We start from the raw sequence: 69,935 nt of genomic DNA on the forward strand, positions 1-69,935 counted from the left end.
TGTGTAAGAATGGGAACGTTTTAACGTGTTTGGGGTTTTTTTTTTTTTTAGATTTTTTCCCAAAGATTTTATTTATTTATTAAAGAGATGGAGAGAGAACACAAGTAGGCAGAGCAGCAGGCAGAGAGAGAGGGAGAAGCAGGCTCTCTGTGGAGCAGGGAGCCCGATGCGGGGCTCGGTCCCAGGACCCTGGGATCGTGACCTGAGCGATAGGCAGCCGCTTAACCAACTGAGCCACCCAGGCGCCCTTCAGAGACTATTTTACCCAAGTCCCCCGCTTTTGAGATAGGAATACTGAGACCCTAACGCACACAAGGAAGGCAGCCTAGGGACTCGAACCCAAGCCTTTGTCCTTCCCCCCCCCCCCGCCCCCAAGCGGCGCTCCTCCTGGCTCGGTGGCCCTGATCTCCGAGCCCTTCTTCCTTGTCGCCCACAGGGAAACGGCACGGCCGCGATGGCGGCGGACGTCGAGGGGGACGTGTACGTGCTGGTGGAGCATCCCTTCGAGTACACGGGCAAGGATGGGCGCCGCGTGGCCATCCAGCCCAACGAGCGCTACCGGCTGCTGCGCCGCAGCACGGAGCACTGGTGGCACGTCCGGCGCGAGCCCGGCGGCCGCCCCTTCTACCTGCCCGCACAGTACGTGCGCGAGCTGCCGGCGCTCGGGGATCCCGCCACCGCCTCGCCTCCGCCCGCGCTCCGCCCGGGCCCCGCAGCCCCCGAACCGCTGGCCTACGACTACCGCTTCGTGAGCGCGCCGGCGCCCGCGGGCCCAGACGGCACGACCACCAAGCCCCGAGGCCGCGTGAGCTCCCTGTGCGGCCCCGCGCGGCGCGGCGCGGCGACCCCCCGCAGCAGCCCGGCTCCGGGCCTGCCCACCTGCCTGTACACGCGGCCCGCGGCGCCCGTGCGGCCCGCGCAGTCCCTGGACGACCTGGCGCGCGCCGCCGTCGCGCCCCCTGCCGGTCTCCTCGGGAGCGCGGGCAGCTTCAAGGCCTGTAGCGTGGCGGGCTCCTGGGTGTGCCCGCGGCCCCTGGCGCGCAGCGACTCGGAGAATGTCTACGAGGCCATCCAGGACGTGCGCGGCCCGCCGCGGGAGGAGCGCCCGCCGCAGGTACGCGGAGCCGGGGAGCGGGGAGGCGGGCGGAGGGCTGAAGACCCTCTCTGCTTAGCGTCCTGCTCAACGCTGAGCAGCAGTGTCCGCTGGCCCTGGACGTGCTCCTTTACCCCGAGCCTCACTTTCCTCAGCCGACAGGGGTGCAGTCTCCCCATCACTTATCTGCAATTCCAGAATGGCAAAGCCCCCCAGAGCCCAGATGTTTTCCCTAACTCGGTGGCAGAATTTGACTTGAGCCATGTGAAGCCACCCGTGGCACTTATTGATTACCGGTGGTTTTCCTGCAGAAATGCAGATGAAATTGATTACGGTGTGCTGGCCCAAGCTTCCTGGCAGGTGCGTGCGCCACATGACCTAACGGCAGCACCATTCCGAAACTCTTCGGGGGTGTGGAGCGGTGGACCTGCAGGCAGCCCTAGGAGCCTTTCTCATAGAAGCTCGGGGGTCACATGAGATAATGGATGTGAAAGTCAGGGGTCTGCTTCCCTTTTTGGCTTCTCCCAACATTTCAGTTCCCCTTTAAAAAAAAATATTTTTTTTGATTTGTTTGTTTCCGGAAGAGGTTCAGTTATACTGAGGATTTTGTTTTGTCAGAATCCAGTTGTGTTAATTTGGGAAATTGAAAATAGAGCACTTTTTTAAAAAAATATTTTGTTTATTTATTTGACAGACAGAGATCACAAGTAGACAGAGAGGCCGGCTGAGGCGGGAGGGGGGGGGGACGCAGGCTCCCCTTTGAACAGAGAGCCTGATGTGAGGCTCCATCCCAGGACCCTGAGATTATGACCTGAGTAGAAGGCAGTGGCTTAACCCACTGAGCCACCCAGGCACCCCAGTAAAGCACGTTTTAAAAAACACTTGTACATCCTCAGGATTCTTCTCGTGGCCCTGACACCTGACATCTTGAACTTTAGGAACTTGGTGGGGAGGAGCCGTGGAGGGAGGATATACAGACTCCCTTATGACAACTGCCACCAGCTGGGTGATTATGGGCAATTCACTTCCTCTCTCCGGGTCCCAATTTGTCCTTTGGCCCAAAGAGGGGTGGAAAAGGTGGATGGATGACCCCTAAACCTTGCGAGTCTCTGATTTCTTTCTTTGTACTTGATGTAATGTACTTGATGTAAACATTGATGCCCGGCACATGCCAGGACTGAGTCTGGGATGCCCAGCGGAAGGAGGCACCGTCCCACTGTGTGACATCCTGGGTCTTCCCACCGCGTGTACTGGTTGCAGTGCAAAGAGCTCAGGATTCAAAGCTAGAGAGACTCGAATTTGACGCTGCTGGGTCACCTGCCAGCTGCTGAGGGGTCACTTAATTCATCCAGCCAGGTGTCCTCCTGTGTAAAGGGTTAATGTTCTGAGCCTTCAACGAGGTGAGGCATGGAAGTACTTGGCACGTAGTAGGCGCTCTACCAAGGCTGGCTGGGTCCCATTGAGTACCCCTGTCTGCACCACCTTCGCTCTGGTTTCTGTATGGAGGAGCCCGCCCTCTTCTGGCTATGACGGGGAACAGCACTCGGCCGGTGAGGACCGCGACCCGGACTCCGCCCAGAGGGAACGCGGGCGGGGCAGTGGGGGCTCTCGTGCCCGGCGTCCCTGCAGGCCAGTTGGCCGGCTTCTCTGGGACAAATGGCTGGATGCCAGCGCTCCTCACCCCGGCGTCCCTCCGTTTCCTGGGCAGGCTCTCGGGCCGCATTCCGGGGCCTCCCCACATTCTCCGTCCTGCTGGCCCTTCCGTCTTTCGGCGCAGTTACAGCGGTGTGATGGGGGTGGGGGACACAAGTGATGGCGGGGGTAGTACTCGCGCGGGGAGGAACTGGGGTGTCTGAAGGAGACCTGGGTATCGTTAGAGAAGCTCAGCCTGGTCCGGCTTTTGGCCCTAATTCACTGTGGGACGCTAATGAAAGGCTTAAGAAAACTTAATGTTTCCTCCCTGTGTGATGGGTGTAATCTCATACTCCCTGTGATCCCGCCTTATTCCAGTGTCAGCTGTGGGTCTCCCTGACACCCCTTCCCCTACACACGCCAGGGGTGGGAAATCGGTTCTCTCCTGGGAAGGCAACCTTGTTCTGCTCTTAGCTGTTCAAGGCAGCATTTAGAGAAGGAATTTCCTGAAAGGTGAGCCTTCCTGGTTTCTTCTTGGAGGAGGCAGGAGAGGCCGCTCCCTCCCCTTCATTCACTCATTAACTAAGCAGGAACTGGCCTCCCACCGGCTAAGCTCCTGGTGAGGCACAGCCCCCGAGGCCCAGAGAGCTACCATCTGGGTGAGGGGCCTGGCAAGAGAGGACAGATACCTCAGGCCGGCCTGGCACAGGCCATCTGGGGCAGAACGACACACACAGTGTAGTCATGGGTGTGGGCGTGGGACGTGCACCCCTGGAGCCCTGCACCCCGTCCCTACCCTACCCTGCTGGAGGGGTGCAGAGGGAGTGGGTGGTGCCTGACCCAGCAAAGCCTCATGGATTCTCACCAGGGATGTGGATTTCATTCTGCAGCTGCTGGAAGATTCCTAGCACAGAAGGGAATGGGGCACAGAAAAGACCCCCGTGGCTGGGACTTTGAGAAGAACAGAGGACCTTCATGGTGTCCCAGGCACGCAGAGATGATGGGACATTTGGGAAGCCGATGCCAAGGGATCCGGAGGCCAATGGGCTGAGGAAGGAGGGAGAGAAGGTGGGATATGTCCCTGTCTCCCAGTTGCATGCCTCGCAGACAGTGGTCTGTTTATCCGGTGGTGACACGGCCAGGGAGCAGCAGGATAGCTAGGCCTGCTGCCCAGGAGATGGCCCTCAGCCTGTGGTGCTGGAGATGGGGTTTTGGAGAGCGTGTGGAGAGGAAGAAATAGGAAGCTAGGCGGAAAGCAAGAGAGTGCTGGCCCAGACACCAAGAAGTGTCCAGAAGGAAGGAGAAGTCAGATAAAAGCCATTAAACATTTATCAGAAATGGTGACCGCAAGGTCAACCAGCCACCTTATCAGGAGCAGGTCAAGGGGTTACTGAAGGCAGAAGGCAGACGTCAGAGGGATGAAGGTGAGGACACAGGCCACGTGTAGACAGTTTGGAAGCTTGGCAGGGAAGGGAGAGACGCTGTGTGGCCAGAGGCAGGTGAGGCCAGAGGCAAGGCTCCCCAAATGGAAGTGGGTGGTCAGGGCCCAGAAGAGCAGGAGGCTGAGGACGGTGAGGAGGGGGTTAGTGAGACAGAATTGGGGGAGAGAGGCCAAGGGGGTGCCCAGGGCATAGGGGGAGCGACCTGCTGACTCTGAGGCAAGGGCAAGGATGTGAAGATGTAGCATCAGGGTCGTCTCGAGGAGGGTACACCAATGGCCAAGGGGAGAGGGTGGCATGGGGGTGGGGCCGTCGGCAGAGGAGAGAAGAGAGAAGCCTCCACATTGGGTGGCATTTTCCGGTCTTGTCATTCACCATCCAATCAACTAGCCCGTAATGAACACCTGGTGTATCCTGGTCAGAGGGCTGGACCCTGTGGACACAGTGTGTCACACATAACAAGACATGACCCTGTCCCAAAGGGGCTTATGTTCCCGTGGGCTCTCACCCAAAGGCTCATCCTCCCAACAGCTCAGAAGGCAGGCATGCCAGAATGCAGAGTTCAGAGAGGGGTTAGTGGCTGGCTGAAGGTCCCCCAGGCAGGAGGTGGCCGAGAGCAAGTCACTTCCATGCTTCCTGACCCCCAGCCCCGTGCCTGCCGCCAGGTTCAGTCTCAGCCCGGTGGCCTGTGGGTTTGGCCATTCTCCTCCCCGCAGCGGGGACAGTACAAGCCAGAGGCAAACACGGGTTCCCTAAGAGGCCTGTATGTGCCCAGTCCTGGGCACGGGCTACAGGGAGGGACGCAGGAATTCCAAACCTTCATCTCCCACGCGGCCCCCAGGAGGAGACCCAGCTGTCCCGGGAGAGGGCAGAGGCGCACCTCCGCAGGAGGGAGAGAAGGAGGAGGGCTTTGCAAGCGGGAGCTCTCTGCCCCCACCCCCTCAAAGGAGGGGCTTTGGGAGCCTGAAGCCTGGGGGGAGGGGCCCCTGAGACTCCTCCCCTGGGGCCGCGGGCGGGGTGGGGAGGAGTGGGGACCGGCTGACTCCGGGATTTCAGGGTGTGGTCACCATGACCGCCCCAGGGCCTCCGAGGTGGAGAGGCCCAGGCCGGCAGTGGGGCCTGGAGCCCACCCCTGCTGCCCAGGCACTGGCCACAAGCAGGAGAGCCCCGAGCCTCCGCAGCTTCCCGGGCAGCCGCCCCAGGAGGCGCCTCACCTGAGTAGGCGGCCGGAACTGGAAGGAGCCCCAGGGCGGCCCTGGTTCCCCGTCCTCTGCTGAGAACTGTGAGTGACCCCTCAACTCCGAATGGGGCACGGGGCGTGGCGTGGCAGACTTTCCACTCTCTCCCCTCCTTCCCTCACCTCCGCCTGCTCTTTTCCCGGACCGGGCTGAAACCCACCTGCCCGGTGCCTCACCCTCTGGGGATCGCAGGCCTGGCACCCAGTCCTTGGGACGCACTCCAAGAGCCGCCCCAGGCAGCTCTGATTGGGACAAAGGAAATGGACTTGGACAGACCCACCTGGATCTCCCTTTGGGACAAGTCGAGGCCCCTCTGGAAAGGGAGTCTAGTAAGAGCCAGTGAGTGAGCTGAGGCGGGAGGGAGGGTCCAGTGAGTCCCCCTCATCTGGTCTTTCTCCTCGGCCCCTCCCCCACCCAGGGAGGTCAGCTACCCTGGGGTGGCCCAGCCCGTTTCTTCACACCTAGCCTGACTCACCTGCAGCCCCAGGCTGACCCTGGAGCCGTGCTGCCCAGCCCGTGGCCTGACCCATGAAGGAGCAGGTTCTTGGGTGGCCCCCCCATCCTCAGCCCACATTCGGGGCCACCAGTGGTCCTCCCCACCCGCTGCTCCCTGGGAAGAATGGAGCAAACCCCAGGGGCTTGGCAGCCCCCATGGCTCGATGGCGTCCCCTGGGTGATCTCCCCTGAGCCTGGGCCTTATTATTCACCTCTCAGTCTCTGGTTCCCCTAAACCCCCCCACCCTGGGCCTCCTGAGACAGGTCCACCTGCCTCCCCACTTCCTTCCTGAGCCCCAGCAGCCGGCTTCTCTCTCTATCTAATTTCTCTGCCTTTCCTGGGGCTGTCTGTGTCCAGCAGTGGGAAGGGCCAGGCATGTGACACTGAAAGGCAACCCCGATGACCCGTCAGTGCCCGGCCCTCAGCATGGGAAAGCCCATCAGCAGGACTGCGGTCAGCTGATCAGAAAGGGGTCAGGGTTCCAGACCCTGTCAGGGGACAGTTCATGTTGGTTGGCATTGAGGGAAAGGGGGCTGCCGGGGACTGGGTCCGAGGGACACAGGGGTTCTTGCTAAAGTTCAGGAGGATCTCTTGCCAAACTGAGGAAGGACTGTGGTGTTGAGGGGACTTCCAGAGCAGCTGCGAAAGCGTAGTGAGGCCTGCAGGACCCAGGCTCTGGGCTCCTACGGGTGCTGCCCCGAATACTCTCCTTCCCCTGGGTGGAGGTCCATCCTGAGGCATCAGGGAACAGAGCAGGGGTCCCCGTCAAAGCTTCCATGTCTGTCGCAGGGCCTGGGTCAGCTTGGCCAGAGAGAGGAAGCCAGAGGAACCAAGGAAGGTGCCAGAAGGGGCCCGCCCCCTGCTCCCCCGAGCCATCTCCGCCCCCCCCCGCCCCATCTGTGCAACTGGAGGGTTCCTGGCATCATCTGAATTTGCCAGTTACTCTTCCCCCCTTAAAAATAGTTTCATGCCACTGCGAATATTTGGCTAATGGGGGGACATCTCCATCTAATGACTACTAGCATTTTGATTCTCCATCCATCCTGCTTGACTCTCGGTGGGAGAGTTTTGCAGACCTCGGGCATCCCGGGGCACTGTGATTTTTCACTTACTGTTGATTCAGGACGGAGCAGGGGTGGACTGGGCACTGGGAGGCAGTGAGACACAAGGCGTGGTCCCTGCCCTCAGGCAGCTGACTGGGGTAGAGAGCTGGGCAGGCAAACCCAGGGTTCCCATCTGTTGTGGTGGGAGAACCTGCAGGTGCCTCGGCCAGAGAGAAACCTAGGGTCTCCTCCCGGCCAAGGGAGGGAGACAGCAGGTGCATCCCAAAGGTTTCTACCATTCAGCCTCCTCCGTGAACCCGTCTGGGCCTGGTGCTTTGTCAGGGGCAGACTTTCTCTTCAGTGGTAATTGGATCTTTCCAAGTTTTCCATTCATTCTTGTTTATTTTGGCCATTTTGGTTTTTGACTAGGAAAGCATTCATTTTTTCCTCGATTGACAAAGTCTTCTAAATTTACATATGGATTCCTTTGTGACCGAGGAAAGGATTTTTTTTCTAAGTTTTTCATAGCCGTGGAAAAACTGTATATTTTCCATTTAAAGGACATCAGGTCCCCCCCAGAGATCAAGCCAAGCTGATGGACGCTATTGTTTTTTTTTTAAAGATTTTATTATTTATTTGACAGACAGAGATTACAAGTAGGCAGAGAGGCAGGCAGAGAGCGAGAGGAGGAAGCAGGCTCCCCGCTGAGCAGAGAGCCCGATGCGGGACTCGATCCCAGGACCCTGAGATCATGACCTGAGCCGAAGGCAGTGGCTTAACCCACTGAGCCACCCAGGCGCCCCATGATGGACGCTATTATTGAAATGTGGGTTTCCTTTGTAGATCTCTTTTTGGTTTTGTCTTTTACTCCAGGTCCGATAGAGGTTTATTACATCTCCCACTCAGATTTTCTCAAGCAAGTTCTTCTTGTACTTTTAGTAGGTTTCGCTTTTCACGTTGAGCTAGAGCGTTGCTGGGAACGCCCGGTCTGGACTGCCCTATCTTCACAGAGCTTGAATTTGTATCACAACTTGGTGTCCCTCTTTATCCCGTGGGGTCCTTGCGACCCTAAACTCCACCTTTCCTCTCAAGAACCTGGCCACTCTTTGTATTTTGTTCGATTTTATTTTTTGCACTCGCCAGTACCTCTCCGTATCCTTTAAGTTTCAAACTTAAGTGTCTTTCTTTTTTTTTTTTTTTGTTAAAGATTTTTATTTATGTATTTGACAGAGATTACAAGTAGGCAGAGAGGCAGGTAGAGGGAGAGGGGGGAAAAACAGGCTCCCTGCTGAGCAGAGAGCCCGAAGCGGGGCTCGATCCCAGGACCCTGGGATCATGACTTGAGCCGAAGGCAGAGGCTTTAACCCACTGAGCCACCCAGGCGCCCCTTAAGTGTCTTTCTTAAGAGTGTGTGTGTGTGTGTGTGTGTGTGTCATACCACTGAATTTTGAAATCCAAGCTGACTGTCTTCTGATAGGATAATGCACTCTTTTGCGATTTTGTTTAATAACGGACCCAGCCTACTGGGTCTTGTTCCTAATGGATTAATTACATGTACTGGTTTTCCTGTGGTTTGCTTTCCCCCTTCTATCAGGCTGCTACTGATTCTTTTCTTCTCCGCCTGTCACTCCCGTTGTCCTGTGACACTTGGCATTTCAGTCATGGCTTCTGCTTGTCCCTGGGGTTCCTAGTCAAACATGCCCTTGGATGTGCAGAGATGGGGATTCTTTTCCTCAGCACTCCCCCCTCCCCCGAAACTCACAGAACCCCATCAGTGTCTATACACAGCCTAGGGTCTTTCTTTTTTTCTTTTTCTTTTTTCAGCTTAGAGAAATCTGTTTGTTGCATGATTGTTGTATCTTTGACTTTTTCTTTCATTTCATTTGCACGTTGGCCCTCTTGACGGGCTTCTCCGGTTTTGTAGTTTTGCCCCCTTTCTTTCTTATCTCTGTGTGTGTTTGTTCTGAGAGATTCCTCCTGCTTTATCTCCCAGGCCACAGATTGGAGTCTGGAGTATGGCTCTCTATCCTCACCTTCAATGAGTAGCGCAATGATACATTCTAGGTTCTAAAATAGTCTTTTTTTTCTCTCTCTTTTGTGCTTTACTTGAATCTCCTCAAGAATTCTTTTTTGGTGTTGTTTGGGTTGTCACTGTGTTTTCTAGCTCCTCTATCTTGCTAATAGCAAGATTTTCTTAATTAGATAATGTGGGACACCTGGGTGGCTCAGTGGGTTAAGCCTCTGCCTTTGGCTTGGGTCATGATCTCAGGGTCCTGGGGTCGAGCCCAGCATCAGGCTCCCTTCACGGCGGGAAGCCTGCTTCTCCCTTTCCCACTCCCCCTGCTTGTGTTCCCTCTCTCGTTCTGTCTCTCTATCAAATAAATAAAGTCTTTTTTTTTTAAATATATAGTAAAAACTCCCACACGTACCCTGCTTCTGTATCTGTCCTCCATCAGCTCTAAGTTGCCACTTTCATTAATTCTTTCCCTACTCTTCCGGAGTTTCTTTATACAGATACGAACTTCTATGAAACCACATTTGATTCCCTGATTTTTCTGTCTCCCTTACATACAGGTAGCAAGCAGTACACACAACCCTATATCTTGCTTGTTTTTTTGCCTATTTGATTTAGCAACGTACCTTGGAGATCGCGCACAGAGAGTATCAGTCCCCTTCCTTGTAGCTGCGTGGGTTTTCCTTGTAGGAATGTATCACAAGTTCTTTAGCCGCTCCATGGTTGATGGGCCCTTGGACTGTCCCCAGCTCTTGCCATTATGCACAAAGCTATAATAAATAATCTTTTGTGAATGTGCAGGTGGTAAATCAAGGATGAATCCCAGAAGTAGGATCGCTGGGCAGAAAGGTAACGATGAATATTTGTTCAGTTTTGCCAAATTACTCTCCCTGCCCGTGGGGCTTATCCCAGGTTACATTCCCACCAGCACAGATGTGAGCGTCTGACTCCCCACAGCCTTGCTAACTCACCACGTGTCGACAAGATGTTGGTTTCTGCGGATCCAGTAGTAAAATATATGCTCCAAAGGCAGCTGGGATTTGCATTTCTCTTTTCAGCGAGAGTGAGCATCTTTTCATAGATGTCGGGTTGGTTTTTTTTTTTCCTTTTTCCGTGACCGGTCTATTCATAGCCTGTGTTCCCTTTTCTGTCGAGTTATTGGTTTTACTTATCAGTTATTAGGAGGCTTTGCCGTCCGAGGCAGACCAACCTTGATCTCCAGCATAAGTTGGGGTCTCCTCACGTTTGTCTTCTGACTTTGCTCATGTCATGTTTTGGCCACATAAGTCACTTAATGTAGAAATCACTAATCTTATATGGCTTTTGGATTTTGAGTCTCTGTCACCAAGATCTTTTTTTTTTTTTTTAAGATTTTATTTATTTATTTGAGAGAGAGAGAATGAGAGAGACAGAGAGCATGAGAGGGGGAGGGTCAGAGGGAGCAGCAGACTCCCTGCCAAGCAGGGAGCCTGATGTGGGACTCCATCCTGGGACTCCAGGATCCAAAGGCAGACACCCAACCAACTGAGCCACCCAGGCGCCCCAAGGTCTTTTTTTTTTTTTTTAATAGAATTTTGCTCATGTTTTCCTCTTTGAGTCTTTTTTTTTGGGGGGGGTTCACTTTTTATGTCTGACTCTTTGATCCTTTGGGGGGTGTATCTGAGCGGACAGAGTGAGATGTAGACCCAGTGTTAATGATTTTTTTTTTTCCTGGTTGGCTGTCCAGCTCTCCCATCACCTTTACTGACCAGCTCCTCTTCTCAGCGGGGTTTGTGAGTGGTCCGCAGCAGGTCCAGACCCCGCTGAACTAAGGTCTGCCAGCTCCGGCCAGTTTGGGGGTTCTTTCTGCTCCAACTCTTTCCAGCTACAGGCTTGCCAGAGGAGTGGGATGGAAGTGGCTTTGCTCACTGGGGCTGGGATTGAGCTCTTGGAGTACCCCCACTTGATGGGGCCCTAGAGCAGAGGAATGGTGGTCTCCGCCAGGGGGCCCGTGGGGCTAGCTGGCCAGGTCCCCTGCAAAGACACCATCAGAAATTCTCCCTGCTCCCTGCCCCTCGGCATTCCCAACTTTCCAGCAGAGAGCGCTGAGCCCACCTGTTTGGCTCCCTGTGGGCTCCTCAGGTCACCCTGCCTTGCCCCTAGGGTCTTATGGTGGGCCAGGTCTGCCCTGGGGCCCCCTGAGTTCCAGCTTCTGTCTCGGGCACTCCGCCTATGCCAGCCAGCCCTGCCCACCGGCTGGCACAGCCCCTTCATAGAGGGTCGCAGTAGGGGGAGGAGAGGAGCAGGACATGTTGAAGCTGCCATATTTCCAAAATTCCTAGCACCAGTGCCGCATCATAAAGGGAGAGAAATTACTCCTGGGGGGAGTGCAGGGGAGAGAGCTGGAAGGGCCAGTCTTTCTGGATAAGAAACAATGAACACTTCACAGAGTTGTAACATGGAGATTGCAGAAGAATAAGAAAGTCTAAGGGAGGGCTTTTTCCCTTTCTGTTATGAAGATTGTCAAACATACAAAGAAGCCAGAAGAATAGTAAAAGGAATATAATTTATACCTATTACTTAGATTTAACAATTACTGCTTGCCAAGTTTGTTCTTTTTTTTTTTTTGCCAAGAAACAATAAATTCCAGACTTTATCATAGCTCATCCTGCCAAAATTCAGCATCTATGTCTTAAAAGTGTTTTTCTCCATAATCACAATACTATAACCATTATTATATCTTTAAAAAATTCACATTAGTTCCTTAATAGCATCTCAGACCCAGGGCATAGTCGAAAGTCCCTCGTTGTCCTGAAACAGATCTCTCCCAGCAAGTTCGTTTGAACCAAGGTCAACTTAAGAACCATGCATTCCACTAGACTGTCCCTTCAGTCTCTCTTGATGGTTCCCTCCCTCTCCTCCTGCCCTGACAGAGGCCAGACCTGTTGCCCCATAGAACATCTATTCTGGATTTGACTGTCTGCTTCCTCATGGTGGTGTTGCCGAGTTCCCCCGATGCTGGAGATACGTGCGTGCGGACTGACAGGTCTGAAAAGCTTAGGCACCTCTGGTCCCCGGGCTCGGTGACCCTAGGTCTCAGCTTGAACAACCGAGATGATGCCCAGATGGGAAGCAGGAGAAGGAGGGTGACCGCGGTTTGGGACGTGCAGCTCTGGAGGTGTATCAAGGACACCCAGGGCAGCAGTCGAGGCCCGCTCCTGGAGCTGCGCCTGTCCTGGAAGCTGGGCTTCCCCAGGACAGCAGAGAAGCAAAGGTGGGACCAAGCATCAAGGATGTAGACAGAGGAAAAGGAGCACGGGCCCAGAGCCCAGAGCCCAGCAGGCACCAGAGGAGGAGGGAGAAGGCTGTAAGAACTAAGTGCTGGAGGGGAGTCACACCCGACAAGGAACACATTTGTCACAAAGGAAGCCACAGGACACTCTAGCTATGGGATGGACATCAGGGTGAGGGGCCAGCAGAATGGTGGGGACGCGCCCACCTTCAAGAAGTGGGCTCTGTAAAGGAAGCAGGCGGAGCTGGGTCCAGGGGCCTCCTTTTGCTTTTTGATGGAGAGACCTCAGGGCGCCTGGGTGACTCGGTTGGCTAACCATCTGCCTTCAGCTCGAGTCATGGTCCCAGGCTCCTGGGTTCAAGCCCCCTTTCCCCAGTCGGGCTCCCTGCTCAGCGGGGAGTCTGCATCTCCTTCTTCCTCCCCACCCCCCACTGGTGCCCACGCTGGAGCTCGTGCCCGCTTTCTCGCTCTCTCTGTCTCGCTATCTCTTTGTCTCTCTGTCGAAGAAATAAATAAAATCTTAAGAAAGAAATTAAAATAAGGTGGAGAGACCTCAAGTTTGTTGAAATGCCAAAGGGTCAAAGGCAGTCAAATGGGAGGGGTTAGAGATTTGAGGAACAGCTGCTTCTGGGCGAGCAAGAGAGGCGGTGGGATCCTGGGATCCCCCTGGGCCTGCTCGGGGAGGTCACTTTGGACAGGGGCACCTGGTCCCTCCACTGGGGAAGTGAGAAGGAAGGGTGAGTGCATGTGCCGCTACATTTGAAGCTCCGGCCACATTCTCCTCCCTAGGCTGGCTCCCGAGTACAGCCTCCGCAGGCCCGCCGTTCCCTTGACAGACGGTTTCTCATTCCTCCTGGCCCAACCTCGGGAGACATCCTGGGTGTCTGCCAGCCTAATCCAGAGCACAGGGCGTGGGAGTGGTGAAGGGGCTCCGCCCCAGGCCCCACCTGCCCTGGAGGAGCAAGCCAAGCACACAGTCCCATGAGGCCACTGAAAGGCTGGGGGCAGAGTCCAGAGTCAAGGGCATTCCATCGAAACCGAGAAGCAGAAAAGCAGAAGCACAACCCTGCTTTCTTCCCCACGGTCCCTGGTGCAGGGGGGAGAACTCGGGGGCCTGCTTGACGCTTTCATGGAAGTCAGTCTTGCGAGTAGGGAGAGAATGACAGACAGCCCATTCTATGGATAAAGAAACAGAGGCCCAGAGATTCAAGGGACTGCCCAGAGAGAAGCTAGGGCACAATCCACGTGAGAAGCCATGTCCCTGAATCCTGCTTCATTCTTTTTTTCCTTTTAACCCAAGGACGATGCTTCTGCTCCAAACCCCAGGGAAGAATCTCACCTCGGGCTACTGTGTTGGGACCCGCAAGCCGCAGGGCAAAGCAGTAAGATTATACCAAGCCTCATCTTAACATAACATGTCTGAGCCGCAGCCCAAATCACTTATACCAGACTCTCCAGGTTCAGGGTTGGGCGGGCGGTGCTTGGCAGCTCCAGGCATGGTTCCCCACCATTCTGAGGCTTGAAGACCCTGGAGGGTGACCCACTGCACACTGGTGGACTTGTCTGTCAGGGCTAGGGGCGGATACGGTGAGGCCTGGACTCTGTCCTGGAGAGGGCGCGCTCAGGGGAGGGAAGGATGCCAGTTCTGGGCACTGCGCTAAGCTCCCTGAGGCAAAGATCACAGTTTATTCTCCACTCTTCTCCACCCAGCCTGGCTGGCCTGGAGTCAGCAAAAGAGGTCCCGTCCCCTCCGTGACCCCCTGAGTCGGTCTCTGGGCTCTAGTCACTGGTTTGCAGGCATTTCTTTTGCCTCTGGCCCCAGAGAGCTGATAGGATTTTCTGGTTGCACCTGCTTGTGAGGTTTTTGGGGAGAAAGGGTGAGGACAGAGGGCTGGAGAGGCGGTCAGTGTGCAGCAGGCTTGTTCTGTCCCCTCCTCCACCGTGTGCCTAGAGGCAAGGAGAGGTGTGAGGGTGTGGTTAGCAGGGGAGGACCCCGGGATGGGGGGCGGGGAGAGCTGCTGTGGTCACACCTCCTCTCCCCGGGGAGGGGAGGCCTGGACTGGAGGCCAGAGGAGCCAGCCTCCAAGAGCAGCCTAGAGCTGTGTGGGTGTGGCTCTGTCCCCAGGGTGTGGGGCCAGAGCCCTCTGGGAGCCCCCTGAGCATGGGGCCAGACTTATTCCTGGGAAGAAGCAGCACGTGGCCTGCATTTTCTGTGGTCCCGGTCACCTGTGCGTCACTCTTGTTTCCTGCCGTGGGGAGACCCCCCCTTCCTAATTCTAGAGCAGGCCAGCGCTAAGGGCCCGGGTTCCCGCACCTGCCTCCTCTCTCTCCTTCCCCTCCCCAGCTCCTCCCTGCTGCCAGCTGCCCTAGCATTTACAGAGGCTCTGCCGGTCTCCTGGGCCTGGCTCCATCTCCCTTGGTGACTTAGCATGTGTGTGGCCCGTGTCCCTCAGGGCGGGGGCAGCAGGATGCGTCATGTGTGTGACAAGTGGGAGGACTCCAAGCCTCTCTGCCCCCAGTGTTCCAGGCTTCCGTGCCCCACAAGGGATGGTAGTGTACAAGAGCTTTGAGGGCATAGTAGGGCTGAAGTCCCTGGCTTGCGCTGGCTGTGTTCTGCCCCAGTGTCCCACGCTCCCAATCTGCACCATGCCGGGCGCTACTTGGGTGTCCCTGTCCGGAGGCCATAGTGGGTGCAGGGAAGGGGTGGCCTTCCTGGGGGAACATGGGCAAGGGGGGAAGTTGGGCCAGGGCTGGGAACAGGAGGCTTACTGAAATGGGAAAGCAGCCCACAAGGGGTCTGGGATCCAGGGTGGAAGGTGGGGTTCCGAGCCCAAAGCAGGAGCTGGGCAGCCTTTGTGGGAGAGCCGTGGGCAGTGGGTGGGTGGGCGGCAGGGTGCTGCCTGGCCTCTGGAGCTGGGAAGGAGGCACCTATGAGGGTGTTCGTAAGACAAGGTGGTCCCCAAGGGCTGGGGTGGAGCGCAGCGTCTCACCCAGGACACCCTGTGCCCGTTGTGCATGGCTGGGTTGTGAACACCCACTTGACGAGAGAGTGAAGAGAGGGGAGGCCAGGGGAAGCCGTTGGTTGTAGGGCTGTGGAGGAGCTAGTCCCTGTCCCCTTCTCTGGGTCCTGGGAGCGTGGGGGCACGTGACTGGACACACAGGCAGGGGCATGTGCGCGCATCTTGGTGACCAAGGCCGGAGGAGGCAGGCTCAGACAGTCAGGCGAGTGGATTGTGATGTGGTCAAAATCCCTCCTGTCCTCTGTGTGCCTGGAAGACTCCAGACGCTGGCCACCTCTGATACGATGGCCGCCCAGGCCCCTTCCTCTTTGAGATGCTCCCCCCTCTCCAGTACACACACCAGCTTCCTCTTCCCCATCACATCCTCCCCGTGCTTTGGGGGAATTGAGGGCCACTCCGTGTCTTATCCAGGCCAGCCCAGGTGTCAGGCACCCAGCAGCCCCCCTCCGCCTGCTCCCAGCCATGCAGCAGCCACCCCTCCCCCACCCATGGTTCCAGTGGCCTCCCGCTCCACCAGGGGGGAGCCGGGCCCGGGATTCAGAACCCGCCGCCGGTGATCAGAGCATTGAGTAGGAAGGCTCACCGGGACACATAAAAATACCCCGACCCGAGACACCCCCACTCCACCCCACCCCACCCTAGCTCAGGCAGCCTCTGTCTCAGGCAGCACTTCCGTAGCCCCGACAGGAAATGGGCTGGAGGCTCAGCTTCCCTCCATCTCAGAGCAACTTCTTGTTTCACCATTGCCCTGTGCCAGCCCTGGGGTTGTGCCCCCTTGGCTCCACCCCTGAAACCTTCCCAGGGCTCTGTCCCAGCAGCTGTGAGGGCACAGGATGGTGGACGTGATTGCCAAGCTGACTAAGAGGCGGAGTCGGGCCCTGCAGGTACAGGTAGGGAACCCTGGCATTTTGGGGCGAGCTCAGCTTCTGATGGGAATGGCTGAGGGCCTCTGCGTCAAGGGGCCCCGGGGGGCGCCTCCGTCCTCTGGCCTTCCCAGGAGGTGGGTGAGCCGGGGTGAGCTCCCCAGACTTGGGGAACTCCTCCCTTCTATCCTCTTTCCTTTTCCAAGGCCTCGCCTATCCGTCAGGGGCTGCAGAGGGGCCCTGAGAGACGGTGGTCAGCTTGGGGGAAGAGAAGCAGGCCAGCCACCTGCTTGTGGGCCAGGGGCGGGAACTGGAGACAAAGGGAGTGCTGGGGGGGTCGGGCAGCTGGGTGTGGTGAGAACCAGAGCCCCTCTTGGCTCTGTCCTCCGGCCTGAGGTGGGGGACCACTTCCCTTTTCCTACTAGAGGACCCCTTGTTGCTGTCGTGTTTGTGGGTCTGGGCCTTAGGATCTGCCAGTGCCCTCGTCGGGGCCCTGTTGCCAGGTTATGATGGGGTGTGGTCTGGGCCTCCATGAGTTGGGAGCCCGAGGTGGTAGGCCCTGCTCTAACCTTCAGGCTTCCTTTTGAAGGCCAGAGGGCCCAGAGGGACTGGCCCCACCTGGCTTCCAGTCTGATTCCGGCTCTGCCAGGAAAGCGCCTCTGTCTTAGCACTGTGGCAGCCCTACAGAGGGTTCTAGAGTTTGAAGGGCCCTCGGGGCTGCTGCAGTCCAGCTCCCTTCGCAGGGCAGCAGCCTCGCTAACAGGGGCTGGACTCTGCCGGCTCATCTCCCGTGGAGGCCCCTGACTGCCTCCTGAAGCAGCCTGTGTCTCTGGGGCAGCCCCAATCCTTAGAATGTGCCTGCTTCCAGGGGGCCCTGCCTGCCCCCTTTTGGCCTCTGATCTGCAGTCTGGATCCTCACAGTATGATCCTATGTCTCCCCTTCCTTGTGACAACCCTCCCATGCTGGGGGCCTAACCCTCCACCTCCTAGGTCTGCCCTGCCCCCGCTAGGGGTGTTCTTGGTGCAAGACCCCCCTCAACCTGACCGGCCTGGGACTCCCCTTGCACTCCTAGCCAGGACCAGCAGGCTGCAGGCGGAAATCCCCGCTCCAAATAGCCCGGGTCCTTCCTTAGCTCATCTCCTCCCATGCCTCCATATGACCTTCCAGCTCCTGTCGCAGGGACAGGAAGGCTGCTGCCAAAGTGGGTCCAGCGGGAGTAGGCAAGAGACATGTCTGGACCACCCACCTTCCTCTGCCGACTGCCTCCATGCCATCCTCTTAAGGAGTCGCCTGGCTCCCTCGCTGAACCCTTATTCCCAGGAAGCCAGTGTTCAAAGCGAATCCAGTCTCTCCTGAAGTGTCAGGGGTGTGTGTGTGTGTGTGTGTGTGTGTGTGTTGGTTGTTGTTGAACTGTGTCCTGGCGTTGGCCTGCGAACTCAATCAGTAAGTCCCTTTAGTGGACCGTCTGCACGCCTCAGCGCATCGGGCCACCTGCTAGAGGGCGACTGGGGTCAATTATGTCACCCTGGGTCTTGCTCTCAAAGGCAGGGGTCAGAGGAGGTAGGCAGAGGGGGGGACGACGAATGGGCCAGCAGGGCAGAGCACTGCCAGCCCCTCGCAGGGGCATGGAGACAGTGACAGCGGGTTAGATATCTCTCCTGAGGAAGAAGTCCTCTCCTGCCAGGAGGCTTGGAGAGGAGCAAAGGTGAGGGTAGGTCATGAGAGTGGGGGTTCCAGAACCCCTCTGGAGCCAAGATCCAGAGCTAGGAAGATGACTTTTGTGTTTGGGGGAGGGTCTCCAGGCTGGAATCTGGGATGCTCGGGAGGGCTGCAACAGGCCGAGCGAAAGGAAACGTGGCAGGGAGGATCCAGTCTCAGCCACACAAGACCTTGTGCGGGAAGGGAGATGAGTGAGAAACTGGGGTACCTGGCTCTTCCCGCTCCCTCCATGCCTTGTCCCTGGTGGTCTAGAATCCACTGCTTGTCTGAGAGTTGGTCTCCTTGTGAGCAGTCATTATCATGGACATGCATGCATTTTGCTTGTCACCCTGCTGGGCTCCCTGCCCCCTCCCCGACCATTCACACAGGCTGCCCAGTAGGGCATTGGGGTCCCTTTGTTCACTGCTGCATTCCCAGTGCCTAGAATAGTGCCTGCACCAGGCGTGAATCTTTGTGGGACACATCAGTGTGTCTTGGGGCGCTTCTCTAAAGACTTGATTCCCCTCTTGAGGAGCTTACAGCTTAGTGAAGGCATCATTAAGCAACAGAGAAACTACTGTGATTAAAAACGGTGGCAGGGGGGTGGTTATTATACACAGTTTTGAGAAAAATTTAAAGAAAAATAATCTCTGTAATTACACCACCCAGAGATAACCTCTGTTAGCATTTTGGAAGGTTTCTAAAAACGCATAATTGGAACTATAGCTGTTCACTGTGTTGAAATCTGCTTTTCCCTTATAGCGTTATATATTCTTAGAAACAGTATTGGGGTGCCTGGGTGGCTTTGTCAGTTAAGCCTCTGCCTTTGGCTCAGGTCATGGTCTCAGGGTCCTGCCTGGGATCGAGCCCTACCTACCTGCTCAGCAGGGAGCCTCCCTCTCCCTCTTCTCCTGCATGCCACGCCCCCTGCTTGTGCTCTCTCTCTGTCAAATAAATAAATCTTAAAAAGAAAAAAAAAAAAAGAAACAGTATTAATCTGGGGTGCCTGGGTGGCTCAGTCAGTTAAGCATCTGCCTTCTGCTCAGGTCATGATCCTGGGGTTCCCCCCAACCCCCCACCACATTGCATTGGGCTCCCTGCTCAGCAGGGAGTTTGTTTCTCCCTCTGCTGTTCACCCCACTGCTGCTCTCTCTCACTTGCTTGCTCTCTCAAATAAATAAAATCTTAAAAAAAAAAAGAGAGAGAGAGAGAGAGAGAGACAGTATTAATCTTCTGCTGCTATGCTGCTGCCTGGGGTTTGATAGTATCGTTATCGATCCCTCTGGCAGCCCAAGGGTGCTGGGCTGAGGTGGGCGCACCAGCGGAATCTCGGGAAAGGTCTTGAACCTGACACCTGAGCTGAGTCCTAAAGAAGGACTTGGAGTTGGCCAGGTGAGAAAGGGGTGGGGTGAGCCTAGGTGGACTGTGTATGGGCTCAGCCCAGAGGGTGGGGCCTCCAGCAACTCCCTGCTACCAGAGCTTAAAGTTCAAGGCAAGGGGCCAGGAATGGCAGGAAATAAGGTGGACAGGCAAGTGACAGATGCCTCAGGTGCCCTGTGAAGGCGCAGACTTTGCCCCGTGGAGGCAAGGAGCAATGGCGTGTTGAGCATGATCAGACCCATGATCTGTGTGACTAAACCCTCCAGCTCACCGTGCTTTCCTTTGGCGGGCAAGAGGGGCTCATCTCTCCTTGCCCCTCCTCCCTTCCTCCCGTCCGACTCTCCTCCCCCTTTCCCTTCTCTGCTGTTGATTCTGAGCCCTGCAAAACCCACATTCAGGACATTTCAGTCCCAGATCCAGAAGTAGTACTGATTCCAGTCCCAGAGCTTTCAGGTCCAGGAAGGAAGGAGGTGGAGGGGGGGAATGGAGAGTGTGGTGGGGGAGCTGCCCCCATGTGACCTGAGTGGAGGAGGAAAAGGAAGGGGGCCCAGGCCGTTTCTCTATTCCTGTCCAGCCTCTGATTCACCCCCTGGAGGCAGAGTAAGTACACAGCTGGGAGAACTCAGTTATCCATAACTGATTATTGTTATTGTTGTTTTTAAGATTTTATTCATTTATTTGACAGATAGATCACAAGTAGGCAGAGAGGCAGGCAGAGAGAGGGAGAAGTAGGCTCCCTGATGAGCAGAGAGCCTGATGTGGGGCTCAGTCCCAGGACGCTGAGATTATGACCTGAGCCAAAGGCAGAGGCTTAACCCACTGAGCCACCCAGGCGCCCTAATATCTGATTATTGTCAATAAACACTTAATATAACTTCCCTACGCATGTGGGACCTTTCATACTTTGCAATGCACTGTCAAGAATATTTCCTCATTCTCTCTTCACTACAGTTTCCGGAGTGGGCAGGGCAGACGTTGTGCAGCTGGTGGAACTGAAGCAGGGGGTGCTCTAACTTGCCAAAGGTCACCCAGATGGCAAGTGGCCGAGTCGGGACTGTGTGACCCCGGAGCTGCCTGCCCGGAAGGTCACGTTTCCTTTCTCCTCCCACAGGTGGACGACCCCCCGGAGCCCGTGTACGAGAACGTAGAGAGGCAGCCTTTGGTCTCTTCGCCCGGCGCCTCCGCAGGCCCCCGCCCCCCGGCGTGGGAGACGCACACGGACGCGGGCAGCGGGCGCCCCTACTACTACAACCCAGACACGGGCGTGACCACCTGGGAGTCACCCTTCGAGGCTGGCGAGGGCATCGCCAGCCCGGCCACCTCCCCCGCCTCGGTGGGCAGCCGCGAGAGCCTCGAGACCGACTGGGGTCAGTACTGGGATGAGGAGAGCCGCAGAGTGTTCTTCTACAACCCGCTGACGGGCGAGACCGTCTGGGAGGACGAGACCGAGGAAGAGCCAGAGGACGAGCTGGAGATGCAGCCGGGCCTGAGCCCGCTGAGCCCCAGGGACCAGAGGGTGAGGGGGCGGGGCCTGGCCCCGGTGGGCGGGGTGGCTCTGAGGCCTCAGACCCCGCCTCCTGCTCTCCCACAGCCCCCCAACTGCTCGTGAGGGGCGTGGTCTGGTCTAAAAGGGCGGGGCCAAGGGTGCGCACTGGCTCTGAGAGCCTCCGACTCGGTCTTTGCTCCCTGCAGCCCCCTACCCCTGAGACGGATTACCCCGAGTCGCTGACCAGTTACCCGGAGGAGGACTATTCCCCGGTGGGCTCTTTCAGTGAGCCCCGGTCCGCCTCTCCTTTGGCCACGCCCCCCGGCTGGTCTCTCCGAGTGAACCCGGACGGGCAGACGCTCTACACCAACCACTTCACCCAGGAGCAGGTACGGGCAGCGGGCAGATATGGCCAGACAGCCCCCCGGTCATTCCTCCAGCTCTTCTAGTAGCTCACCTTAACACCGTCAACTGCAGCTCCTGAGCGGGCTCCAAGACACCCCATCGCCCGCACCTGACCCTCCCAGCTCCTCGGGGCTATATCATGGGGTTCTGGTGCAAGAGGAACCTTGCCTGCCCTCCCCCGAGGTGGGCTGGGAGGCCTGACCACCTGTCTCCCCGCAGTGGGTGAGGTTGGAGGATCAATACGGGAAGCCCTACTTCTACAACCCACATGACGCCTCCGTTCAGTGGGAGCTGCCCCAGGTAACCAACTGGGAGTGGGAGAGTCTTGGGGAGAGGGGAAGGGACTGTGCATGATGGTGTCTTTCTCCTCAGGTTCCAGTTCCTGCCCCTCGAAGCATCCACAAATCCAGCCAGGACAGTGAGACCCCAGCCCAGGCCAGCCCCCCTGAGGAGAAGGTGAGGGAAGAAGCATGTAGGCACTGGCAGGACCCCCAGAGAAGAAATAGGAGCTTCCTGAAGGTTGTTGGGGGCTGGGCCGGGGCCAGGTATGTCTCCCCTACAGGCCCCAGCAAAACGCTGGGCTGAATGAACGTGGGGCTGGGTCATCCCTGGCCCACGGCTGGGTGAGGTTGGGAGCTGAGAGATCTCTCCTGCTGGGGTGAAAGCAGGCACCCCGCCAGCACCAGCAGCAAAGAGGGTTCAGCCGTGACTCAGGCCCAGCCTGTAAGGAGTTGCTGGCTGTGGAGACTAGCCTCTGCCCCTCTGTGGCCACCCCATTAACTGCCTCTTCTTTCCCCTCGTCTTTCTCAGACCAAGACTCTGGACAAGGCCGGGGTGCTCCATCGCACCAAGACGGTGGACAAGGGAAAGCGGCTCCGGTGAGCGTCTGGCAGCACCCAGACCAGGGCGGGGTGGGCCTGAAGGATGATGTTCACTGACCATGTCCTGTGTGCCAGACTCTTGTTAATCCTCAGAGCAGCTTTCTAAAAGGTCCCGTGAAGACCCTGAGGCCTCTAGAGATAAGGACTTGTCCAGGGTCCCTTGGCTACCAAGTGTGAGAACTGGGAGTCCAGTCCTCACTGTCGGATACCCCAAGCTGAGCTGTGTTTTCAGCTCTGTGGGCGTATGGGGGCCTCAGTCCAGGGCCAGTGCAAGCCCAGTCACCCCCCACTTCCCCACCCCCACCTAGGAAGAAGCACTGGAGTGCGTCCTGGACGGTGCTGGAGGGCGGCGTCCTGACATTCTTCAAGGACTCGAAGGCCTCAGCTGCAGGCGGCCTGGTGAGGCTCAGGGTCCCAGGACAGGGACCCCCACCCCCAGAAATCTGCTCCTGACTTCTGTGGCTCTTTACCTGATCTGGCTTGTCAATGGCTAGGTCTGCAGCAGTGGAACATGAGCGCCAGGGGAGCTGGGCCTTGGCAGGGGGTGACGACAGCAGATTCAGACTGTGACAAGCACTTCCAGGCAGCCTGGACATGGGGAGCAGTCCTTGAGGGTGGCCACTCCAGTCTGATGGGCACGCAGATAGGGTCGGGGCCACACCTGCTCTCGGAGATGAGGGCTGTGCCCCTTTCTCCTTCCCTGTCCTGGGTGGGCAGGCAGCAGGCCCAGGACCCCTGGGTCCCCCTTCCCCATCCTGTCCCTGGAGCCAAGGGAGCCTGGTGGATTGGAGCCCGGACCCATGGCAGGCCTGTCTGGGCTGAGGGCTCCCTGTAACTGTGCTCCCCCCGACCCTTCTCCCCTCTCCCACAGAGGCAGCCTCCCAAGCTCTCCACCCCTGAGTACACAGTGGATCTCAGGGGGGCCTCCCTCTCCTGGGCCCCCAAGGACAAATCTAGCAGAAAGAACGTGTTGGAGGTGAGTGGTGGGGGTTGGGAGAAGGCAAGGGGGCTTATGGATGGCTTGAGACCCTCAGTAGGCAAGGCCCAAGAAGGGGGACCTGGGGAGAGTGGGACTGGAATTCTCAGGGCTCAAAGCCAAAGTTGTGTCCACCTTGGGGATCTGTCCACAGTGTTTCTGACACTGTGGATTCTGCAGTTCCCTCTCCAGGAACTGAGTTTATAGTCTTGGAAGGTGGTGAGGAGTAGGGGGCCTCTGGAGAATGAAATCCATGCCTGGAAGAACAGCCCTCTTCCTAGAGAGGAAACTCCCTCTCCCCAGCTACTCAACCAGCTCCCGCCGGTCAGAGACAAGCTTCCGACTGAACTGGGTCCTCAGTGAATTAACTGGGCCCCAAGTTTCCCAGGCTCCCCTAGCAGGAGGACTGGGCCCCGGTGGGACCCAGGCAAGGACCCTCATGGTGCCACACCCTCCGTTGTCCATGTGTTGTCTTGCTTTTCAACTACCTTTGTCGTCACCTCTGTCCCCAGAAGTTCTGAGGAAGGTCACAACAAGAATAGCAACAAACAAACAAACAAAAACAAGCAAATAAACAAATAAAAACCACATGGGGAGCTGATCAAATCCACTGAAAAGCCAGGAGCAGGCACAAGTTAGAGCAAGAGGCATCAGGGGGCCGATGATGTACAGGGGAGAGGTTATTGCTGAAAAAAATGAGCTCAGGTTTCCTGGTAGCCAAAGTGAAAAGAGGAGGCGAATCAGTGACACGGTTCCTCTTTTGGCAGGGGGAGCTTTCCCAAATTTTGGGTGAGATCAAAGCCTTTTCCCAACCCTTAGCTCTTGAAACCATTTTTAGTGTATGGCTCCAGGTTGGGTTCGTAAGAGACCCTCGGGGCTGCTTCAGGTACCGTGATAACAGCAAAAAGCACAACGTCACAAATCAGCTCAGAAAAAGCAATTCTGCCGGGAGCTTGAGAGTGTGTAGCTTCCTGAAGATTCCCCAAGCTTCCTCCAGCACATCCACAGAGCAGGGCTGGAAAACCAGTTTGATCTCCTGAGCTGCTCTGGTCGGTGGGTCTGGAGCCTTCCTCCAGGCTCGGCAGGGCCGAGGGGGGCAATGGGTTAGCGATGTCTGTCATGGGTGTCCGACTAAAGAAGGCCATCACTTTGGCTAGGGAGGTTCCGTCCCTGACCTACAGGGACATCCTTCAGCCTGTGCTCTATGTCATCTCTCTATCTTGCCTTTGGAGAGCACTGCTGAGTAAATGCTTCCGAGTTGTCTTTTCTGGCAAGAACTAGAAGGCAGATGGGACTCTTGGAAGCTACTCACGTTCTCGGAAAGGCTGACAGTCTTGAATGGAAATGCAGGAGCCCTCTGCTTCCTGGCTGGCAGGTGGCCATCCTCCCTTCACTCAGGGGGTGGCCTGCAGGCACCTCTAGGATTTTTCTCGAGAGATGGCCCCACATTCTAGATCGTGGCCAGGTTAGTGGGGCCTGGCAGATTTTCACAGCGGGTCTCCCTCGTCACTCCAGAACCACAGAAAACTTCAGTGTTAGACTTTCCAAAACAGCTGGTCTGGGGCAGCTCAACTCACCTGGGCATCCAGCAGGATGAATGTTTTGGGAGATGTATTGCTGGGTAACTGTATAGCTTTTCCTTCTGTATGAACCTTTCAGAGAGGAACTGGTTATGTTTTGAGAGGGCCTTGGTTTGCCCATCAGTAATGGATAGGCTGTCACTGCTTTTAACAAGACGGAATGCCTGGGCCTGGGGTAAAGCCCTTGTTCTATGGTGCTCTCAGTTCCTGGGGCCAAGGCCAGATCACCTCCACCATTTCTGTATCCCCCCCACCCCCACCCCGCACTGCCTACCCCTGGGGCCAGGCCGACCCAGGGAGCCAGAGATGACTGAGAACTCTTGTGTCTCTCCAGCTGCGGAGCCGAGATGGCTCAGAGTACCTGATCCAGCATGACTCCGAGGCCATCATCAGCACCTGGCACAAGGCCATTGGCGAGGGCATCCAGGAGCTGGTGAGCAGAGCCTGGGGCCTCCAGGGCTGGTGGGGATGGGATAGATGGCCAGCTACGAGGAGATCTCTCCAGGCCGTGGGTGGGGGGGCACGTCCTAGTGGAATGTTCCATTTCAAGGGAGGCAGGAAGAAAAGGAAATATCAGCGAAAGAGCCTCAGGCTGGAATGACAGGCTAAAATCAGAAGGGAGAACTTCAGAGGATTAAATTGAAGAGTCTACAGTTTTCTAGATTCAAACTATTCCCTGCATAAATGCAGATAGGACAGGCCCCCTCTGACAGCTGTTCTCCAGGAAACAACCTGGGGCTTTTTGACCCTCAATTCCTTAAGTGCCAACACTGAGTACAGAGTTTGGCTGTATTTCTAGAGGTAGGAATCCAAGGGCGGTGATGCAGTTGTTGGCAGTGCTGAGGTCTCAGCTGGAACTTTAAGTTCGGAACTAGGAGCCCCATACTGAGGAATGCTGACCTCGTGGACTGGGTGCAGAGGAACTAGGAAAATGTGGGCAAGGGGGGCCAGGAAAAGAAAGATTGGGGCAGGGCAGGGTGGCTGTCTCCAACACCCAAAGGGCTCCAGGCAGTCAAGGGAGGTGAACGTTCTGAGGTTCCCTGGTGGACGGCAGGGGAGTGAACTGGAGAAGGGAAGTGTGAACTCTGGCCTGGCTGGGAGGGCACTCCGGGCCCCTCACCCTGTCCCAGAAGGCCCTCCGGCTAGCCCCAGGCCCTGCCTCTCTGAGGCCGTGTGATTGCAGTCTGCAGACCTGCCCCCGGAGGAGGAAAGCGAGAGCAGCAGCGCGGACTTCGGGTCCAGCGAGCGCCTGGGAAGCTGGCGGGGGGAGGAGGAGGCGCGGCCCGGAGCAGGTGCGAGGGGGGTGAGGGGTGGGGTGGCAAAGGTGGGGGGGAAGGGGGGTGGGGGGAGGACATCTCCAGCCCTTCGCCTGGGTGGGGGTTACGCCCTGGGGCTGGGGCCAGCCTGGCCCATCCCTTGCCACCGAGTGACTCGGCCCCCGCATTCCTGGGCCCAGGCGCAGTCATCCCGGAGAGCGACCTCAGCAGGGTCCGGCAGAGGCTCCGCAAGTTCCTGCTAAAGCGGCCAACGCTGCAGTCGCTGCGGGAGAAGGGCTACATCAAAGGTACCTGGGGAAACCGGAGCGCGCGGCGCGGGGGACCCCGGGGCCGGGCGGCGCTCACGAGCCTTTCCCCCAGACCAGGTGTTCGGTTGCGCGCTGGCCGCGCTGTGCGAGCGCGAAAGGAGCTCCGTGCCGCGCTTCGTGCAACAGTGCATCCGCACCGTCGAGGCCCGGGGTACGCGGCGCCTGAAGGCCTCCCTCCCGGACCCCATGACGGAGACCCCTGGGGAGGGCGGGGGAGGGCGGGGGGGGGAATGGGGGGGAAAGCCCCTGAGTGGGAATCCGATCGGGAGCTTCAGCCCCGTCCCCTCCAAGCCCGAGGTCAGCGCCTCCCTCTGCCCCAGGGCTGGACGTCGACGGCCTGTACCGCATCAGTGGAAACCTGGCCACCATCCAGAAGCTTCGCTACAAGGTGGACCATGGTGAGGCCCCGCCCCTCACCCTGGGGCCTAAAGACACCAAGGGGTGCTGAGGGCCTCTTCCGACTCCTAATCCCGCCCCCCCCCCGCCCCGCGCTTGCCGCAGATGAGCGCCTGGACCTGGATGACGGGCGCTGGGAGGACGTCCACGTGATCACCGGAGCCCTGAAACTCTTCTTTCGAGAGCTGCCGGAGCCCCTCTTCCCCTTCTCGCACTTCCGCCAGTTCATCGCTGCCATCAGTGAGCTCCGGGGTGGGGGGACGGGGGAGGCGGGGCGGACCGGGCAGGGTGCGGGCAGGACTCCCCACCCCGCACCCGGGACTCAGTCCTCCGTCCCCCTCGCCGAGCTGACCCACCCCTCCCTTCCCCAGAGCTGCAGGACCAGGCCCAGCGCAGCCGCTGTGTGCGGGACTTGGTGCGCTCGCTGCCCGCCCCCAACCACGACACGCTGCGGCTGCTCTTCCAGCACCTGTGCCGGTGAGCGGGCGAGCGGCGCGGGGATGGGAAGGCGGGTGCCAGCGGACCCCCTACGCCCCCTCCAGCTCTGAGCCCTAATTCCCGCCTCCCCTCCCCTCCCTGCTGCAGGGTGATTGAGCACGGCGATCAGAACCGTATGTCGGTGCAGAGCGTGGCCATAGTGTTCGGGCCCACGCTGCTGCGGCCGGAGACCGAGGAAACGAGCATGCCCATGACCATGGTGTTCCAGAACCAGGTGGTGGAGCTCATCCTGCAGCGATGCTCAGACATCTTCCAGCCGCACTGACCGCGGGCCGCTATCCGCGCCCCCCGCAGCTGGTGCTGCGGACCGGGACTGGGCACCCCAACACTGGTTCTGCCTTGGAGCTGGACTGTTGGAGGCAGCTGGGCTGGACTCCTCTGTGAGACCCTCCGCCTCCCACCGCTGCATAGGCTGGAGTGAAATCTGCATCCCTTGGTGCAGTATGGTGACCCCTAGTGGGCAGTTTGCAAAATGTGATTTCCCCCCCCCCAACCCCCACCTGTCCTGTTTGGGGCTTACTTGGGTTCTGTTCTTTATTACAGTGACACCTACTGTGTGTGTGAGAGAGAATGTGCTGGGATGAAACTATTTTCCCCAATGGTTGGTGCTGGGGGAAGGAGTTTGGATGAGGGGCTTCTGGGCCTCCTCAGGCCTGCAAGTGGGGGGCCCCCCGGGGGCAGGGGGTGTCAGTCCTAGAGCAGCCGCCTCCAGCGCCCCTGCTGCCCAGCTTGCCTCCGGCCTAACTCGTGCCTGACACTGTCCACAACCAACGTGGGCCATTTCCATCTGCTCCCCTGTTTCGGGCCATGGCCTTCCCAGACCTACAGGTGTTGTGTGCACAGGTTCTTCACACTCAGTGTGTACCCTGCACCGGCCGCCTGACCCACACCATCTCCACACACAGTCCCATTGGACAAACAAAGAGAGGGAGGCGATGGTGGCAGCAAAGTGACCTGCTCGGTGTCCCCTGGACGGTCTGACTGCCCAGCTAGGGCTCCTCTCACACCACCGTCTCCTGGGAGGGCGCCATCAGACCTTTCAGCACCCCCTCCCCTCCACACCCCCTGCACACCCCTCTGCCGGTTCTGCTTGGGCCTGGGGACATCCTGAAGGCAAACAGGACACCTGCCGTGGCTGTTCTTAACCCGGAGGGGAAATAGTGCTGGTGGGAGCTGCCTAGCCCTTCTCAGCCCCCTGGCTGTCCAGCTGCCTGCCAGAGGCCCACCTTGCCCTAAGGAGCTGGGAGAGGCCTGCAGGGCTGGGAGAAGGTGGGTACAACCTCTGGAAAGGAAGCGTGAACCCTGAGGCCAGTGATGCCCTTTCCCTCCTCACACACAAAGCACCTCAGCTTCTGGGTCTCATCCCCCTGCCCCACCTGCCGCTCGTCTGTTCAACAGTTATAGCTACTATTTATTGACATTTCACCCTGCCAAGCATTTCACTTGAATCATCTCGTTCGTCTCTCACAGCCAGTATTTATTCTTTGCTCTTCTGTGCCAGGCGCAGTGCTCTGGGGCAGGGGTACTGCGCGGGCTGCCTCTTGGGTGGGGCGTGTGCTCCGTGGCTGACCCGCGTCCCCCCACATGCCAGCAGGGCCGGGACAAGAATACAGATGGTCGCCTCACACCATCCACGGACATACTGTAAACCTACAAATCAAGTTCTAACTGTTAAATAAAATGTGTTCTATTCTCCTACTTCGACAAATTCACGTTCATAATGACCTCAAAGACGAGGTTCCAACCAAAACTTCTTTGGCCTTCTGGATTCTGTGCCCAGGGACTTTGGTGTGAGAAGAGCCAGCTGTGTTGTCAGCCCGCCCCCTGTACCTGCCCTCAGAGCCATCCTGCCCCCAAGGGGAGGTCCACATGCACACACGTGGACAATCCCATCTGCTGGCACACACCGCTATGCCCCCTGCCACCCCATGGCCACCCCACATGGCCCACCCTTCAGGGAATGGGTCACCTGGGCAGGGACTTCTGGGGTCTTGGCTATCAGGAGCATGGTCCAGAGGGAAGGACCTGCGCTCCAAGGTGCCCCACAGGTTCCTCATCCCGTGGGGGGAGGGCACAGACAGAGAAGGTGAGGTAGAGCCTTCTGAAGTGGGGCACCAGCAGCAGGGTGAGGGTCTCCCAGGTCTAAGGACAGAACGGGACAGATGTTAAACATCTAATTACTTGGTTACGTTCTTTGTACAAAAGTCAGAGAAAGCCCAGGGTGCTCTGAAGGCGTGTCATTCGGGTGTCACTGTCCCTCAGGAACCTGAGATGCTTCTGCAGAAGCCCCATCTGGGCCCAGTAGTAAAGAATGAAGAGGAGTCAGCAAGGTGAGGAGTTAAGGGAAAGGTGTCTAGTCAGAGGGAACAGCATGTGCAAAGGTTCTGCGGTAGGGTACGAAGTGAAGCTGGAGAGGTTAACAGGGGACAGAGTGTGCGGGGCCTTGCGGGCCACAACAAACAGGGGCAGGACAGCAGGCAGGAAGGTCCTTGGATAGGGAGGTCTTGGGAAGTGTCTTCTCCCCGGTCTGATCCTCACCCCACCCCAGGCTTCTGACACTGCCCAGGCCTTGGTGAGCCAACAATGTGGCAGCAGGCAAATAGGAATCACCATTTCTGTCACCAGGAAGAGCTGCAGAAATCACCCACTGCCCATGAGGAAACTCATGTTGCCCGTGAGCGACAATGTCATAACTCAGTGGAGGTCACACGGTGGACAGGTGGCAGAGCCCACCCGCAGCTTCGTCTGAAGCCTGAGCTCCATCAGACGTGTGGGCTCAGCCACGAATCCGCAACCCCGAGCACGGTGCTCAGGGAGCACTATAGGTGCTCATTGACTATGTCAGGAATGAACTGGATTTGTGTTGAGACACAAAGATACATAAAAATAGTATCTGTCCTCTTGAAGCACCAGCCAGACCAAAAAGTAAGGGCCACAGGGGATGGGGCAGTCTCAGAGGGCCCTCTCCCCAAGACTGCCCACTCTCAACAGATGCTCTGACCCTCCTACAGCCTGCCATCTGCCCCTGAAGCTGCCCCAGAAAAGGTCACCAGTGCCCACCTGGTTGCCCGGTCTGGCAGGCATGCAAGGGGACACATGAACGGCCTGTTGTCCCCCCACAAAGCACGTTATCCCTTTGCCTTCAGCACCATGGGTCTTTGCAAAGCCTGTAAACAGTGATGCCCGCTGGGTTGTGGCCTCAGCCCACGGCCCTCTCCCCTCCATCCTCCCTAAAAGCCCTCATCCCTTCCATCCAGGGGACTCCGTCACCAGGCCTGCACAGGGGTCACCCAAATCTCTCACCAGCCACGGCCACTCTCTCCTGGGTTTCAAGTGCAAATGGCCACCTGCTTACAGGACACCCCGCATGCGACCTGCCCACAACAAAACTCGGAGACCAGCCCTTCTCCCTGTAGCGAGACACAGCCCCTCCACTGCCCAGAATCTCCACCCACCACTGCCTGAGCCAGTCCGCGCCGCCCCCTCAACCCAACCTGTCCTTATCCTCCACCTCTCAACTCGTCCAGGTCTGCCTCCCGTCCCCCTCAGTCTCTCGGCTCAGGGGCCCAGTGGCCTCTGATTGGACTCTTCCGGTTTCATCCCCCACCCAGCAGCCCTCTGACCGTGTCACTTCAGCATGTGGCCTCCAAGGCCATTCGCAGCCCGTCTCCCACTTCTTCTTTTTTTTTTTTTTTTAAAGATTTTATTTGTTTATTTGACAGACAGAGATCACAAGTAGACAGAGAGGCAGGCAGAGAGAGAGAGGGAAGCAGGCTCCCTGCTGAGCAGAGAGCCCGATGTGGGACTCGATCCCAGGACCCTGAGATCATGACCTGAGCCGAAGGCAGCGGCTTAACCCACTGAGCCACCCAGGCGCCCCCGTCTCCCACTTCTTTACACATGAGCTGTGCCCCTGCCTTAGCTCCCAGCCAGGCTGTCCCAGCCTCAATGCCAAGCGCTGCCAGTCACCCTGCTTGCCTCCCCTTCACCTGCCTGACTCCTCCTCTTCCCCTTCCTCCTCCCCTCCCCCTCCTCCCCCCCACTCCTCCTCCTCCCACCACCACCCGCCTCCCCCTGCTCTCAGCTGGCCTCTCAGCACTGTACCTCTGCTTCCATTCCGCAGGTCCCCACCAGGCTGTGCGCCAGCCTGTCCTCACCGCTCTCTGCTCTCTCCGTAAGTAAACCCCATTGTATGGAGACACCGCATTTCTCTCCTCATCCATTCACTGATGAACATTTGGGTTGTTTCTACTTTTTCCGCTCTTATGCATAAGGCTGTTGGGACTAGTTCACGTGCAAGGTTTCATGTGGACACGCTGTCTCAGCTCGGGCTGCTGTCACCAGATGCCACGGACTGGGTGACCGAAACAACAGAAAGGCTTTCTCGCAGTCCTGGGGCTGGAAGGGTCAGAGCAGGCCGCCAGCGTGGTGGGCTTCTGGTGAAGAATGTCTTCCTGGCTTGCAGACGGCTGCTTTCTTGCTTTGTGCTCGCCTGGCAGAGAAAGAGAGAGCTCATCTCCGTCTCTTCTTCTTCTTTTATTTTTTTTTAAGATTTATTTATGTTAGGGGCGCCTGGGTGGCTCAGTCGTTGGGCGTCTGCCTTCAGCTCAGGTCATGATCCCAGGGTCCTGGGATCGAGCCCCACATCGGGCTCCCTACTCAGCGGGAGGCCTGCTTCTCCCTCTCCCACTTATGCTGCTTGTGTTCCCTCTCTTGCTGTGTCTCTCTCTGTCAAATGAATAAATAAAATCTTTTAAAAAAAGATTTATTTATTTTAGAGAGAATGGGAGAGAGAACACCATGAGTAGCAGGGAGAGGCAGAGGGAGAAGCAGACCCCCCACTGAGCAGAGCCCCTCCAGGGCCTCGATCCCATGACCCTGCGATCATGTCATGCCCTGAGCCGAAACCCACTGTGCCACCTAGGCGCACCTCGTCCTCTTCATACAAGGACTTGAGTCCCACCGTGAGGGCCCCACCCTCATGGGTCCTACCTCCCAGGACCCCCATATTGGGCGTTAGGGCTTCAACATATGAACCTGGGGGAACACGAACATTCAGTCCATCCATATATGTTTTGTTCCCCTTGGGCACATTCCTAAAAGTGGGACGGCTCGGCCGGAGGGTCACTCTGTCAAACTTCGCGAGGAACTGTCAAACGAGAGTTTTCCGCGGTGGCCACACCATTCTACATTCTCACAGGCAGCGCGGGAGGGTTTCCTTTCTCTCTCACCTTCTGCAACAAGTGTTTCAGGGATTCATTCTCCTCAAGCCTCTGGCCTTCCCTGTCTCCTCCTCTCCCTCCCCTTCCTCCTTTCCCTCTCCTGCCCCCCTCTCCACTCTCTCTCCAGAGGCCCTCACTTCTACCTCACAGAAATAAGGGAACAGCTTCACATCCCCCCAGCAGAGCTCCCAGCTCCCTCACGACATCTGCCCCTGCCTCCCTGGCCCTGGTACCTCAGAGCAGACATCTCTCTTCCAGGACGCAGCTCACCCCCTCCCTTTTCCAGAAAGTTTCCACCACCATGGCCACCCTGCTCCCCTCCTCACTGAACGGCTGTCTCAGGTGGAACTCCCCAGGAAGTAGAGGGGAGCCCGTAGGCAGTTCACTGGGGAGCCCTCTCAGGGCCACAGCTGGGGTGGGGGGAGGGGATGCAGGCCCATCCCAGGCTCCGCCACACCCCATGGAAGCCACAGGAAGCTCTGGAACTGGAAGAGCCCAGCGCCTCAGCGTTGTCCCACATTGTGGCTAAGGAGGACCAGACCTTTAAGCCGCCTTATCATCCAGTCACTGGAGGAGGCCTGTCTTGGCGGGGTGGAGGAAGACCCCTGAATTTGAGCAAAGAGACTCTCTTCAGCCCAAGGCATGTCCTAGAAAGAGGATCAGATGGGACCCGTCAACTGCCAGCCGCACCCCCCAAGCTATGGAAACAAGTGTACCCCCTACAACATCCACCGAGCTCCTCTTGATGAGGGAGCAGAAGGCTGGCTGAGGACAAAGCAAAAGGCTGGCACCTTGCAATCTCCCCCTCACCCCAAGCAGAAGGCTCACCCCCACCATTCCTGGGTGGGACAAATGTGACATTCTTTAGGAATCTCCCAACCATCTTGATGTTAGTGGCTTGCTAAAAGGGAAAGACAACCTTGATCAACGCTACAAGACTTCTGGTGTCTTACCTTGTAGGCCCTCTTTAGCATATGAAAGCTCTGTTGAAACCTCCCTTTCCCTTACCTTCCCCCAACCGCATGGTACATAACCTGCCATCCCTCACAACCCCAGGCAGCAGCTCTTCCTGCCCACGGGTCCTGTTCCCGTGCTTTAATAAGCCACCATTTTGTACCAAAGGTGTCTCAAGAATTCTTTCTTGGTCATCGGCTCCGGACCTCACCCCACCGAACCTCACGTATATTCTAGAACTTCATCATTCTCTCCATTCCTTCACCCCCGCACACCATCAGACTCCTGAATTTCCCCCTAAACTCACCAACATGGATACCTGCTGGACATATCAGTTGTCCCCTCGGGAGGATCCTGTCTCTGCTGACCGCCCCCTCCTGTCCCTCATGCCTTGCACGCTGCCACGTTCTCCTGGTGGTCCTCCCACTCCAGCCACAGCTTCTCATTCTCTTCTGCCCAGACAGGAAGGTCAGTATCCTTAGGCCCAGCCCCTCCTCTCCCTCATACTCCCTCCCTGAGTGATCCTACCCCTACCCAGGGCATCAGTGACTCTCATCGGTAGTGCCAGGCCTGACTGCTTCTAGAAGCTTCAGACCCCTCTGTCTCCCTGACAGCCTCAGACTGGTTCATGATCTTCCCCAAACCTAGCCCTCCCCCGGGGTTTTACCTGTCCCAGGAAATGACTGCCTTACCCTCCAAACTGGGCAAGTCAGAAAACTAGGACTATGGTCATTCCCTCCTTCTTGCCCTCTCTCCATCCTCCACACCTGATCTATGACCACGTCATGTCACTTCTGCCCCTCACACCCACCCACTCCTGTGGTGGCCCACCTCGTCTCAGAGGCTCATGTCTCCTGCCTGGACCACTGCAGTACCTTCCAGCCCCTTCTCTCCCCACATCCTCTTTCCCCTCATTTAAAAATACGAACCTAGGGGAGCCTGGTTCTCCCTTCAGCTCAGGTCAAGATTTCAGGGTCCTGGGATCAAGTCCTACATTGATCAGGATCCCTGTTCATTGGAGAGCCTGCTTCTCCCTCTCTCTCTGCCTCTCCCCCTGCTTGTGCTCTATCTCTCTCAAATAAATAAATAAAGTCTTTTTTAAAGAAAAAATGAACCTGGGGCACCTGGGTTGCTCAGTTCATTAAGCATCTGCCTTCGGCTCAGGTCATGAGCCCAGGGTCCTGGGATCAAGCCCCACATCAGGCCACCTGCTCATTGGGGAGCCTGCTTCTCCCTCCTCTCTCCCTCCCCCTGTCTGTGCTCTCTCTGTCTCTCTGCCAAATAGATAAATAAATAAAATCTTGAAAAAGATTAAAAGATAAAAACCTAATTAATTAATCCCCCAAAACTAAAAATACAGACCCGATCATATCACTGCCCTGCTCAAAAAGCATTCTGCTTATTTTAGGAAAAGACCACAAGCTTTAACATGGCCTCTAGGGTTCAGTCTGTTTGTCCCCTGCATACTCCTCAGCTTCCCTTCACGGAGCAGTATAGCTTAGTGGTTCAGAGCAAGGACTCAGGAGCCAGACTGTCTGGATGCAAACCTAAGCTCCACAGCATACCGGCTGGAAACTTCTGGGTAATTGACTCCATTCTCTGTGTCCCCATCTCCTCATCTGGAAAATGGGGATGCTGATAGCAGTAGCGTAACCTCATAGCGTAATTGTAAAGATTATGGAAAATACCACTTTTAAGGTTCTGAGAACAGAGACTCCCAGAATAAACACTCAGTGAACACTTGCTGGGCCTGTGCCTTACTTGTTTTCCTGGTTTCTGCACTGCAACTACACTAATCTCCCATCGGTTACTGAAATGTCTCATGATCCCTCCGGCCCCAGGACCTTTGCATGTGCTGTACCCTCTCTGCAGTTCTCTCCTCCCCTTTGCTTTAGTCATCTTTTTGAATTCTGCTCAGGTAATCTTTCCTCAGACATCTCCTCTGAATACCCAGCCAGGTCAGCTTTCTTTGTTATACATTGAGACCCACATGTTTCTCTTATCTTTTTTTTTTTTTTTAAGATTTTATTTATTTGTTTGAGAGAGAGACAGTGAGAGACAACATGAGCGAGGAGAAGGTCAGAGGGAGATGCAGACTCCCCATAGAGCTGGGAGCCTGATGCGGGACTCGATCCTCGGACTCCAGGATCATGACCTGAGCTGAAGGCAGTCGCTTAACCAACTGAGCCATCCAGGTGCCCCTGTTTCTCTTATCTTAACTTACTGTTTTAGAAGCACATATCCTGATTATTTATTGCCGTCTTCCCACTACGACACTATGAACCTCAGTTTCATCTTTGTAGGCTCACCTTTGTAAGCCTAGCACTTAGCAGAGTGCCTTGGACCTAACGAGTGTCCAGTAAATACTTGTTGATGAGGCACTACCTGAACAGGCAAACCCCAGAATTCAAACCCCAGCTCTGCCATTTTCTATGAAGTGATCTTGAGTAGGCTGTTCACCTTCGTGTGCTTATCTATAAACTTAGGACGTTCGTGCTTACCTCAGAGACTCCTTCCCATTATAAAATGAAATGTGTGCAAAATGCCTGGCCCGGAACCTGGTACAGGAACATCAGCGAAGCCTTGCTAGGCTTCATTCCTCAGGCTTGAGGCCGGTCCTGGGTCCTAGGCTAAGAGAGCCTCTGTGGTGGGACCAGTGGGAGCCAGAAGCAGACGTGTCCTGAGGTGTCTCCAGGTGCAGCCAGGTTATCTGGGGGGCAGGACAGCACATGGGACTGGCTCTTGGTGTCCCAGAGCTCCAGAGCAGAGTTTCTTCATGACTTCAGCCTGAGTCCCAGCAGGGCCAAGGGAAGGGTACTTTGTCCATTTTAAAGCCACAGTATCAGAAGAAGAAGAGCGCCCCCCTCTGGCCAATACAAGAGGGCACCCATCGGAATTAAGCGCAGGCGGCCAGGTGGCGTCCCGGCTATGAGGTCTGCCCCTGTGCCTTGTCAGAGAGGATGTTCTTTCCGTGGCCGCCAGCCTCAGAGCAGGGCTTGGTCCATTAAAAATGTTGACAGATTTCCTTTCTTGGACTTCCCCCTCCCGGGTACCTCTGAGTAAACGAGCAGGTGGATGATAAGTCCACATCTGCTTTTTCTTCTCCTTATACACTTTTTATTTTGAAAGAATTCTTGACGGACAAGAAGTTGCAAAAATAATGTAGAAAGGTCCCATGTGGGGCGCCTGGGTGGCACAGTGGGTTGAGCCACTGCCTTCCGCTCGGGTCATGATCTCGGGGTCCTGGGATCGAGTCCCGCGTCGGGCTCTCTGCTCAGCAGGGGAGCCTGCTTCCTCCTCTCTCTCTCTGCCTGCCTCTCTGCCTACTTGTGATCTCTCTCTGTCAAATAAATAAATTAAAAAAAAAAAAAAAAGAAAAGAAAGGTCCCATGTGCCCAGCTCCTAACTCCCCTCCTCTCCTCCCTCCCGTCCCCCCCCCCGCCACGCCCCCGGGGCCCGTGGCAACATGCATAACTGTGGTCACCATGGAGACCAGGAAAGTGATCAGCACCATGCAATTAACTAGACTTACTCGATTTCACCATTTCTTACCTGCACTCCCTTTTTAAATTTTTTGTACGTCTTTGTGTATAATCCCGTGACATTTTATCACATGTATAGATTCATACAACCACCAACACAATCAAGACAATTGTTCCATCACCTTTAAAGATAGCCCCCATGCTGCCCCTTCACAGGCCCACCCTCCTTCCCCTTCCCTAATGCCTGGCAACCTTGCCTGCTCTCCATCTCTATAATTATGCCATTTCCAGAACGTTATATAGATGGAATCATAAATTATGCACTCTTTCGAGATTGGCTTTTTGGGCTCGGTGTAATGCCTTTGAGATCCATGCGAGTCCTCCTGCGGAGGCTTGTTATTGCTAAGTCGTATTCCACAGATAGAATTTTAAAGAGGTTCTCCCAGCTGCGGGTGGAAGATGGAGGGAGGAAGACCAATTAAGAAGCTTCTGGGGTCCAGGTAAATATCACAAGTCAGACTTCCCTCCCTGAGGGTCTCCCAGCCTCTGGAACCAGCCTTAGGTGTGTCCGGGTGGGATGCCTGCAGGGACGAGGGATTGGGGTCGTTGGAGCGCAGCTGACAATAGGGGGCGCCAGAGGTCTTCTGTCCAGGGGGTGATTCTCCACGGTGACCGCCAGGGAGGGTTCCAGGTCACTTTGGGCAGCTGTGCGCGCCAACCCAGAGAACTCTGGGGTCCTGTCCCCCTCCAAACCCCCGCCCCGAGTTTCAGGGCAGCCTTGAGCTCCAAGACTCGGGGATGAGGCTGATGAGGTGTAGTGGAGGCCTCGACCGGAGGAAGTGGGCAGGTCTGTTGCGGAGGGAGAGGCTCTGACCCTCCACCAGCCCAGTGCTCCCAGTCACAGGGCGGCTCTGAACTCAGGCCGCTGGGCTGGGCCTTGGCAGCTCAACCCACTTTTCATAATTTCAACCCGGTCCCCGGGCTCCTCGTCTCCTCGTCGTCTGGCGTGCTCCACCCCGCGCGTGCCTTCGGCTGCCTGGGTGCCAGAACGCCCCACAGCCTCCCCCCTGCATGCCCCTCGCTCAAGGCCTTCCCGCTCCATCAACAGCCCTGTGCGCATGCTCCAGCTCCCGGTCTGCTCCTCCAAGCGGTTTTCCCGGTGCCTAATACCCAGTAGGTTCCAAAAGTATGACTTGCCAGCCTCTGTGCGCCCACAGCCTATGTCGCGGTACTTCCACGGCAGGACCTTCCACCCGCAGCCTGGCCCAATAAATCGATAAATCGTCCTTTGCACATCTGCGTCCCCCCAGACACTTCTCAGTCATCGCTGAGTCCTGTGAGCCTGCCACTCAGAAGGAGCCAAGTCTGACGGAATAAATGAGTGAATGCATCAGTGGACAGATCTTTGAAACCCTCTTCTTGTGACTTGCTTCCAACCTCTTCCCCCTCTGATTACTCCTGGATGGGAGTTTTGGGGAGTGCCCTCTCCCCGCTGCCTCTAAGGGCTGGCATTCTGCCCTCCCCTCTGCCACTCTGTTCCCCTCCCTCGCAAGGCCCCAAGTTCACCCTTCGGCCCAAAGGCCCCAGCCTCTCTCAAACCGTCCTTGTCCTCATCTGTCTTCCCCACTATCTTTCCCGTGAACGGTGAGCTCCATCAGAGCAGGAATCTTGCGGACTGATGGCTCCAACCTCTGACAACTGCGCATGCTCACTAAATATTTGAGGCACGAATGAATGAATGGGAGACTTTCTCCGTGGGGTGTTGGAACCCTTCAAATTCAATATATCTCAGATTGGTTTCATCATCTCCTCCCTCCCCACAATTTCCTTCTCCAGTCTTTGCTACCTCTCTTCTCCCAACCCTCCAACTTAGAAATCTGAGACTCACAGACATCTTTTCCTCTCTTAACACATCTAGCAGCCAGTGCAACGCCCAGATTCTACCTCCTGTCTCTCCGGTCCTCACACCCACCCCAGTCCCTGGTACTTACACCTGGACCTCCTCCATTGCTCCTAACCTGGGTGCCTCACCGCTGCTTTTACTGTTGTCTGCCTTGCCACCTGCACTGCACGATTCTTCTAAAACATCCATCTCGTGATGCCAACCCTCACTTAAGACCCTCCTTGTAGGGGCACCTGGGTGGCTCAGTGGGTTAAAGCCTCTGCCTTCGGCTCAAGTCATGATCTCAGGTCCTGGGATCGAGCCCCGCATGGGCTCTCTGCTCAGCAGGGAGCCTGCTTCCTCCTTTCTCTCTCTGCCTGCCTCTCTGCCTACTTGTGATCTCTGTCAAATAAATAAATAAAATATTTTAAAAAAAGAGACCCTCATTGTATTCCTACCCCCTACAGTTGTGTTTCCCAAAGCGTAGACCTCACGCCGTGGGTGGCAGATGACATAATTACTGGAGGTTCATGGACAAAGGGTACTCGAGGGTGATAATTAATATGGAGTTGCAAAATGAGAAAGTTATTTCTTTACTAATTATTTCTGGGCTTGGTGTCTTTAACACTTCTTTTTTACTTGCTAATCACTTTCCAGGGATCAGGACCTAGTCACACTGCCAGCAGATATTAATGACATTGTCTTATTTTTAGTTTATGTATTTTATAGTCACCTACTGTCTGTGGCAGGTGGAACTGGTTTTTTAGTTATGCTAATAATGATCCATAAAGTAATTTATTTGGGAAAAGATATTGCGAATCATATGTCTATCAAAGGACTAACATCCAGAATATATAAAGAACTCTTACTTATCAAAACGAAAAACTGGAGCACCTGGGTAGCTCAGTTGGTTAAGCATCTGATTGTTGATTTTGGCTCAGGTCAAGATCTCAGGATTGTGAGATCAAGTCCCAGGTTGGCTTCCTCAGCACTGGGTGGGGAGCCTGCTTAACATTCTCTCTTCCTCTCCCTCAGCTCTCCCCACTCCATCTCTAAAAGAAAAAAAAAAGGGAGAAAAATAAAAATCAATAGAAATTGAAAATCAAATAGAAAAATGAGCCAAAACTTAACTACTTCATAAAAAGAAGATATATAGGGGCACCTGGGTGGCTCAGTGGGTTAAAGCCTCTGCCTTCGGCTCAGGTCATGATCCCAGGGTCCTGGGATCGAGCCCCACACCGGGCTCTCTGCTCAGCAGGGAGCCTGCTTCCTCCTCTCTCTCTCTCTGCCTGCCTCTCTGCCTACTTGTGATCTTTGTCTGTCAAATAAATTAAATAAAATACTTTTTTTTTTAAAAAAAGAAGATATATAAGTGGCCAATAAACAGAAGAAAGGGCTCAACCACATTAGTCATGAGGGAAATGTGAATTAAAACTACAATCTGATATCCCGGTACACCCACTAGGACTCAGATGAAGAAGATGCCCAGTATCAAATGTTGTCAAGGATGTGGAACGATTGGAACTCTGATTTGCTGGTAGTAGGCTGTAAACTACCTACTTTGGGATGCTGGCCAGATGGACCAAAACAGAGCATAGCCATACTCCTCTCTGACCCAGGAGCTCAAGCCTCCAGGGTATAGTTCCAGCAGAAATGAGTGCCTGCGTTCCCCGGGAGTCACGTACAAGAATGTTCACAGCAGCTCTATTCGTAACAGCCCCCAAATCGAAAACAGTCTATATGTCAGTAGTAGAAGGGATTCACACATTCCGATACACACACATCATGGAATGCTGTACGGGAGTGAGAATGCATAAATTAAACTCTACAAATGTTGAGCCAAACACACAAAAAGGAACAGTCTTCATGGTTCCATTTATGTGAAGTTCAAAGGCAAACTAAACTAATGTCTGCTGTTAAACCTGTAAGAGTGGTTGCCGGTGGAGTGGTGCCTGGGAGGAGGCACAAGGCTGGCCGCTGAGGGCTTGGAATATTCTGGTTTTGACCTGGGTGAACAAATTACTGTTTTTCACGTCAACGAAAATTAATTGATCTGTGTACTCCTTCGTATGTATGTTGCGCCTCCAGAAAAATTACTTAACTTTTTAGAAAGTAAAACATCTAAAGGCAAACATTAAGGAAATGAAAGTCTGAGGCATGACCAGTTCTCTGGAAGGTGGAGTGAAAATGGCAGCCGTTCCGGAGACTCTGCCTTCTAGAATCAAGGTCAAATGGCCGCCCCTGGCTTCTCAGGTCCCATATCATGTTATGGGGCGATTTGGTATGGTGGCACAGATCTGGGGATCTGATGAATCTGAGTTTGAACCTGAGCTCTTCCACTGGATATGGGACTGGAGACAAGTTACATAACTTCTGTAAGCACCAGCTCCTTCCTCTACAAAAATCACCTAAGAGGGCAATGGGTTTGATCAGTGGGATGAAGTAGTCCAGCACAGGGCCCACGAGGTGGACTTGATAAATGGAGCCACAAGCAGCCACCTGCTGCTCCCTGAGCAAGCCATGCCTTTTCTCGCCATGTGTCTGTGCATGCCGTTCCCTCTCCTGGAATGCCCTTCCACCTGGTAGATCACACCGCCCATCCTTCGATGCCCGGCTTAAACACCCCCCCCCCGTAAGGTCCACCCTTCCCCCTCTTCACCATCCCACCCACAAGCACATATAGTGAATACGGTTGGCTATTCCCGGCAACTGCTTATACAACAGGGCAGAGATACGTAATCGCTGCGTGAAAAAAAATGAACAGTTCTCGAAATGGTTCTAACTTCTCTGTGGGTTCCTTCTGCGTGCTCAGGAGAATATCAGCCATGTATCCTGCCTTAGGGACCTCAGCCACCTCAGCCACCATGGAGAACTGGCACCACGAGATGTGTTGTGGTGAGTGGTTATCACCGTGACGTCAGCCTCAAAGGTTAGGGATGTCCCCAAGTCATCCCAGTTCCCTTTGCCACCCTATATGGATAGGTCACCCATGACAGTGCCTCCAATGGCTTCTTAACCTCTTGGTGGCCTAACAGGTTCCCCCAGCCGGCACTTGCCGTGTGAAACAGAGACACTTAGTTTTAACCCATCACAGGTCTTCAGCCGAGCAGTAGGAAAAGTGGGACAACCCGGTGAGATGTGACTTCCCATGTGACCGAGGTCATGGCTTCCTTGGTGGTTTACTAAATCGGGACATGGCCCCTAGCAAGGCAAGTGCGATAAGACTCCGTTTGAAACCTGTCCAGCCATCCAAGATGTGACACCAGGCCTCATGCCTCTTCACCCCAAGTCCTGTAGCCCACACGCTCCCCAAACATGCAGGCCCTCACACGGCGCTCAGCGGGGAATACTGCGCCTCCCCTTGTCAGAACGTGGAATGCAACCCAAAGGTACGGTTGCCACCAAGATCCATGCCCGTCAGGATAACGGTTGGAGGGCACCTGGGTGGCTCTGTCGTTAAGCGTCTGCCTTCAGCTCAGATCATGATCTCAGGGTCCTGGGATAGAGCCCCTCATTGGGCTCCGTGCTCAGCGGGGAGCCTGCTTCTCCCTCTCCCACTCACCCTGCTTGTGTGCTCTCTGTCTCAAATAAATAAATAACATCTTCAACAAAAAAAAGGGGAGTAATAGATGGAAAAGACAAGAATCTGGGTCCTCCTGGGTTCTAAGTGGAGAAGGATCCCCATGGAAATCCACTGTGGTGAGGAGGGTAGTAGGGGAGGGGCACAGGGCACCAGATCTGGGGAGGAGAATTAGAGAAGGCTTCCTGGAAGGAGGTTCATGTTCTGATCGCTGTTCAGTCCACAGAACGTAAGCTCCGTGGAGGCAGGGAACTCACACTTGTCCTCGGCTGTGTCCAAGGCCTGAATGTCTGTGAGAGGATCGGGTAATCACTGAGCTGCGTTGTGAGGGATCAGTGGAAGCTGGCCCTTCTGGAGGCATTCTAGGAGGGAGGTACTTTGTGACCTGAGGACTGAAGGCAGGAGCAGCAGGTCACTGAGGGAAGGCGATATAGCTGGGGTTGTGTCAGAGAGGGACCAGGGCAGGGAGGGTGAGGTGGGCAGGACAGCTTTCCTCCTGTTTCTCTAATGAGGATCCCTTCCCCAGCACTTTGTCTACACTTCTTTCACACCCTAAATCCGGCCTCATGGCATAAGAATTCATTCACCAGCATTTATTGAGCACCTACTGCATGCCAAGTGTGGTGCCAGAGCAAACCCCTACCATGTGCAACGTGGGTCAGTTTCCAGAGTGATCTCCTGCCCCCATCACAGATGATCCTCACAGAAACCTTAGAGAAAGGAACCCCTCCTCCAGTCCTTCCTTCCTTCGTTCATTTCCACATTTGACAAGTACACATTGAGCACTTGGTATGCGCCAGGTGCCAGAATGGAAAGCAAGCAGGACCCATGAGGCTCCCCTCACCGGGCGGGTGCAAAAGAATAAACTCAAACCAACTCACAAGGTGGCCTTAGGTTATGATACAGTCCATACAAGGGACAACAAACACAGGGATGCAACAGGGAGTGACACGGAGTCACTGGTGGGGCTGCACCAGCTGTGTGGTCCAGGAAGGCCTTCCAAGGAGGTGACATCTGGGAAGTCACCAGCCATGAGTCTGGCAGACTGTGAGCACAGCACATGCAAAGGGGCTGGGGTGGGACAGTGCCTGGGGCATTAGAGAAGCAGAGGAAGGTGCTCAGGATAGCGGGAGAACTAGAATGTTCAATGGGGTTAAAGTGAGGCATGGAAAGGATGGAAGTAGAAGACAAGGCCAGCGGCCAGATTATGAAAAGGGGTTGTAGACATTTGGATTCATTCTGCAGTGAGATGTGATCGCACACGGAGCATTTAAGGAGGGGAGCGGATGCATCTGATTGACGTTTTAACAAGACCCCGGGGCCAAGTTGGAGGCAGCAAAGGTGGGAGACCTTCACTGGCTTACCTGGGAGGTCAGCCTCTCAGAACCAACTGCAAGGAGCCTTGGTTTCTCCTCCAAACCTGTTTCTGCCCATCTTTCCCGTCTCAGAAAACGGGTCCCACCACAACCTACTGCTCCAGCCAGAAATCTCTAAGTCCTCCCTGTATCCTTTCTCTATCCTACCCACACCCAAGCAGCTCTGTCTGTGTCCCCACCAGGAAAACGGAGTACTGTCTGGGCAGGGCCGGGGGCCCATCTAAGCTTAAGGCTGAGTCCAAGCGGCCTGGCTGGGGGATGGTCTCGGCAACCTCTCACCTCTCAGGTGCCGGTGGGGAGAAAGAACAGAGCTGGCGTTGGCCACCGTGAGGCTGTGCCAGGCAGAAATGACAGACGGAGCAGGGAACAAGTGTCAGGATTGTTGCACTAGAAGAATCAAAATGGTAGACGACGGAGTTGTCTAGGCGTGATGGCCAGTGAGTGAATGGGAGTGTCACCGGGTGGGCGGCTGGAGGAGCCTGCCCAAGAGAAGGGGAGCTGGAAGGATGAGAGGTGTGGTCAGGTGGAAATCCAGGGACGGTCCTGTTAGCAACGAGGTCGAGCTCTAGGGGGTGACTGGCACAGGCAGGCAGGGACCTGGCAGATAGAACCGGGTTCATGTGCATCTAAAGGAGCCGGGGGCTGGAGGGGGGGAAGGTTTGCAAGAGACATAGGGGAAACCAGAAGGATGCCCACCTCCCCCTCCTAGCCTTGAGGTGCCTCCTCTTGGGGGCTGCTGGGAAGTCTCCCCCAGGGCCAGGAGGTGGGGGGTACCCTAGGACCCCAAGGCCCATCTGTCAGACCTCCCAACTAGCAGAGGTAGAAGAACGAGCCAGCTGGGCAGCAAGATGAGGGGAAGAGAAGGATGTGGAAACCTTGCGATGTGGTAGCAGAGGGCGCTGTGGAGGGAGGGAGGGTCCCTAGGAGAGTCAGAGGTTAACTAGTTTTAGCAGGGGTTAAAAGCAGCTTTTCTAGAACTACAGAACCATCTCCCCAAGCCCTGTCCCTCCTTCCCCCACTCTAAGGGGAGGGTCCCCTCCCAGCCAGAACTGAGGTTGCACAGACCCAGGTGCAAGTACCTGAAGGGCCCAGTGAGGGCGGGCCCCCCTCTCCCTACCCCTGCTCCTTTGCAGATAACCTCCGTGGGCACCAGAGAGGCACTGTCTAATGGCACAGAAACGCTCTTCAACCACGAGGAGGGTTGCTGGGGAGCCTGGGGTACCAGATTAGCCACCAGGCCTCCCACAGTCTCCCCACCGCATTTGCTGTGGAGAAAGCAGGTGCCTCCCAGAGGGCCATGTCTACCATATCCGTGTATACAGGTGGGACCTGAGTAACACTACTGTCACTTTCCTCTTGACACGCTCCCATGGCACTTCCAGCTTGGGGAGGAAACCAAGAAGAAACGGGTCCTGTGATCCGCCATCTTGTTGTCACAGAACAACAATCCTTACAGTGTCCCAGAGGGAAGCTCTGGTGTTTCAGGTCAAAATCTGAAGAAAGCCAAGGTATGAAGCCATCTCAGGGGAGGCTTTGACCAACTCAGCGCCTTCACTGTCCATTTCCCAGCACTCACCAGGCAGGAGTCGGGCTAGACACTGGCATCCAAGGGCTAAGGCCCAGTGCTTAAACCCTGGGATTTCCCACGCTGAGAAGAGATCAATGTGCCAGAGCTTGGGTTGGGGAACACACGGTTGGGGGGGGCTGGGTGCCGTGGGAGCCGCAAGGAGGTGCTTCATCTGCTTGGAGGGTCAGAAGCCTAGATACACTCATGGGTTGGGAATCTTCATGGCACCTGGGCCAAGGGCCAGCAGGAAGCCCTGATCTGTCATCCTGGTCAGAGGAGACTCAGCCTGTGGCAGCCAATAATGATAATAGTCCCTATAATCCCCACTGGATCTTTAGCAACACACTAGGCATGAGCTCCAGTCCATCTCCTCAGGTCACCACCAACAGCTCTGATGGACAGGCCCCATCATGGCGCCCACTTCACAGAGGAGCGAGCAGTGCCTGGTCTACAGCTGGTCTGGCCTCCCAGGGACAGACACACCTTCCAACCATTCACTTACCTAGTGAGTGTTTACCCGGCACCTACTCTGGGCCAGACAGCGTTGTAAGTACTGGTCATGCAGCAGAATTCAACCCAGATAAAATTCTGTGAGGTCCTGTCTTCCTGGAGCTCATACCCTACTGGGGAGTGAGTTAAGTAATAAGGAAATAAAGGAAACGTGGATTCGAGAGTGGGTGTGCTTTCAGAAGCCAGATCATCGGTCCCTTCTAATCCAATGACCATGAAAACGCTCTGTCCGGTGGAGACTCTTAGCTCAAGAGGTGGGGGCAGCCCCCAGATGTGGCCAAGCTCTCACTGTTCTGAGCTCAGATATGGGGGGCTCGAACCCTCTGAGCCCATCCCTCTCTGAAGACCCCGAGAACATTGAGTTTCTGGCCTGCAAGCCACGTGGGGCCAGTCAAAATTCCACCCCTCAGTGCGCCCGGACTGAGAAGCTCCCAGAATTCTGGCCGGCATCCCCCCCAGCCCATCCACCTGCTAAGCGCTGCTGCCCTCCCTGTCTATACTCACTGATACTCACTGGCAGCACAGACCTTGGCTGAGACTGTTGGCACACACCAACACGTGGTCTTCCTTACAACATGATAGACTTGGTACTGTTTACATGGCGGCTCAGAGCGCCCAAGATGAATGTCCCTAGAGAACATGAAGGAAGGTGAAGCTTCTAGAAGACCTAGCCTTGGAAGCCGTATCCCAGTACTTCTGCTGTACCCTATGCCACCGTACTCTGTCAGGTTGGCTCTGCTTCGAGGACAGAAGGCATAAGAGGCCATTTCTCAAAATGGGCTCAGTGCCAAAGAATTTGTGCACATGTTTTAGGACTGTCACACCCAGCGAGGTGTGGGGGCACCAAGTGAACTGGGGAAGGCTGATGGCAGAGTCCGCAGGGCTTCCCAAGATCCCAGACTGCCAGGAAATAGAGAGAAAGCTCTTCACTAAGGAAGTGGGAGTGGTCCTGGAGAGGGGACAGAGAGGACGCTAACAAGGTAAAAACTCTGTCCTGTCCCTCATGCACACCCCAAGCTGGATGCACAGAGGACTGGGGACCGCTGCGCTGGGTGGGTGGCTCTGGGTGGCGGGGTGGGGGAGGGGACGGAATCAGCACCTAACCCTCGGGGGGGGGGGGGGAGAAGGGAGGAAGAGGCCCCTGTCCTCAGAGAGCCTGGACAGGTCACAAGCCAAGCTCCTCAGGGTTTTCGAGAGGAGCGGGTTGGAGAGGATTAAGGATGTCGGATCCCTGCCCAGAGTGTAGCCACCACAGTGAAATTTGGGAAGTGAAACTTTTTCAAGGACAAATTTCTCATTTGTTGTTTGAGGTTAGCTTTCAGTGGTGGCCCTGCTCAGAGCTGCAGACAGAGCCCCAGGGCTGAACGGCCCAGAATCTTGCTTGGGGGATGGGTGGGGGTGGGGTGGGGGGGTGTGCTGAGCACAGGCTCCCAGGTGACCCTCCTTGGGGATTCCCAGTGGGGAGAAGGGCGGTGAACTCACGGGGCCTTCTCCTTGAACACCACAGCGGCTGCGGCCCCGAGGGGGCAGGGCAGGGACTCTGGCCTGGGAGTCAGACTGGGTTTCGGTGGCCGCTCCGCCAGGAAAGATCTGTGTGACCTTCAGAAGGCACTTCCCTCTCAAGGGCTCAGTTTCCTCATCCACCAAATGTCAAGTCTGCTATCTTTAGAGGCACTCCCCTCCACTGACTGCCCTTCTCATCACCCCTACCCAGAGCCCAGACAAACACACAGGAGATGTTCTGAAAGATGAGGTCTCGGATCCAGCCCAGATGCACCTTGACCTCAGGTAGGGTGTCTCCCCAGCTGGACCCGACCCCACCCACCTCACCTCATTCCCAGGGAGGATGGGGAGAGTGCGGATGGCTTGGGAGTGGGGATCACCATCCCTGTGGGAACCACCGAGCACACTGACCCTCCTTCCTAGGGATCAGGGACATCTCTCCAAGCATCTCTCCTTACCCCTCAGCATGGCACCCACCAGGCAGGAAACTGAAGATAGAAATGGGAGGAAGAGATGGAAAAGTCCCAGGCTCGGGCACCCACCCAGCCTCTCCTGACGGCTCGGACAAGTCCTAGGGGCTTGTCACAAGGCTTATTAATCATGTAGGGTAAATCATGCTACATATTTCTCTTCCTTGCCCGACTGGAAGCTCCATGAGGGTAAGGACTAGTTCTGACTCACTGCTCTGTTTCCAAAGCTTGGGACTTTAGAAGATGTGCAATAAATAATTTTTAGTGAATGAATGAATGAATACTTTTAAAGTGCTTTTAATCTACTGGGGAAAGATTAGGGACCTACAAATACTATGATAAAAAGCTTTTCATGTCATTCGACATTTATTATTACTATACCAGCAAACCAGGTACCTGGGTGGCTCAGTCAGTTGAGCAGATGACTCTTGGTTTCAGCCCAGGTCACGATCTCAGGGTCCTGGGAATCGAGCTCCAAATTGTGCTCTGTGCTCGGAGCAGAGTCTGCTTTAGATGCTCTCTCCCTCTCCCTCCAGCTCATTGTGCCACCCCCCCCCCAAATAAACAAGTAAATATCTTAAAAAAAAAAAAAAATACCAAGGATGCCTGGGTAGATCAGTCGGTTAAGCCTGAGCCTTTGACTCAGGTCATGATCCCAGAGTCCTGGGATCAAGTCCTGCATCGGGCTCCCGGCTCAGTGGGGAGCCTGTTTCTCCCCCTGCCTGCCACTCCCCCTGCTTATGTGCCTTTCTCTCTGACAAATAAATAAATAAAATCTTTTTTAAATAATAAAAAATACCAGCTAACATACACTAGGACTAAGTCTGTGCCAGGCTAAAGTTGCCCAATTTAGCAAATAAAAATACCAGACACCCAGTTAAATTTGAATTTCAGGTAAACAACAAATAATTTTTTTAGCACAGCTGCATCCCATGCAATACGGGTGTCCTGCATTTTATCCATGCCAGGCCACGTCTTCTAATCCTCACACCAGCCCTATGAGAAGGGTATTGCTTTTATGCCCCTTTACAGATGAGTGGCCAAGTCAAGGCAAGATTCCAGGTGGCTGGAGCGTCTGGTCAGCCTGCTAATCACCATGTTCTCTTTCTCCCCACCAGTGCTCCCAAGTGGTAGCCACTGGACTGGGCTCTGAGACCCAACAGGGAAGGGTCGGCTTTGGCTGGGGTGGACAAGACTCTTCCCAGAGGAGGGACAGGAGAGGAGGGGGGACCCAGGGCAGGCAGAGTCTTGCAGGAGGCAGGTCAGGGAGAGAGACCTGCTCAGACTCGGACCCACCAGCCCATTCCCAGCTGTGACCCCCGTCTCTGAGCGTTGACTCTGGTGCTCGGGAAAAGAGGCACAACACAGACTCTTGGTCTCTCATCGAAACTCCTGGGTTTTAGAATTCAGAATTTTTCAGGTTTTAGGAAGGAAATTCAGGGCATCGACTGTATATTATGTAGCTTCTGTAGGGGACCTGGGGCAGCATCTTGTACTCAGAGAGGTACATTTTCCACAGCAAAACCTGGAAGCATCCACAGTGGGCAGGATAAATAAGGACTGCAACTCAGTCCGGTGTCCCTTCAGGCCAGGTTCTGCCATCCTGTACGTCAGCCTTTCAGGGATTTGGGGATTTTTGAACTGGGGACAAGGGAGAACGCACCCATCCTCCCTAAAGCCTGTGGGTCCCCTCCCCCCACTCCTCCTAGCCTTGCAGAAAAGGCGCTTGTCCCCAGGCTTCCCCTGCCTTCCTTCCCAGCCGCCTACGGGGGACCAGGGAGGAGTCTGGATGGTTGGCGTGGAGGCGGCTGAAGAGTTTCCAAATAGGAAAACCAGCGGCTGCGGGCCCGGGACGAGGCCGGGCGTTCCCGGGCTGCCTGGGCAGTGAGTCACGGATCGGCAGCAGGCAGCTCGCAGGAATGCGGCGGGGGCTGGGGTGGGGGAGCGCCCCGCGGGGGGTGGGCGGCAGGCAGGAGAGGGCAAGCGCCGTGCGGAGCCCCTCAGTGACCAAGCAAGACCCTCCTTGCGGATCCCCGGGGGGGCGGAGATCATGCACTGTACTGCGTGACGGGGAGATCGCGCCCCCCTATCCCCACGCGCCGCGCCCCCACCCTACTCGGCCAGCGCTCCCCCTTGGAGAGCCTCCGAAGGGGGTGTGGGAAGAAACAGTACAACTTCTGTTTCTGTTTCTTTGTATTTCATCCTTTTCTTTTTTTTTTTTTTTTCAAATATGTGGCATATTATACGCCTGAGAAAGGTAGATACAAGGGTCTGGAAGAGATATTTGTACAAGTGGATAGGGACATTGTTCACAATATCCAGAAGGTGAAAGCACAGGTGTCCGTGGAGAGAAAAACGGATAAACAAGGTGTGATTTAAGCACGGGGTGGAATACTATTCAGCCTTGAAAGGAAGCTAATTCTGGGGGCACCTGGGTGGCTCAGTCCTTAAGCATCTGCTTTCCACCCAAGTCTTGATTCCAGGGTCATCGATATCAGGCTCTCTGCTGTACGGGGAGCCTGCTTCTCCCTCTCCCACACCCCCTGCTTATGCTCCCTCTCTGGCTCCCTCTCTCACTCCCTCTTTGGCTCTCTGCCAAATAAATAAATAGTCTTTTAAAAAGCAAGGGTGGGGGGATGGAGGGACCTCTGCTGCACCATGGGTTTGCTGCATGATAGGTGAACCTTGTAGGTTGTGAGCTAAGTAAACGTAGTCTGTGACAAATCTCCTAGGATTGCACTTCTAGAAAGTGCCTGGAGTAGGGAGGGCCAGAGAGTGGGTGATTAATTGGCACAGAGCTCTGGCTGAGAAAGGTGGACCCCTTCTGGGCGGGGCCGGTAGGAATGGCCCTGCGGCAGTGCAAAGGCACAGGATACCATGGAGCTGGGCACCTCAGAATGGTTACAGTGGTGAATTTCCTGGCATGTGTATTTTACCACAAATTTTTCAGGAAAGAAAAAAAAATGGAAAGGTCCAAAAGTCAGTCTTCCCACTCCTGTCTAGCACCCCAAAGACCTAATGTCCCACCAGTTTTTCTGTGTCCTTCCAGACAGAGGCTGTGCATTTACAAGCGAGTCTACATGACACGTGTATGTATAAATACAAACATGAATAAATCATATCTACGTACACCTTCTCTTTTTTAAGAAGTGTGAACAGCAGCAAACTCACACCTTGTTTTTCCCACTTTACACATTTTGGAGATCTTTCTATACCGATGCTTATGAGTGTCCTCATTTTTTTTTTTTTTTAAAGATTTTACTTATTTATTTGAGGGAGAGAGAATGCACAAAAGCAGAGAGGAAGGGCAAGGGAGATGGAGAAGCAGGCTCCCTGCCAAGCAGGGAGTCAGATGTGGGGCTCGATCTCAGGACCCTGGGATCATTACCTGAGCCGAAAGCAGATGCTTAACCAACTGAACCACCCAGGTGCCCCTCATTTGTTTTCTTAAAAACCCAGGAGCACCTAGGTAGCTCAGTCGGCTAAGTCTTGCAGTCTGCTTTGGGATTCTCTCTCTCTCCTCTCCCTCTGCCTGCCCCCCCCCACCTGCACTTCCTCGCTCTCTCTCTCCAAATAAATAAATAAAATCTTTTTTTTAAATGGCTTTCCATTAACTCATTTCCATTTAACTCATCCACTGTAAGTATACTAGACAACGATATTTTAGTAGATTCACAGAGTTGTGCAGCTTTGAGTACACTCGGTTTGAGAATGCTTCCATCATCCCTAAAGCTCCTTCGGGTCGCTTGGAGTTGAATCCTCATCCCTACCCTCCACCCCCACTAACCACCCAGCTGCTTCCTGTCATTACGGCTTGCCTTCTCTGGAAATATCATACGAATGGAATCATACACTATGTGGTCATTTGTGTCTGGCTTCTTTCACGGAGCAGCTCGTCTTTGCGGTTTATCCGTGTCGCAGCCTGTTTAATGAGTTCGATCCTGAGTAGCGTTCCATTGTACCGATACTTCACATTTTGTTCATCCACTGACAAACTGATGAATGGTAGGACGTCCACAGGTTTTTATAGTGTGAATAATGCTGCTACAAGCATTCACATCCAAGTCTTGGTAGTGCCCGTGTTTTTACTCCTCCTGGGTAGGATACTTAGGAGAATTGCTGGGTCACGTGGTCAGATTTTGTTTCACTTTTTAAGAAACTTTGAAACTGCTTTCCAAAGCAGGGGCAACATGTTACATTCTCCCCAGCAACATATGAGCATTCCAATTTCCCCACATCTTCCACCGCACTTGTTATGATCTGTCTTTTTGATTATAGCCAAGGGAGAGGGTAGGGAGGGTTGTGGTTTTAATTTGCATTTCCCTAATGGTCAATGAAATGGAGCATTTTCGTGTGCTTATTGGCCATTTGTCTATGTCTATGATTCAAATCTTTTCTCCATTTTTAAACGTAGTTGTCTTCTTATTGTTGAGTTACGAGACTTCATTCTTTTTTTTTAAGATTTTATTTATTTTTATTTATTTGACAGAGAGAGAGCATGTCCACATGTGCACAAGTGGGGGGAGCAGGAGAGGGAGAAGCAGGCTCCCCAATGAGCAGGGAACCCGATGTAGAACTCGATCCCAGGACCCTGGGATCATGACCTGAGCTGAAGGCAGATGCTTAGGAGACTGAGCCACTCAGGTGCCCCAAAACGACATTCTTTTTTATAGTTCGGTAGTTGGTCTGTTGTACGGATGGACCATAATTAGCTTGTTTCTTATTGAAGTCTCTTTTAAATGTTCATTTTTTTGTATAATTTTACCAAGACATATATAATTTTAAAGTGGGCATACTATATGAGTGTAACAGTCTATGTTCCTGACATAAGTAAAGAAATACATTTGGGGGGATGTAGCGTCAAATGACTTTCCTGAGAGGATATCAGTAAACCTTAGTGACCCCTGGCTTGAGCCTTTATCCTTCTGCCGGCCGGTCTCATCCCATCCTTCAGGCCTGTTCCAGCCATCCTAAGCTTTGTAGAAATCTTGTTAAAAACCTAATCTTCTGGCAGCTTGGGTTCCCCCAAAGATCCTGATCATTGTCCCCTAACTGATGGGAGAATTTGTGGCTCAGAAGACCCCCCCAAGGGATATTTGGAACAGTCTGACTTTCCAGGGCTCTGTGGCACAAAGCCTCCCTTAATTTGGGGAGCTTCAGGATGGATGACTTGATGACATGTTCCTGGGGGGCTCCCTGAGCCCAGCAGGGGAGCGTTCAAAGTCCAAGAGCTTGCTTTGGGGCTGATGCTGCCATCGGCCCCAGCGCTCTGTCTGCCCTCCCCCATTTGGTCCCCCCACACCTGTCTGTCCAGCCTGACGACATGACCTCACAGGCAGGCGAGGTTCAGAGTACTCCAAGGGATAAGACTCTGCTGGTCGTTTCCTCCCTCCCTGGTTGGTTCCTTCATCTTCATCTTCTTTGCCATCATCGTTGCCACCATTTCTGGAAGAGATCCTTTGTGCCTGGATAAAACGTTTCTTCCTCCCACCAAGCTCGTGAGGTGGAGCATAGTCATTCGTTCCATTTTGCTGAAGAGGAAACAGAGGCTCAGGCCTGTGATGCACGTTGGCCCGAAGGGATAGCGGCAGCATTCACGCACAGGATGACTCTGGAGCTTGCACCTTTGGTCCATGACCGTCCATGGGAGGGACTTCTGCTGCTGATTTTCCTGATTCTTCCAAACATCTCAGAGATATCTCTGATGAGGGCAGGGTCAGGGGAGGAATTGAGAGGTGAAAATTGAGGGTATCCCCCTAGCCCTGGGCGAGGGCAGCCACAGAGCAAGGCTATTCAGGGCAGAACACAGGGATAAGGCAGGAAGAAAACGCTGGAGAGCCTGAGGGGCCCAGAGCATGGCCCCCTCTAGCCTTTCCCTGGTCAGGCTCAGACCACAGGGTGGGAGAGAGGAGGTTAAGCCCAGAGTGGCGGGTTGGGGGGATGTCAGGCTTTCTGTACTTTGGGAGGAGAAAGCTAAGCTCTGTAATCACATTTGGGGTTTCCACTTTCCCTGTTTCTCAGTAAGAATTTCTATTGGAAAACTCCAGCCTTGTCTGAGTTGAACCAAAGAAGAGATCTATGGGAGCCGAGGGCACCCAGGGGGATAGGGAAAAACAGGGGGTCAGTATCAGTTCTTGGGAGCTCAGATCTAATATCCCCATCCTTGGCTCCAGAAACATGCCTCCCAAATCCGATCTGTATCTCCTTGACTGGACATTCAAGGCCTTTCCCTCATTTGGCTTCAGCTTTTGCCACTCTTTGTGCTTACCTCCAGGTTTTTGCTCACATCGTTCCCTCAGTCCCGAATGTTCTTTCCTCCCCCCACTCCCCAGCTCTAACATTCTAACCACAATCATCCTTCAAGGAGGCAACCTCCTCCATGAAGCCTTCCTTGATTGATCCACTTAACTAGAAATGACATCCCCCTCCTCTGAACTCCCACAGCCCCTGGCTCATACCTTTGGGAGCGCACACTTCACTGTCTGACCAGTAGACATGGACTGGTAGCCCCTGTAGCACTCCTCTTCTTTCTGATCATCACACCCCAATCACCCCCAACTTCAGTCATGTGATCCAGAAGAAGCTGACTACACCCCAGGATCCAGAGAGCGTCTTATGACCCAGCCTAGAGGTCAAATATCCCTTCTTTTCATCCACCCCCATCCCCATCCCCAACCACTACAGAGGTAGGTTCACGGTCAGACCTGGGACCCAGAGTCCGTTCAATCAGGCCTTCTCTGGTGAGAGTAGGAGATGGTCCCCGTCCTTTCAGGTGAGAATGATAAACACAGAACATAGTCCTAGAAGTATGAGCTTCAAGAATGAAGCCATAACAAAGAAAAGCAGACTCAGGCAGATCGCATACAAGGGCTTGGAATCAAGCGAGCCTGAAGTTGGAATTTTTTCAGACACGACAACAAAATTGATTCAGTTGGATAACTCTGAGCATGGTCTTAAAAAGGTAACCGCTAACCTAGGGGACCAACAAAAAGAGAAAAAATATTTCAGCTTTGATAAACTTCACTTGGAATTTTGCAGTCAGAACATCTGAAGAGTCAGCGTGAATTTTGGCATGCACATCACACACATCATTTCAAAAAATAGCGTTTAAAAAAAAAAAAAGTGTTTCTGGAGCCCTAGGTGGCTCAGTCACTGGAGTGTCCGGCTCTTGGTTTCGGCTGAGGTCCTGGTCTCATGGTTCGTGGGATCGAGCCCTGCATTAGGCTCCATGCTTGAGGGGAGTCTGCTTGGACGTTCTCTTCTTCTGCCCCTTCCCCGCTCTCTCTCCTTCTTTCTAAAGTAAATAAATAGGGCCCCTGGTTGGTTCAGTCAGTCAAGTGTCTGCCTTCGTAGGTCATTATCCCAGGGGCCTGCGACTGAGCCCCGCATTGGGCTCCCCGCTCAGTGGCGAGTCTGCTTCCCCCTCTCGCTCTTCCCCTCCCCTCTGTTTGTGCTCTTTCTCACACTCTGTCTCAAATAAATAAATAAAATCTTAAATTAAAAAAAACAAATACATAAATCTTTTGAAAAAATAGGGTTTCAGAGAGTAACTTTTGACTGAATCGGAAAGAAGCACACAACCTTTTCTCTCTAGACTGTAGAGAGAAAAATGTAACTGAGAAATCCCTAACAAAAAAAAAAGAAGAAAGAAAGAAAGAAAAGAGAAATCCCTGATTGATATACTCCCCTATGCCGTGTTTTTCTGTAGCTACTGTCCTACTTGAACCGACAGGATAGAAGTTTCTGGAATACAGAAGCCACAGCCTCTTTGCCCTTGTGCTCCCCCAGCAGCACACACAGGGCCGGTCCCTTAGAGACACTCAGAGATGAACACTGGAGGACTGTCTGGATGAGGAGTGAATACTCTCACCGTCCTGGCCCAGGCAGGATCCAGCCCAGGGTCCCGAGACCCCTGCCCTCTCCCCGAGCCTGACGTGACAATGGGCAGCCCTACCCTGGGCTTCCTGTCTGCCACACCCAGCCTGTGGCTCCAGCCAGGGGGTGGCCAGAAAGCGGTGACTGCCCAGATTACCACAGCTCTGTGTCCACGGGGATACATCTCAAAGACAATGCGAGGCTCAGAGACGCTTCCAGGCACTCTGGCCAGCATCTGGAGAGGAGCCAGAGGCATCCGGGCCTTAGCTTCTGGAAGCTGCGTTGGGGGTGGAGACAGAGGGGCTGGGCCAAAAATGGACAGCAGGGAGAAGCCTGAGGCCAGGTGGAGGAGGAACCGGAAGGGAGGGCCAGGCCCAGGGAGTCCCTGCTGCCCAGGGGCTCGGGGAGACCCTCGGTGCTCTTCCATTTGCTTCTGTGGGCCTGTCTCGGGGCTGTCACCTCAGCCTCAGGCTCCCTCTGAGACTCTGAAAACTAAGTGTCTGAGGGACTCTGCTGTCCATAGCCAAGTGGCTGCAGCCATGGTGGGCTGGGCATCCTGTTCTGGTGTGTCAGTCAGGAGCGGCCACAGTGAGCTGCGGTAACAAGGGAAACTCCCGCTCGCAGCACAACAGGCGTCCGTCTCATTTGCACAAAGCTCCTGCAGGTCGGACGGCCGTCCAGGTCTGCTGTCCTTTCTACAAGGGCCTGCTTCCTTCTGGTGGCTCCTTCCCTTCAAGCCATGGCCTCTGCCGTCACCGTGAACGGGAAAGAGAGAACAGGAGGGTCAGACGCCAGCACTTAAATGCATTGCTCCAGAAATGACACGGGTCCCTTGCCTTCATAGCCCACTGGTCAGTCACATGACCATGAGGAAGGCCGGGAAGTGTGGAGGAACACGTGGCTATTCAGGGAGCACTGGGCACCCCTGCCATACCAGGGTCCACAGGGAATAGGGACACAGAGGCCCAGAGGAATTAACACTTTGTAGTTGGATATCTGGGTTCAAATCCAGCCTCTACTCATCATCAGCTCTGTGACGCTGGGAAAGTTCATTTCTTGCCTGCTCTTCTTGCCTGCAAAACAGGGATAAAATAAAATCCCTACCTCATTAGACTGTTGAGAAGATTAATCAGATAGTGCTCATAAAAAGTACCTAGCAACGCCTGGCGTATGGTAAGCACTAGCAAATTCATACTATTTAATTCATCTCGAGTTGCTCAGAAAAAGTTGATCATGTTCAACAGAGGATTGAGAAATCTAGCTGAGACACCAAAAAAGTGAGAGACATTAGGCCCACAGCTGGCCATGCCCTAAGCATGCCCTTGTCTTCTTCCCTCCCTTCTAGAAAGATCTATGCAGACCTGTAGCATGAAAGAATCCTGCCCTCTCTCCCAAGGCACATGGGGGTTAGTTGTGGGGAGAAAGACTTGGTCCTCAGTTGAGAGAATTCCAAATATTGTGAGTGTATGAGGAAGGGGGTGCTCTGCCCCTAAACGTTGTTCCGGCTCCGATTTATGGCAAAAAGGCTACTCAGAGAACGCGAGACATCAGTGTGGATATTAAGATCTCTGGAAAGCTTCTTGGAAGGGTCAGATTTAGGTGAGTGTCTAGGAGGAGGGGACCCTGGGGAGAGGGTGGTGGCCAAGTGATGTGGAAAGCAACCTCAGGGGCAGAGGAAAACCATGAGACACCCAGGTTGGGGGTGTGGCTTGTCACATCCAAACAGCCCTCTACAGTTGACAGAGCAAGATCCCAGGGCTCAGTGGCAGGGACAGCAAAATCCAAGCTCTTCTTTCCAGGCTGGGAAAGAGCTGCTGAGCCAGGCGCCACATCTTCCAGGTCCCCTTGCCTCGAACTCTTGCCCCCATGACAGGGTGTCAGTGGAAAGTGAACCAAAGTAAAGGGTGTCACCTCTGTGCCAAGGCTTTTGCCAGGTGCTTATGCTTTCTCGGGGTTTCTCTCCTCTCAGGCTGGATGGGTGCCGAGGATGACCGTTAGACCAAGGGATGACAGAGCCTCATAATGCAAAAAGCCTCGACTGTAAATCACAGCATGGGAAGAAAGCCACCGACAATCCAGGGGGAACTGCCAGGAACTGGTACCCAAGTGAGAAAGAAAAATAATATATGCTGTAGGAACACCTTTCCTGGCAGGGGCTTCAAGGGCATCGTGGGGAGCACAGAGGGGTGACAGTCCCCCTTGGCACTGTCACTGCCCCCTGCTACATTCCTTTTGCCCAGCCCCGGGGCAGCTGCTGTGGCATCATCCCCTCCCTCTCAAGAGGGATAGAACCCAGGATGGGTGGAATTTCGCTTTGTTCAGTTTCTGCTTCTTGAGAATCATTCGTAGCGCATGACGTGGAAGTTTTGGCCCTTGTGAGAGGTGTGGGCAGCTGCCTCTATAACTGGGTGGGGCGACGAGAAGAAATGGGGCCAGAGAAACCATTGAGGCTGGCAGTAGGTAGGGGAGAGCTGACAGCCCGCCCAGGAATGTGGCTGTGAAGTTTTGAGCAAAGTAAAACCCAGGTGTTTCTGCTTCCATCTCCTCCCTGGAGGCTGAGGCAGTTGAGGACTGGAGGCCGTGGTGGCCTCGCATAGGGACGGCAGAATGTGCACCAAGGCCAGCTTAACTGTCCACAGAGAGCCACGCTCTTCCCAGGCCAAGGTGGCACCCCCACCCCCGCCACCCCCAGAGGCCTGGTTGGAGGAGATAGCTCAGCAACTCAGAAGGTTGGAGAAGGGGTCACAGAAGCACCTTCCCAAGGCCCCAGTTTTGGTGCTGGCTTGCCCTTCCTCTCCTAGGAGGCAGTTGAGGAAGGACCTCCTTTCTTAGGAGCAGGGGAGAGAAAGGAAGCTGGCCTTCTGGCTGTATCGTGCCTCTGACCTCCCTCCTATCACATAAGCCACACTTGTCACCCCCTCAGCCCCTCTGTATACAGCTGCCTACAGATGGCATCTCCCCCATCCCCATTTCCCCACACCTAGGACCTCCTGAAGGTCTGTCCTTTCCGTCACTGTTATGGCTTTCAGCACTGCTTCCAATGCTAGAAAATGAAATCTGAAAAATTTCATTCAACAACAGCCTGAAAAAAACCCATGAAATACTTTGGAATACGTTTCATAAAAGATGTGCAAGACCTGTGCACTAAGGACTATAAAATATTGCACAAAGAAATCTGAAGTTCAAGAAGACCTAAAGAAATGGAGAAATATGTTCATGGATTGGTAAGACTCAAGAGTGAGTATCAATATTGAGATGTCTGTTCTCTCCAAAATGATTTTTTTTAATTTTTAAAAAGATTTTATTTATTTATTTGACAGACAGAGATCACGAGTAGGCAGAGAGGCAGGCAGGGGGTGGGGGAGCAGGCTCTCTGCTGAGCAGAGAGCCCGATGCGGGGTTCGATGCCAGGACTCTGGGATCACGACCTGAGCTGAAGGCAGAGGCCTTAACCCACTGAGCCACCCAGGTGCCCCTCCAAAATGATTTTTAGATGCAACCCATTTTCAATCGTAATTTCAGTAGATTCTTTTGGAGAAATTCACATATTGGTCTGAAAATTTTTATGGAAATGCAAAGGATCTGGAATAGTCAAAGCTTCTTGAAAAAGAACAAAATTAGACAGAATTTACCCAACCTGACTTCATGATTTATTTATAAAGCTAGAGTAACCAAAACATTGTGGCATGATCACAGTGACAAATAGATCAATGGAAGAGAAAAAAGAACCCAGAAATAGACCAACAATTAAACAGTCATTTGATTTTTTTTTTCTATACAATCACCAAAGAGCTTCAATGGGAAGTGGAAAGTTTTGACAACAAATGGTGCTAGAACCAGCTATCCATATGAAATAAATTTTAAAAATAAACTTAAACTCCTCCTTCACACCATTCACAAAAACTGATTTCAAATGAATGATAGACCTCAACCAAAAACTAAAATCATAAAGCTTCTGAAAGAAAACACATAAAGTCATAAATCTTTATGACTTAATAGTAGGCAAAGGTACCTTAAAATAGATCACAGAAAACAATAACTATCTTTAAAAGATTGATATATTATACTTTAAAAATACCTTCTGCTCATCAAAATGTACCATTAAGAAAATGATAGCAAGCTTCAGACGGAAAGAAAATGTTTGCATAATATATCTGACGAAGGACACGTATACAGAATATATAGAGAACACTTACAACTCCATAAGAAAAAGATAGAGAACACAATTTTTTAAAATAGACAAAAGCGGGTGCCTGGGTGGCTCAGTGGGTTAAGCTGCTGCCTTCGGCTCAGGTCATGATCTCAGGGTCCTGGGATTGAGTCCCGCATCGGGCTCTCTGCTCAGCAGGGAGCCTGCTTCCTCCTCTCTCTCTGCCTGCCTCTCTGCCTACTTGTGATCTCTCTCTGTCAAATAAATAAATAAAATCTTTAAAAATAAATAAATAAAATAAAATAGACAAAAGCTTTGAATAAAAATTTCACAAAGGGAAATATACAGATGGCCAAGAAGCACAGGAAAAAGTGCTTAACACAATTAGTCATTAGGAAAATGCATATAAAACCTTATGAGACACCAGTAGACGCCTAACAGAACAGCCAAAACTAAAGAGTGACAGCATCAAATGTTGGCACTGTAGTAACCAGAACTCTCACGCATGGCTGGAAGGAATGTAAAGTGGTACAACCACTTTGGATAACGACCTGGTTGCTTCCTAAAACAAAATCTATCTCAGCAATTCTGCTTCTAGGCTTTCACCTAAGAATAATGAAAGTATGTCTATATGTATATATTTATATACGTATTATTATGTATACAAACATATATAATATATTTTTATATATATATATAATCACAAGAATGTTCATAGCTGCTTTATTCATAATGGCTAAAAACTAGAAACAGCTCCAATGACTATAACAGAAGAATGAATAATTTCTTCTGGTATAATCACATAATGGGATTTACTTAGCAATGAGAAGGATTAACTACCCATACATGTAATTAACTACCCACACATGTAACATCATGAGCCAGTCTCCCACTGTGCTGAGAGAATGAAGCTAGACACACAAGAGTACATGTAATACAGTTGGACTTATACGAAGTCCTAGAATAGGTAAAACTGATCTCTGGTGGAAAAAAAATGAGAATAAGGTTACCTGGGTAGGAGGAGGAAGGGACTGGGAGCAAGCATGGGGGATTTTCCAGGGTGATGATGATGTACTATCTCCTGATAGGGGTTTGAGTTATAGGGGGCAGGCAGTTGTCCAAATTCACCCATCCTTGAGATTCAGGTATAATTCAGATCTGGGCATTTCTTGTATATAAATTTTATCTAAAAAAAAAAAAAGATAAACAAATACTGAACTCTTGTTGATTATATACATCCTGAAGTGTTTCCGGGTAAATGATACTGAGGTCCACAACTTTCTTTGAAATGATTCAAAAAAATAAAAAGATGGAGGGATAGATGGGTGGGTGGGTGGATGGAGAGAAGTGCCAGACATACGATTAAGCAAATAGAGCAAAGTGTTCACTGTAGGATCAGTTGGCATATAAGCGCTCACATAAAACTCTTTTAAATTTTCTATATGTTTGAAATTTTCCTTAATGAAGTGGTTTGGTGGATAGAAGCAGAATAAATTGTTCATTGCTGTAACCTCAGCACCTAGGACAGTGCCAGAGCATGCAGGAGGTGCTCAATAAATGCTTGTAGAAAGAGAGAGAGGAGGTGAGGAGACAGTTTCAATTAGAATATAAAAGCAGTCCCTCTGAGTACCCTCCCTTGCTACCTCGCCATCTATACGGAGTTCTATTTCTTCTTGTGACAGTTGGAAGAGTGTCGCTGCTCCTCTCCAAGACCATTGACTCCATATGCTGCAGATACCATCTCCTCTCATCTTACCAAGAACTGGACTCCTGAGAAGTTCTGTCCCATCTGCCACCAGCAATTCCTCCTCTGAATCAGATCATTTCGCTTGCCTCTATCATCTCCCGTCATTTCAAACCCCTCCTTGACCTCATGTGCACATCCAGCTACTGTGTTTCTCTCTGCTCGGGTGGTTCTATTGATGCGCTGCATTACATTCATTGATTTTTGGATGTTAAACCAGCCTCACATGTCTGGGATAAATCCCACTCGATCGTGGTGTATAATCCTTCTGCTGTGTTGCTGGGTTTGGTTTGCTAGTGTTTTGTTGAGGATATTTACATCTCTAGTCATTATTTTTATTGGGCTCTAGTTTCCTCTTCTTGTACTGACTTTTGCTTGGTTTTGTTATCAGGGCAGCGCTGGCCCCATAGAATGAGTTGGGAAGTGTGTAGTTTCTTTCTGACTAATCTTTTGCTCGAGTTTATCTCTTGATCTTTACAACACTCTGAGAAAAAGCCAAGGCCGGGGAAGGTTTAGCCGGGGTTCTTGACTTCAACCCACATCACAATTAACTGGGAACTTGTTCAAAGTGGATTGTTGGGCCTTGGCTCCGGAGATCCTGACTCAGAGCATCTGCAACAGGACTACAGATTCTGTATTTCCAACAAGCACCCCCAAGAGATTCTGGAATGAGGGCCCTCCCATTTCTCTTTAAGAAACATTGACATAGCTAAGTAGCCACAGGGGCCGGGCTAGAAAAGTGATGTTTCTTCATCTAGGAGTCTTGGCTCCTGGAGGCTAAAGTATGCAGTTTCCCAAACTTTTTTTTTTTTAAAGATATTTTTTATTTATTTGAGAGAGCAAGAGCAGTTACGAGCAGGGGGAGGGACAGGGGGGAGGGAGAAACAGACTCCCTGCTTAAACAGGGAGCCAGTGAGACATGGAGCTCGATCCTGAGACCCCAGGATCATGACCTGAGCCAAAGGCAGATGCTTAACCGACTGAGCCACCCAGGTACCCCTTCCAAACTTATTTGTCCACAAAATCTTTTAACTTTAGAGAAGCCCCTTACAGGACCGATGTTCCCTAGGGCATGCTTTGGGAAACATTGTCCCCAGAATTATTCAAATGTCCCTCTGGGCTCTCACAGGGCTTTCTTTGTTCCAAGCACTCACCCCTTTAGGCCTGCAGCTGCTTTTTTTTTTTTTTTCTCACTTTTTTTATTTTAAATTAAATTAATTTATTTATTTTCAGAAAAACAGTATTCATTATCTTTTCACCACACCCAGTGCTCCATGCAATCCGTGCCCTCTATAATACCCACCACCTGGTACCCCGACCTCCCACCCCCCCGCCACTTCAAACCCCTCAGATTGTTTTTCAGAGTCCATAGTCTCTCATGATTCACCTCCCCTTCCAATTTACCCAAATTCCCTACTCCTCTCTAATGCCCCTTGTCCTCCATGCTATTTGTTATGCTCCACAAATAAGTGAAACCATATGATAATTGACTCTCTCTGCTTGACTTATTTCACTCAGCATAATCTCTTCCAGTCCCGTCCATGTTGCTACAAAAGTTGGGTATTCATCCTTTCTGATGGAGGCATAATACTCCATAGTGTATATGGACCACATCTTCCTTATCCATTCGTCCGTTGAAGGGCATCTTGGTTCTTTCCATAGTCTGGCGACCGTGGCCATTGCTGCTATAAACATTGAGGTACAGATGGCCCTTCTTTTCACGACATCTGTATCTTTGGGGTAAATACCCAGGAGTGCAATGGCAGGGTCATAGGGAAGTTCTATTTTTAAATTCTTGAGGAATCTCCACACTGTTCTCCAAAGAGTCTGCACCAACTTGCATTCCCACCAACAGTGTAAGAGGGTTCCCCTTTCTCCACATCCTCTCCAACACATGTTGTTTCCTGTTTTGTTAATTTTGGCCATTCTAGCTGGTGTAAGGTGATATCTCAATGTGGTTTTAATTTGAATCTCCCTGAGGGCTAGTGATGATGAACATTTTTTCATGTGTCTGATAGCCATTTGTATGTCTTGATTGGAGAAGTGTCTGTTCATATCTTCTGCCCATTTTTTGATATGTTTGCCTGTTTCGTGTGTGTTGAGTTTGAGGAGTTCATCTATAATGAACTCCTGCAGCTGCTTATATATGCATGGCCATCAGTCAGAGGTCTGTCTAGGCCTCGATTGGGGTTACATGAGTTAGGCATTTGCCTCAAGAGCAACATTTCAGGAGGTACCAACAAACCCAGTAATCAAGATGTGTTACTATCCGGCAGCTAGGTCGAGCAGCTAGCCCATCAGACAGCCGGTGGGATATGGGAGGGCATAATTGTGTGGTGGGGGTAGAGTGACTCCTGAGAGTGGGGCCAAGAGCCAAGGTCTGCCCAGATGGAGTTCAGCCCCGGGGTCAAGCAGGTCCTGTTGTCTGTCTCCCCCAAGGCCTGTGAACTCCTCCAGAGTAGAGGCAGGCCTTCCTGACCTCTGAACCCCCAGTCTGAATCCGCAGTGCCTAGAACACAAAAGTGTTTAACTCACTCACTCAGAGAACACAGGGACAATGCCAAGTTTATTTACCTCCCAACCCCTGCTTGGGCATCTAACCCACCACTAGGCACCAGGAGATGCAGCCAACGCATACTTTGAGGCAACTGAGTGGACTTCGTCTAGAAAGCTTCCCAAGCATCTGAGCAGCCTTCGCAGTGATGCCTTACTTTGGATGTGCTCCCAAATCTGAGTTGGGGGGAAGAGGGGGCTGGGTGCCAGAGAATTTCTGGAAAAAGTCTGTCCTTTCCCGAATACCCTTCCTCTCTGTGTCCAACAGAGCTTGACCTCAAATGTGCAAGTTCTATTATTCAGAAAAGGTTGGGCTCTCGCCCGATTGGGCTGGCACGAGATTTGTGTAATCATTGTGTTTGTGATTTGTGTAATCATTGCGGCCGGTTGGGCTCTGTAGCTGGGAGGCCCTCAGGCCTGAGCTTGGGAAAAAAAAAAAAAAAAAATCTGGACTCCAAAAGCAATTGCCCGGGGATACTTTCCTGGGCCCGCCCTTCGGGTTGGTTCCAGGACAATTCCCCTACATCAGCCCTGCTCATTCCGGTGTCTCATTGAAAGGGCTTTCTCCTTCTGTCTCTTCCTTAGAATTTCCATTTCTTTCTTCCAGGAACTATAAACTCTCGTCCATTAATTGGTGACCACAGGAACAAGAACAGAGTTCCATTTAAAATGATGGGTGTCAAGAAGTTTTTACAGTATCTCCACACCGACCTGCTCAAGAGAAGAAATGTTTTCACTCTCTTAGGCAACATCCAAGCTGCAGATAAGCCCCTAGCTGATCACATAAGATGCTCTACTATGCAGTAAAAAACTGATTCCCCCATGACCTCTACTTGTCAACACTTCATAAGTTCACTTTGAGTTGCTTCATTGCCTCAAAATTACAATGATGTCTTCTGGGAATTGAGCTTCATCATAACGTGATTGTGCTAAACAAATAAACTTCAGCAAGTGGGGCCAGCTCGAGGCCAGGGAATCTGCATGGACACGCAGGCTTCAGACTGGCTAGAAGGCTGGTTCTTAGGGATTGTGAAATCAGCCCTAGCTCTGAGATGCTGGCTCTCGAACGAATGTCATTTCACAGAGCAGGAAACCAAGACCCTAAGCAGGAGAGAGAGCTGCTACATCCACGTATGTTTACACGGTGGCAAAGCTTAGGACCTTGGTCTCCATACACCCAGATCCTATCTCCCTTTTCCTTCCCACTCCCAGGACCCAGCCCCTCTGCTCTAATCCCCTCCCTGCCAGGAAGGTGCAAAAGAACCTGACCGCTGATGGCGGAGCGCGTGTGAGAAGAGGTTCAGCCGCTCTCTCTCCTCAATTAGTCATCGCATTTTAAGACATTTATCTCAATTGTGCCATGGGAGTCTTCGAGCCGTGTCAAATGAATTTCAGGCAGATGGGAAAGGAGTTGTAGGAAGGCAGAGGTCCTGAAGTCACATTTGGGGCAAGGCCGAAGTGCTCACCCTTGGCTATACGGTACAATCGCCTGAGGGCATTTTCCTTCTTCTTTTACTTTTTTTTTTTTTTAAGATTTTATGTATTTATATATTTGAGAGAGCGAGAGCATGCGTGCAGAGGCACAAGCGGGAGCAGGAGGGGCAGAGGGAGAGGGAGAGGCACACTCCCTGCTGGGCAGGGAGGGTGAAGAGGGGCTCCATGCATCCCAAGGCCCTGAGATCACGACCCCAGCTGAAGGCAGATGCTTAACTGACTGAGCCCCCCAGGAGCCCCACCTGGGGCCCAACATCCAGGCCATACCCCAGATCGATCACCTTAGCCTCTCCAAGATTGAACTCTGATCTCAGGATTTTTTTTTTTTCCCACCCTTTACTGGAGACAAAGCATGTGATCTGGTACGGAGTTCCCGAGCCTGCCCCTTCGCCCGTCCCAGTCACCACAGGGAATCCTTCTCCCTGCAGCTCTTTGGACACAGCCTCCTTTCCCGCAGCAGCCCAGCAAGCCAGGTGCGTTTATTATCGGCATTTGGAAAATGACAAAGCTGAGACTTGCTTCAATGCGACAGGAACGCGGGTGTGTGTGACTCCAAAGCCTCTCTACGGGAAATATTTTTGAAGTCCTTATTGTATGGATGAATACTGTATGCTTAAATATAATAATGGCTTCAACAAATATTTCCTGGGTGCCCCCTGTGGGCCGGGCGTAGAGAAAGGAGCAGGACAGGGCAAGGCTCAGCCCTCGGGGAGCTCACCACCCAGTGGGCCAAATTGACTCTATTCTAGGACCCTGCTCCAACAACCCAACGCATAGAAACGGGTCATTTCCAGAGGCCGCGGCTGTGAAGGAGGCCACCAGGCGGGCTGTGTTGGGAGCAAGGGTGGGGGCTGCTTCCCCTATGGGTCAGAGTGGCAGGAAGTCCTGAGAAGGAGCCAGGCTGGTTCCGGGAGGCAGGAGGTCTCCCCCATCTCCTGGGAGAGCCCAAGGAGGTCCCCGAGGGTTTCAGGCAGAACAGTGACAGGATCAGCTTCGGGTCATTAAGAGACCATCACCCGTTCAGTGGATTCATTCTGCATCTCAGCCCCTATGAGCTGGATAACCTGTCCTCCCCCAGCACCCCTGCCCCCAGCCCACAAAAGGAGGGGTGACAGCAGCAGGAACTCAGGCCACAAGCCCACAGAGCCCACGGGTAACGGACTGAGGAGTATGGTTACAGACAGCCCCAGCTCAGATTCTCAGGAAATACCGAAATAACAAGAGACCAGAGTGACCTAAACTCAACCAGAGAAGCTGGGAGGTTTAATCAGAAACATCAGAGAAATGAGAATCTTAACACGAACAATCCTTGCCAGCTGGAAATTCAGTTCCATTCTCGCTTTCAACGTCTTTAAAAAAGTGTTCTGTGTACACAAGCCACTAGTCAGTTTTGGGGTTGAAACAACACGCATGGGCTGGGACTCCATCCCCGGCCTAAATCTTCTTTACTGAAATCAAACACGACCACCCGCTGGTTTTCACCACACTTCTCTATTTGTGACCCTATGTATACTTAAGGGTAATAAATCGTTTTCCAATAAAAAGTTAAAAATGAAAGATGAGCCTGAACTCGGATATAAAATAATGGGTGTTCCGTTAAGCCACCTTCTTTCCTGGGTTCTGTATCCAGTAGGTGCCTAATCTGTGTTGCCAGAAAGGAAAGAGTGGGGCTTCCTTGAGGCAGGCCCTGGGCCAGACACTTTTCACAAGATCATCTCATAAGGGCGCCTGGGTGGCTCAGCGGGTTAAGCCGCTGCCCGTGATCTCAGGGTCCTGGGATCGAGTCCCGCATCGGGCTCTCTGCTCAGCAGGGAGCCTGCTTCCCTCTCTCTCTCTCTGCCTGCCTCTCCGTCTACTTGTGATCTCTCTCTGTCAAATAAATAAAATCTTTTAAAAAAAAATCATCTCATAAGAGACTCAGGAGGCAGATGCCCTTATGTCCCCCTTTTATAGAGGAGGAAACAGTTTCCATGCCAGGCTGAGCAGGTGATTCCCATACAATCTCTAAAAGCTCATCCCTGTGCTTCTTGGCCATGGTGGGAAGACATGGTTTCTGCGGGACAGGAAAGTGCTAGGAGCTTCCCCCATAGGGCTGATTTATCCTGTAGGTCCAGGGCCCACAATACTGTTAGGGTCCCAGGAAAATGTTTTCATTTTCATTTCTTTTAAAACCACAGGATAAGTGATGCCTGGGTAGCGCAGTAGGTTAAAGCCTCCACTTTCAGCTCAGGTCATGATCCCAGAGTCCTGGGATCGAGTCCTGCATCAGGCTCTCTGTCAGGCAGGGAGACTGCTCCCCCCGCCCCCGCCTGTCTCTCTGCCTGCTTGTGATCTCTGTCAAATATATAAATAAAAATCTTTAAAAAAATTCACAGGATAAAACAATCATGAAAACATAATAATGAATCCAGCCTTGATCATATTTATCTTTATATCAATATAGTTGTGGAATATACTTTTTAGTATTTTTTTCGTAGAAGAAGGGGCTCATGAAGGCGAAAGTCATATGTGACCCCAGTGCCCTATAATTCTGTCCCCACACAGGAGAGGAAGGCCAAGAGCTCCTGCTCCTGGCTCCCCACCTCCCCACGTCCTCTTGGCCCCTGGGGAGCTCAGCAAGGCCTGGCCAGAGCCCAGCCCATCTGTCCAGGCCCAGGCCACCCTGGCTTGGCCGGCAGAGCCCCTACCCCACACCCCGTCCTGTGACCTGACCCCAGAGCCCCCCAGCGTCCTCGCAGCCCAGGGCTGAGGAAGGGTGTGTTCTGATTCCTGGCAGAGCCCAGCTTCCTGTTTTTCTCCAAGTGAACGAGGTCAGGCTGTTGCTGGACAGGGACATGGAGACTAGTTATGGGCCAATAGATCCTAACGGCGCTGATGGGCTTGGGGGCTGAGGGAGGCGGGGGACAGCAGGCTGGTCACACTGGGCTCCTGGACGCCCTCTCTTCCTGACACCCCCCCCCCCGCCGCCGCAGGTCCCCAGAGACCTTCACAAGTCTTCCTAGTCCTCTCTGGCCTCCTGGGCTTCAATGTGCTCATCTGTGAAACAGACAGGGAGGTTCTGCAGTGTCTGTCCACCCACTAAGAGGATCCAACTCAGGCTGACATGGGAGCGGAAAGAGCTTTGTCTACTGCCAGGAGCTCATCAGCCATCGGCGCACTAAAGCTGGCAAGAGGGTGCCGCCATGCCGGCGTCCGTTCATCGCCTCCCTGCCCCATGTGGGGCTCTACCCCGATACGGTTTTTTGTCTTCACCTTGACACGGAGGATGGACCTATGTTCCTATTTTGTGGCTGAGGAAAGTGAGGCTAACTGCCTCCCCTCAGGCGCCAGGGGTAGGAAGGGACTGATGTCAAGCTGTCCCCACACCACAGCCCTCTCCTTCCTTGAGCTGGTGTGGACGATGCCAGCCCAGAACTAGGGAATCCAACTTCCCTCTGGCTGGTGGACAGCAGGGCCCTGACCAAGGTGGCTGAGGAGTTCCTGAAGTTTCATAACCTGTCTTGGCCTCAGCCCCATCCCCTAGAAAATGGGAATGATCATTGTACTGACCTCACAGGGCTCCTGTTCCGACGGAGGCGCTCGTGCATTAACTCACGACAAATGTCGTCATCAGTACCCTCTCACACTTCCATCTTTTCAACCTCTCTTGCCTCCTGGGGCCTCGCTCCTTTCATCCACTTGCCCTGCCCCCTGCCCTCTCTGCCTTACCCCTCCCTCATCCCTTCCAGACCCTTTCCTAACTTTCAGAGAGGCATCCAAGAAAAGGAGACACAGGCCAGGAGTACACAAGGCCATGGCCAAGGTAAGATGGAGGTGGGGAATGCAACCTTGTGAGAGAGTGGGGTTCCAAGCTGCCAAAGGCCTCATCTCCCACCAAGGCTTCTTGGGTCCAGGAGGAAGGGCCATTCATGGGGTCATTCAAGTCATTCATGATGCTCACTCTCTGCCAGCAGCTGAAGGTCCAGAACGGAGGACAAGAGGTAGTAGCTGGACCACAACGGAAGCTGGTTTTCCATTTGGATGACTTTGAACATGAACAAGAAATGACAGGGGATAGGGATTCCCATCTAGGCAAAAGTAAGCCCAAGGCTGCCTGCCCAATAGCTCAAACACTTGTGGGATGTGGAAGAATAAAATAAGAATTGAGTGCCTGATGCATGGGTAGCAACTGAAGAAATATTTGTCGAATGGATAAATGACTCTATGTGGGAGTGGGGGTAGGGTGTGTTGGAGAGAGGAGCCAAAAGGAGATGAAGCCCAGGAAGGGCACCAACAGCCACATCTACCATGCTGAACGCAGACCAAGATGGCAGCTCACAGGGCAATACCAACAGCTCACCCCAGAGGGGCATTTCACATATACCCCAATAGTTCTGTTATCATGACCATCATCATTTCTATGCTTCAGAAGCATAGAGAAATCAAGATGCTGGCCTGAGGTTATGTAAACCCAGGCACCTGGGCCTCAGGGGCCATGACCTAACCACTGCCTCTCTGCCTCTCAGGTTATTCTGAAGAGGGCTTCTCTCAGGCTTATTGAGTTCATGTGCTCTGCTGGAGGCTCCCTCAGTGGTCTTC

General features: G+C 53.6%; 1 protein-coding gene across 3 annotated transcripts; it reads left to right on the top strand.

The window, feature by feature from the left end:
• The first annotated feature begins 454 nt into the window (after nt 1-454).
• ARHGAP27 (Rho GTPase activating protein 27) lies at nt 455-28,693 on the top strand. 3 transcript variants are annotated; one of them, XM_044247723.1, is made up of 16 exons: nt 455-1,114; nt 20,300-20,704; nt 20,881-21,063; nt 21,299-21,379; nt 21,452-21,535; nt 21,890-21,957; nt 22,269-22,359; nt 22,832-22,936; nt 24,851-24,949; nt 25,700-25,808; nt 25,967-26,080; nt 26,154-26,252; nt 26,422-26,499; nt 26,603-26,737; nt 26,869-26,974; nt 27,083-28,693. In XM_044247723.1, exons 1-16 carry the CDS (start codon nt 455-457, stop codon nt 27,258-27,260), a joined length of 2,595 nt encoding a protein of 864 aa, XP_044103658.1. In that variant the 3' UTR covers nt 27,261-28,693. The 3 variants fall into 3 exon arrangements, with proteins under 3 accessions (XP_044103658.1, XP_044103656.1, XP_044103657.1); XM_044247721.1 differs by lacking the exon at nt 455-1,114 and adding an exon at nt 16,080-16,136; XM_044247722.1 differs by lacking the exon at nt 455-1,114 and adding an exon at nt 16,080-16,136 and having other exon boundaries at nt 25,973-26,080.
• Nucleotides 28,694-69,935: the final 41,242 nt, after the last annotated feature.

This window comes from Neovison vison, chromosome 5 (assembly GCF_020171115.1).
Source record: "Neovison vison isolate M4711 chromosome 5, ASM_NN_V1, whole genome shotgun sequence".
Taxonomy (NCBI): domain Eukaryota; kingdom Metazoa; phylum Chordata; class Mammalia; order Carnivora; family Mustelidae; genus Neogale; species Neogale vison.

Bases quoted from the DNA above. Each gene is read 5' to 3' on its own strand.
- ARHGAP27 (XM_044247723.1), top strand. From the start codon at position 455: ATGGCGGCGGACGTCGAGGGGGACGTGTACGTGCTGGTGGAGCATCCC. The intron at 21,536-21,889 runs GTGAGGGAAGAA...CGTCTTTCTCAG, and splicing joins CCAGCCCCCCTGAGGAGAAG to ACCAAGACTCTGGACAAGGC. The intron at 26,738-26,868 runs GTGAGCTCCGGG...TCCCTTCCCCAG, and splicing joins CCAGTTCATCGCTGCCATCA to AGCTGCAGGACCAGGCCCAG.